Source organism: Rutidosis leptorrhynchoides, chromosome 4 (assembly GCF_046630445.1).
Source record: "Rutidosis leptorrhynchoides isolate AG116_Rl617_1_P2 chromosome 4, CSIRO_AGI_Rlap_v1, whole genome shotgun sequence".
Lineage (NCBI taxonomy): Eukaryota > Viridiplantae > Streptophyta > Magnoliopsida > Asterales > Asteraceae > Rutidosis > Rutidosis leptorrhynchoides.
Window position 1 is genome coordinate 569,532,473 of NC_092336.1, and position 72,089 is coordinate 569,604,561.

The 72,089-nt window shown below is 33.0% G+C and overlaps 4 protein-coding genes across 4 annotated transcripts; all 4 read right to left on the reverse strand.

Annotated features, from left to right (window-relative positions):
• Window positions 1-20,756: 20,756 nt before the first annotated feature.
• LOC139845389 (presequence protease 1, chloroplastic/mitochondrial-like) lies at window positions 20,757-25,904 on the reverse strand. Its single transcript, XM_071835651.1, has 11 exons — window positions 25,591-25,904; window positions 24,770-24,933; window positions 24,546-24,688; window positions 23,760-23,943; window positions 23,575-23,658; window positions 23,407-23,504; window positions 22,311-22,581; window positions 22,065-22,227; window positions 21,793-21,976; window positions 21,367-21,438; window positions 20,757-21,286 (listed from the first exon to the last, which is right to left on the reverse strand). The coding sequence occupies exons 1-11, from the start codon at window positions 25,874-25,876 to the stop codon at window positions 21,142-21,144; spliced, it is 1,794 nt and encodes a 597-aa protein (XP_071691752.1). The 5' UTR covers window positions 25,877-25,904; the 3' UTR covers window positions 20,757-21,141.
• A 143-nt stretch (window positions 25,905-26,047) lies between these two features.
• LOC139845391 (presequence protease 1, chloroplastic/mitochondrial-like) lies at window positions 26,048-31,093 on the reverse strand. The gene is made up of 11 exons (XM_071835652.1): window positions 30,822-31,093; window positions 30,037-30,185; window positions 29,809-29,936; window positions 28,946-29,129; window positions 28,749-28,832; window positions 28,574-28,671; window positions 27,918-28,182; window positions 27,598-27,760; window positions 27,317-27,500; window positions 26,728-26,799; window positions 26,048-26,644 (listed from the first exon to the last, which is right to left on the reverse strand). Exons 1-11 carry the CDS (start codon window positions 31,060-31,062, stop codon window positions 26,503-26,505), a joined length of 1,710 nt encoding a protein of 569 aa, XP_071691753.1. The 5' UTR covers window positions 31,063-31,093; the 3' UTR covers window positions 26,048-26,502.
• Window positions 31,094-32,399: 1,306 nt separating this feature from the next.
• On the reverse strand, window positions 32,400-34,922 carry LOC139845392 (presequence protease 2, chloroplastic/mitochondrial-like). The gene is made up of 8 exons (XM_071835653.1): window positions 34,871-34,922; window positions 34,698-34,781; window positions 34,530-34,627; window positions 33,627-33,945; window positions 33,390-33,552; window positions 33,104-33,284; window positions 32,778-32,849; window positions 32,400-32,701 (listed from the first exon to the last, which is right to left on the reverse strand). Exons 3-8 carry the CDS (start codon window positions 34,583-34,585, stop codon window positions 32,560-32,562), a joined length of 933 nt encoding a protein of 310 aa, XP_071691754.1. The 5' UTR covers window positions 34,586-34,627; window positions 34,698-34,781; window positions 34,871-34,922; the 3' UTR covers window positions 32,400-32,559.
• A 231-nt stretch (window positions 34,923-35,153) lies between these two features.
• On the reverse strand, window positions 35,154-37,357 carry LOC139842772 (presequence protease 1, chloroplastic/mitochondrial-like). Its single transcript, XM_071832879.1, has 4 exons — window positions 37,138-37,357; window positions 35,942-36,102; window positions 35,720-35,847; window positions 35,154-35,298 (listed from the first exon to the last, which is right to left on the reverse strand). The coding sequence occupies exons 1-4, from the start codon at window positions 37,355-37,357 to the stop codon at window positions 35,154-35,156; spliced, it is 654 nt and encodes a 217-aa protein (XP_071688980.1).
• Window positions 37,358-72,089: the final 34,732 nt, after the last annotated feature.

A 72,089-nucleotide genomic window follows, 5' to 3' on the forward strand; every position in this document is an offset into this window, starting at 1 on the left:
CCTTAAGTGCTTTTTCTTAGACTAAGATTTAGGTGCTTTAGAATTTTACGACGCTACAAATTTTAGTTTCTTTTTAAGTTACGACGCGCTACTTTCTTATTTTTATTTTTTCGACGCCTATTATTTTTCGATCTTTTTATTTTTCGACGTTTTTCGACGCACACTTTTTCTCTCTTATTTCTCGCCATTCTAGTTTTTAGGACTTAGAATTTTCTCTATTTCTTATCTAATATTTCTTTAAATTTCAATGAAAAATTGTTTTAAGTGGTTAAATTGATAGACATCAAAATTTTCTGGTTCGTAGTAATAGTTGGATTTGTAAGTGGACCGGGTTATTGGAGCCAAACAGTACTCAATTATATTGAGACCAAACGAATCCTGCCCCTCTGCTGCATCTTTTGCCTATTCGAAACGTGGGCAAAATCAGAAAAGTCTATTAATTGAATAACTTATATAATTTTTCTTTCTTTTTAAAAACTAATAGGATATTCAGTGAATGCACCGAGCAAAACGTTCACCACCTTTTGTACGTTCACCACCTGTAACTCGATCAAGACATCTAGCAAATATTATCGCCGTTGATTTTTCTTCAGAATTATCATCTAGTCGACCAAGTACTCCAATTCAAATTTCCGATAATCCATTTTTTGAACCCGACCTCACAATTGAGAATCCGGAGAATATTCAAGGACAATTCATAGATCCTGAACCATTAATTTTTCCTCCGGAACCACCAATCATTCAAACAGAGATTGTTGAGGAACGAACCATTAAATCAGAATCCTCTAGTGATTCAGATTCAACAAATTCAATCATGAAAAATCTGGAACCTTTAAGTATGGAAGACCGAATGAGAGCTAAACGCACTGGCCAAGGTCACGCAATTACTCAACCAGACATTAATGCGCCAGATTATGAAATCAAAGGACAAATTCTACACATGGTAACTAATCAATGCCAATTTAGTGGTGCGCCGAAGGAAGATCCAAATGAACATCTTCGTACCTTTAATAGGATCTGCACACTATTTAAAATAAGAGAAGTGGAGGATGAACAGATATATCTCATGTTATTTCCCTGGACTTTAAAGGGAGAAGCCAAAGATTGGTTGGAATCGTTACCTGAAGGGGCGATTGATACATGGGACGTTTTAGTTGAAAAATTTCTTAAACAATTCTTTCCGGCATCTAAAGCCGTGAGACTTCAAGGATAAATTGTTACGTTCACACAAAAGCTAAATGAAACTCTATATGAGGCATGGACAAGATTTGGAAAGTTATTGAGAGGATGTCCGCAACATGGTTTAGACACTTGTCAAATAGTACAAATATTCTACCAAGGATGCGACATCACTACAAGGAAAGACATCGATATAGCAGCTGGTGGTTCCATTATGAAGAAAACAAAAACTGATGCTTACAAAATTATTGATAACACTGCTTTCCACTCACATGAGTGGCACGAAGAAAAAGATATCGTTAGATCATCTAAAGCAGCTAGAGCCGATTCTAGCCATGACTTAGATTCCATTTCTGCAAAGATAGATGCTGTTGAGAGACGAATGGAAAAGATAACTAAAGATATCCACTCAATACGAATTTGTTGTGAGCAGTGTGGAGGACCACATTTGACAAAAGATTGTCTCAGTATTGAATTAACAATGGAACAAAGAGAGAATGTTTCATACATAAACCAAAGGCCTGAAAATAATTATCAGAATAATTATCAACCTCCAAGACCAATTTACAATCAAAACCAGAATTATAATCGAATTGTTCCATACAACAACCAACAAGGTCCTAGCAATCAACAAGTATCTAATAATACTTACAATCAGCAAAGACCTAATTTTCAAAACAAACCACCACAAACCGATGATAAAAAGCCGAATTTAGAAGATATGATGACGAAGCTAGTTGAATCTCAAACGCAGTTTTTCACATCTCAGAAATAAACCAATGAACAAAATGCTCAAGCATTTAGAAATTAACAAGCTTCTATTCAAAATCTGGAACAAGAAGTAAGTAACCTAGCAAGGTTAATAGGCGAAAGAAAACCGGGAAGTCTACCTAGTGATACAAATGCTAACCCCCGGAATGAAACAGCTAAAGCCATTACCACAAGAAGTGGTATTACACTTAAACCACCTGAAATACCTGTAATTTCTGATGAAGCTATTCCTACTCCACAAGAACCACAACCTGATCAAGATAAGGAAAAAGAACCGGTAGTTGAAAAGGTTAATGAAGATAACACAGTTAAAGCTAAACCTTATGTTAAACCATACCAACCACCACTTCCTTACCCGAGTAAAATGAAAAGAGAGAGACTTGAAGCCGAGCAATCCAAATTCTTGGATATGTTTAAACAGATAAATGTAAATCTTTCTTTCATTGATGTGATTTCAGGAATGCCTAGATATGCTAAATTTCTGAAAGATCTAATCACGAATAGAAAGAAAATGGAAGAACTCTCGGCTGTTACTATGAATGCTAATTGTTCTGCAGTGCTGTTGAATAAAATACCAGAAAAACTATCTGATCCAGGAAGTTTCACAATTCCATATTTTCTGGGTAGTCTTAGTTCAATAGAAGCATTGGCAGACTTAGGTGCTAGTATAAATCTAATGCCGTATTCACTATAAGCTAAACTAGACCTTGGAGATTTGAAACCAACACGAATAAGCATACAACTAGCCGATAGATCAGTAAAATATCCTAGAGGGATAATGGAGAATATGCTAGTTAAAGTTGGTACTTTAGTATTTCCAGTAGATTTTGTTATCATGGACATGGAAGAAGATTCTCGAGTACCTCTCATATTAGGAAGACCATTCTTAAACACGGCTAAAGCAATAATAGACGTGTTCGGTAAGAAACTGATCCTAAGTATAGAGGACGAGAGTGTTACTTTTTCAGTTGATAGAGCCATGCAACAACCGTAATCTGCAGATGATACATGTTATTATATTCAAACTATAGATTCACATGCAGAATTGTTAGAAGAATTTCCAGAATTACAAGGAACAGGAGAATTTTCTTTAGGAGAAGGAACTGAACCAATTGATGAAACTGAAATGTTAGCTACACTTATGGCTAATGGATATGAACCAACAACAGAAGAAATTTAAATGCTAAAAGAAGAAGACAGATATCGATATAAATCATCGATAGAAGAACCTCCGACATTAGAGTTAAAGCCACTTCCAAACCATTTGAAATACGCTTATTTACATGGTGAATCTGAATTACCTGTAATAATATCGTCTTCTCTTACTGAAAATGAAAAATCTCAACTCATTTCTGTGTTGAAAGCTCATAAACCAGCTATTGCATGGAAGATTCATGATATTAAAGGAATAAGTCCTTCGTATTGCACACATAAAATCCTTATGGAAGAAGGTCATAAAACGTATGTGCAACGCCAACGAAGACTAAATCCTAACATGTAAGATGTTGTTAAGAAAGAAATTATTAAACTGCTAGATGCAGGTTTAATTTATCCAATTTCTGATAGTTCATGGGTAAGCCCAATTCAATGCGTGCCTAAGAAAGGTGGCATGACTGTCATCACAAATGAGAAAAATGAGCTTATTCCTACTAGGACTGTAACAGGATGGCGTGTATGTATTGATTATAGAAAATTAAATGACGCCACCAGAAAAGATCACTTTTCCTTACCTTTCATTGATAAAATGTTAGAAAGATTAGCCGAAAACAGTTACTATTGTTTTCTTGATGGTTTTTCTGGATATTTTCAGATTCCAATAGCACCCGAGGATAAAGAGAAAACCACATTCACGTGCCCTTATGGTACTTTTGCTTACAAACGCATGCCATTTGGACTTTGCAACGCCCCTGCAACCTTTCAAAGGTGCATGATGGCGATTTTTCACGACATGATAGAAGAATGCATGGAAGTTTTCATGGATGACTTTTCAGTCTTCGGTGATACTTTTGAATCATGTCTAGTTAATCTTGAACGAATGCTTATTAGATGCGAACAATCAAATCTAGTACTTAATTGGGAGAAATGCCATTTCATGGTTAAAGAAGGCATCGTTCTTGGTCATAAAATTTCAAAGGAAGGAATTGAAGTGGATAGAGCTAAAGTAGATGTAATTGCTAAACTTCCACATCCCACCAATGTTAGAGGAGTTAGGATTTTTCTAGGGCATGTCGGTTTTTACCGACGTTTCATAAAAGATTTTTCTAAAATTGCCACTCCTATGAATAAACTCCTAGAAAAGGATGCTCCATTCATCTTTTCAGATGAATGTATCAAATCTTTTAATATTCTTAAAGAAAAACTCACTAATGCGCCGATCATGATAACACCAAATTGGAATTTACCGTTTGAACTTATGTGCGATGCAAGTGATTTTGCAATGGGAGCCGTTTTAGGACAAAGGATTGAAAAATGATTTCAACCTATATATTATGCTAGTAAGACGTTACAAGGAGCACAAACAAATTACACAACTACTGAAAAAGAACTCCTTGCTATTGTCTTTGCTTTTGACAAATTTCATTCATATCTCGTTCTAGCTAAAACAGTGGTCTATACTGATCATTCTGCTCTTAGATACCTATTTTCAAAACAAGATGCTAAACCAAGATTAATCCGTTGGATCTTACTCTTACAAGAGTTTGATATTGAAATCCGAGATAAAAGAGGAGCAGAAAATCTCGCTGCTGATCATCTTTCTCGTCTTGAAAATCCTGAATTAGAAGTTCTAAATGAATCGGCCATACAAGACAACTTTCCTGATGAATATCTATTGAAGATAGATTATAATGAAATTCCATGGTTTGCAGACTATGCAAACTATTTAGTATGTGGATTCCTTGAAAAAGGATTGTCGTACCAAAAACGAAAGAAATTCTTTAGTGATATAAAACACTATTTCTGGGAAGATCCACATTTGTTTAAAAGTTGTCCCGATGGAATAATACGCCGATGTGTATTCGGAGATGAAGCTAGTAAAATCTTAAACCATTGTCACACAGGACCAACAGGAGGGCATTATGGGCCTCAACTAACAGCAAGAAAAGTTTATGATGCTGGATTCTATTGGCCTACAATTTACAAAGACGCACACCTTCTTTGCAAATCCTGTGATGCTTGTCAAAGGGCCGGAAAAATAAGTCAACGTGATGAAATGCCACTAAATGTCATTCAAGTATGTGAAGTATTTGACATTTGGGGTATTGACTTTATGGGTCCATTTCCAAAATCTCATAATAATCTATATATTCTCGTAGCCATTGATTATGTATCTAAATGGGCAGAAGCACAAGCTCTCCTAACTAACGATGCACGAGTTGTAGTCAACTTTTTAAAACGACTTTTTGCTAGGTTTGGAACACCGAAAGCTTTAATAAGTGATCGGGGTACTCATTTTTGTAATAATCAACTTGAGAAAGTTCTTAAAAGATATGGAGTAACTCATAAAATCTCCACTGCTAATCATCCACAGACAAGTGGACAAGTTGAAAATACCAACCGAGCATTAAAACGTATTCTAGAGAAAACTGTAGGATCAAATCCGAAGGAATGGTCCATTAAATTGGAGGATGCACTCTGGGCTTTTAGAACAGCCTACAAAACTCCAATTGGAACCACACCTTTTAGACTCGTTTACAGAAAAGCATGTCATCTTCTAGTAGAAATTGAACACAAAGCATTTTGGGCTTTGAAGACATGTAATCTTGATTTACATGAAGCTGGACGTCTACGATTAAGTCAACTAAACGAATTAGAAGAATTAAGACAAGAAGCATACGAAAATTCGTTAATCTATAAGGAAAGAACGAAGAAATGGCATGATAAAAGAATCAGAAGTTCAAAAGAATTTAAAGAAGGAGATAGAGTTCTTCTTTTCAATTCACGATTCAAGCTATTTCCTGGAAAATTGAAATCAAGATGGTCTGGACCATTCATAGTCAAAAGAGTTTTCCCATACGAAACAGTAGAATTGATAAATTCAAATGGGATTGAATTTAAGGTTAATCGTCACAGAGTTAAACATTACATAGATAGTCCAATGGAAGTTGACAACGAAGTTAATCACAATTTCAACACCACAGCTAACTAAGTGTGGGGAGCTAAAGGATAATATGTATTTCTGTTAGAGTTAGATTTTCTATTTTCGTGTAGTTCTCGAAAATGGAACCCGAATGGTCTTTCTCTAGCAGACCCTAAAGAACTAGTCTTCTCCCCCCATTCTGAATTTTTTTTTTTTTAGGTTTTACGAGATGAAGACTTCCTGTGAACTAAACCATGGTCTAATGCTACACGCTTTGATCACTAAGCGTAATAATGACACCCTTCCAAGTGAAATAGTATCATTAATCAGAAGTAAATTAGACGGAGTAAGAAAAGAATCCAGATGCGAAAATAATAAGTTACAATTTGGTAAAGGAAAATCAAAATCCGCAGCGAAAAGAAGAGCACGACACCTTGAAAGATGTCACAAATGCGGAAAATAGTCACACGAAGGTAAATGTTCAAATAATCAAACCTATTCAAATACCGAATTTGTTACTTTATGCAGAGACGGACCGTTCATATGTTTAGAAGAAAAAACGTTAAATGCTCGAGGTTACGTCTATGTAGCTATGGAAAACCAATTAGTCCGACTATCTTATGAGTGGGCTAGAGCATATCACTAAGAATACTATCTCACAGGTAAGTTTGTACAGTTTTCAATTTTTATTTTTATTTTTATTTTTAACCTTTTGATAATAAACGCTAATTTGTTCGCTATAAAGTATTAAATTGGTATTCGATAAAATTAGGTCTTGCGACCGAAATTATTGATATCATACAAAAATTTATTACATCACTGCGAAATTTAACGTTTATTCTTAAGGTATAAATATCTTTAATCAATCAACCCAAAATATTTTAAAAATTCATCATGAGTTAAATTAGGTTATGAAACCGAAATTACTTTATCGAAAAGAGGGGCGTATATTTTTGATAATATTTGATTGATTAAAGTGGGATAAAAGACCAAAAAGATTTTTAATTTTATTTTTACTTTGTTTTTAAAATTAATATTAAAATAATATTGTAAACTTGTTAAAATTAATATATATTTAAAATTGTAAATATTTGAAAAATTAATATTTTTAAAATAAAAATATAATTTAAGTTTGGTGTGAATTTTTAATATGAATTTTTAATTTTTTGCATTTTAAATTTAAGTTTGGTGTGAATTTAAAAACAAAAATTTACTTTATTTTGCTAAGTTAAAAATATGATTTTTAAAATTCGTCGTGAGTTGAAGACTAAGTCATTGAACCGAAATTGCTTTACCCGAGGGAGGGACGAGAACTTTTATTATCATTATTTTTAATCTTATTGAACTAAAGTAAGCCAAAAACATTAAAAAAAACCCAAAAATCTTTGCTTTTAAAACCGCGCTTAAAAATGACAAATTTTAAAATTTTTGTCGAGGGACGGACTAGGACATCGATCTGAAACGCCTCATCCTAAAAAGAAACAAAATTTTAATTTTTAAATTAATTTTATGTTTTATAAAGTTATAAGGTTTTATAAAAAAAAAAAAAACACCGCAACTCGCGGAGGTTTAAATGGCCACACCACCGCACTCGCGGAGGTCAAAAAACCCATAAAAAAATAAAACTGATCGAACAGACCAGTTTGTACACACACATACCCATTTTCTGCGAAAAATCCACGAAAAAAATCGCCCAAATTCGCAATTTTTCACCATTTTTCATCAAATCTTTCACAAAATCACAATGAGGAGACTATTATCAAGGAATTACTCAAGGAAATCGGTAAATTTCTACACCTAAACACCATTTAATCCGAATTTTTAGTGTTCTTGAACAATTTTATGCCTAATTCGATTTTGATGCTTTCTAGTGTAATAATGCTTCAATTGTTTGTGTATTATGCTTGTATAACCTAGATTGATGCTATTTAACATGATTAGAAGCTTTGAACTTCAATTTTTGAATAATCTAGGGTTTGTGTTCTTGAGCAAAATTAGGGCTTTTTGATATAAACAGGTTATGGCCAAATTTTGTTGTTAGTTTATGCTAAATTGAGTAGTGTAACATGTTTAGGTTGCTAAATGATCAAAACTTTGATCCTAAACATGATTTATGAAGATTAAAGTGGACTTTTTGAACCAAAATTGCATAAACTTGATTTAATTGATATGAATGCCATGAGGAACTTATTTAATTGTTATAATGATTGTTTTTGACATGTTTTAAAAGATAAATGCGAAGGAACTTTGTATACATTTTTGTAAAAGTATATTTGTAAAAGTGTAGAATTGTTAATATTTTGAAAATGTGTATAGAATTTAATATGGATTAAACATGTCATTGTAATTGTTTAGATTTATGATTTTGCTAAAACTAATGCATATTTGGATGCACTAAAATTGTGTTTGATATATTTTGCAGACTGAAAGGGGTGAATCTTCATCCCAGGCTCGCAATGCTCCTCCGGAAGATGCAGATCAACAGGAAATTAATAACCAATACCGACAAGATATGCCTCACCCAATTGTTTCATATTCAAACATTCATGAGACAGATTTACATCCGAATTTGAGATTTGATAGATATTGGATAGACTATCCAAAATATCAAAAGAACCTGCACAACCTTATGTCTAATAATGTTGAGGTACCCAGAGTTATAGATTGGGAACCATTAGAGGTAGTGGAATTGGCCGACCCAATCAGGGAATTACTTACTCAAAGGTATGGTAATTCTACTTTTAGTGATTGGGTAAGTTTATTCAACATGCGTAGACCTGTGTATAGAGAATGGTGTATAGAGTTATTATGTACTATTGAAATAAATGATCGGGTAGATACTTTAACCGATCGTAGTTTTCTTAGATTTTTATTAGGAGGGGAGATGCGCCATATGTCTTTACTAGATATGGCTCGGGCTTTACGTATATATACGCCCGAGGAGCTAGCATCTTATGATTGTCAGAGGTTAATAGTTTATGGTAGGAGGGTGGATGAGAATTTTGATACGAATGATGTATGGAGTAGGATGACTAGCCATCGCCGATTCCAGGGGAGATTATACTCTTATCTTGATATTGATATAGCTGAATTAAGAGTAATCCATAGGTTTTTAGCCAATTCGATTACACAACGAGGTAAGAATAAGGAAAAGGTAAATGAACAGGATTTGTTTTACCACATGTGTATTCGAGACCCACAGAGCGCTGTAAGTATACCTTTTTGTGTGGGTTATTATTTATTAACTATGGTTAGGGGTATGAGGCGTGGTAGCATAATAGGAGGTGGTATATTTATTACTTTAATTGCTGAATATCTTGGTGTGGATAGAAGTCGGGGGGAATATTAATGGCAGAACCAGAACCCCGCGATAGAATAGATTTGCGTGTTTATCATGGTGCTAAGGTCTTAAAGAAACGAAACAACGCGGCAGCACGTTATGATGGCAGACATCCACAGGTTGAGAGAGATCAACAGCAAGGTCAACCGGGAGGGGGTAATCCAATGACGGAAATGCAAATTTTTATGGCTCGACACGAGTATGAAATGGCTAGACAAAAAGCATTTCAAGATTGGCAGTATCATCAAAGCCAAATCATAAGTCATTGTACACACGTAGGTAGAGACTACATTCCTACCGTTATGCCCGAATTTGCTCCTTGGACTTTAGAGAGCCGACCACCATATCCTACATATGACCCGGCCCAAGCATTTTACAGCATCTATGGATACGCTTGGGACCCATACTGGAACCATCCTCCTCATCCGTAATTTTCTATTTTTGTTTATTTTATTGTAATGTTACTAATTCTAAATTTTCTTATTTCTTATTTCTTATTTTATTATTATAATAGCTTTTATAATTTTCTAACTTTATTAGATTTTAATAATTTTTGAATTGGTGTGAAAACCCAACTTCAAAAATATGTATATATGTGTTTGTAGTTTATCTCATGTACAAAACAGGGTAAAACAACGCATTTTCAAAGAATGGCATTAAGTTCAGCAAATGCTATTAATTTTGACGACGAAACGAAAAAACAAATGTGATGTACCAACAGACGGAATGAACAAATGATGTGCACCATTTATCATTCAGCAAACAAACGCCAATATGTTTGGAAACTTTGGTAAAATTTAATCATTTTTCTACGCTAATCACCCTCAATAATTTAAATTGTTACTGATTTATGCAAATGAGGGCATTGCAAGATCTTAAGTGTGGGAAGGGGTTAAATTCTTTCGGATTTTAAAATTTTTTTGATTTGTACACTTGGTTACCATTAGAAATACTAGTAACGCAGTAGTTGTATTAGAATCTAGTGCTCTCTGATAATAAAGAACAGCCCTAGTCTTATATACTGACTACCCAATTCTAGTAAAAATTTTCAATTAAATGAATTCAAAATCATGTTTATACATATTTATGAACGATAAAACTAGGTGTTAACACCGAAATTATTGTTACCTCGGAAAGGACATAAATTGAGAAACAACCCAAAATGTTAGAATTCATTTAAAATGGAATAGAGGACAATAAAAAGAAAAATAAAAGCCAAGTGTGGAAAAATTTACCAAGTTATTTAAAACATATATCACACATATTTTTGTAACAAATAACTGAAGATACTTTTGTTTTGGACGATTTTAATCAGTTTTACCCGGTTTACTGTAATATATTTGAAAGAAAGATGGATCTACACAATGAATCAATTCCATCATTAAAAGGAAGTAAAGTCTTCCGAAAAAGAAACGCGCTTCTTGATTTAGGTCATGAAGTTGTCGTCCAGACCAGCTGTAGGTTGACGAAAAATCTAGAAAAGTCATCACTAAAATCAGCAGGAAATCCACGAACCTCAGCATCAAACAGGGTCGCCAAGTGGTCAGACTTATCCTAACCATGAGAGGATTTGTCTCGTAAAATGGGGAGGACGCCGTGCAAATTAGCTTGATAAGACTAATGAATCAGATCCCCAGAAAAGGATAATCTCCTTAAAGATCAAAAATCAGCTTTTAAGCCTGATATTACTCAATCCTAGAGATTGACCTTAAAGATTGAGAATTACAAACTCATGGAATTTGATGATATCTAAACTCGAGCTTGAACGAGAAAATATTTTGATCAAAATTGCAAACCGATTTGTTTTCTGAAAACCCATTTTCAATGCGTTCATTACCATTGAACGTAAAATCCTAGGAATTCACCTGGAATTCATTAGGTCACCTGAACCAAATCAGGTGTCAACCGTAAGAACGGTGGTTGCATAGCATGGTCAAAGACAGGACCTTGTGCCAGACCAGAAAATTATAAGGGTGAGCTTTACTATTGCTCCTACAAAGGATAGTAATTGCGTCCGACACGTTATAGACCATAATTAAAAGCATGTCAGGGGACATTGCCTTAACAGTTGCTTGTTCAACGCTTTCCTTTACAACCGGACGGTAGTTTACCGAAAGGTAATATTCGGAGCAAGTATACTGGACGTGTTGCTTTCCCAATACAAGGTTAGCAAGTGGGTGACACAAAACCACAAGTTTTGAGCTAAAATTTTCAAATCTGAAACCCACCAAACCTACAAAAAGAATTTGCAAATACCGGTGAAGGGTTATTCCGGAAAACTTATCTAGGGTAAAAGCTAGATTGAATTTTCAAAAAGATCAAATGTTTTCATAAAGATCCAATTTCCTTAAAGGATCTAAATTTTTATAGTCATGTGGGACTGTAAACCACAACGTTACTATCATTGTTCATACCGCCGTAATGAAATCACTGATGTACAAAGTGTGAAGAATAAAGAAGTGATTCTAGTATGTTTTTATTCAAGACTATATTGCTTGAGGACAAGCAACGCTCAAGTGTGGGAATATTTGATAATGCTAAAAACGAACATATATTTCATCGCATTATCTCTCAAGAAAGACAAGCTTTTAGTTGCAGTTGTCCTATTTACAAGTAATATTCGTTTAAATAATAAAAGGTGAAGACAAAAGACAGATTCGACGAATTGAACACGCAAACGACCAAAAAGCTCAAAAGTACAAAGTACAATCAAAGTGGTTCAAATTATTGATGAGAAACGTCTAAAAATGACAAGAGTACAAGTTGCAAAACGCAAAGTACAAGATATTAAATTATACGAAAGGACGTTCAAAAATCCGGAACCGAGACATGAACCAGCTTTCAACGTACGATGCAACGGACCGAAAGTTACAAATTAATTATGTATATAAATATAATATAATATATAATTAATTATATAAATTATATATTTATATTATATTTATATAATTAAATCCGTCGGCAGACTAAGATCCAAACTTGTGTGAGCTGGATTCCACAGCTCCGCACTCGCGGAGCTTTGAAGACCAAAAAGGCCGCACTCGCGGAGCGCTCTCTGGCTATAAAAGAACATGCATTTCGACGATTTATAGACACCTTTTATATTTTATATATATTTTTCTTTCCCCATTTTTATGTATCAAGTATCACTCCAAATCGTAATCTCAATTTGTAATTTTAATTTTAAGTTAGTGATAATAATAAGGATCAATTAGTCGAATGTTTTAAGGTTTTGTAAGTCGAAACTCTGTCTGTGTACCACTACGCTAATAACACCCACTGTAAGTTATGTTTATGTTATTTTCATTAATGTCTCTTAGATAAATTATTATTATGCTTATTTAATGCCGAAGTAATCGTGATGTTTGACTAAAAATATTAAAATTGGGTAATTGGGCTTTGTACCATAATTGGGGTTTGGACAAAAGAACGACACTTGTGGAAATTAGACTATGGGCTATTAATGGGCTTTATATTTGTTTAACTAAATGATAGTTTGTTAATTTTAATATAAAGATTTACAATTGGACGTACCTATAAATAACCATATACACTCAATCGGACACGATGGGCGGGATATTTATATGTACGAATAATCATTCATTTAACCGGACACGGGAATGGATTAATAGTCACTAGAATTATTAAAACAGGGGTGAAATTATGTACAAGGACACTTGGCATAATTGATAACAAAGTATTAAAACCTTGTTATAGTTTAAGTCCCCAATTAGTTGGAATATTTGACTTCGGGTATAAGGATAATTTGACGATGACACTCGCACTTTATATTTATGACTGATGGACTGTTATGGACAAAAACCAGACGGACATATTAAATAATCCAGGACAAAGGACAATTAACCCATGGGAATAAACTAAAATCAACACGTCAAACATCATGATTACGGAAGTTTAAATAAGCATAATTCCTTTATTTTCATATTTAATTGCACTTCTAATTATCGCACTTTTATTTATTGTCATCGTATTTAATTGCACTTTTAATTATTGTACTTTTTAATTATCGCAATTTTATTTTATCGCACTTTTATTTATCGCAATTTCATTATCGTTATTTACTTTACGCTTTAAATTAATTGTATTTATTTTTAATATTTTACATTAGGTTTTAACTGCGACTAAAGTTTTAAAAATCGACAAACCGGTCATTAAATGGTAAAAAACCCCCTTTATAATAATAATATTACTTATATATATTCGTATTTTTATAAATTAAAACTAATATATCGTTAAGCTTTGTTTAAAGATTTCCCTGTGAAACGAACCGGACTTACTAAAAACTACACTACTGTACGATTATGTACACTGCCTATAAGTGTTATAGCAAGGTTTAGGTATATCCATTCTATAAATAAATAAATATCTTGTGTAAAATTGTATCGTATTTAATAGTTTTTTCTAGTAAAATATACATTATTTCATATACACCTCTACGCACATCAGACCTTCACAAATCACATTGATGTTGGCAGTACCATCAAAGGTTGAGAACTCCCTGCTTGGAGTGAGAATCGAACCTAGGTTGGCAGTATCCAAGTTGGACCTCACCCCCATACCACTCAAGCCAATTTTCGGTGGTTATTAAATTAAATAATGTATTAATTTTTCTATAATATAAAATGTAAAAATAAATTAACATGTGGACCTTACAATTATTTGACACAAAAGCTTGATATTTTGGGTTAATGAAGGTCAAATGATGACCTTTTTACGTCACAGACAGTGTTCACTTTTTGGCCAAAAAGTGCACTATTTGTCTGTAATGTCATAGACAGGGTTAATGACAGTCTAATAAACGCGCGCTAGAGGTGTCAAATTTTGTAATATACTACACATTCAACAATAAATCTGACGCCATCTAATCGATAATGATATGTTACTCGAAAAACATAAATTAAAGGGGAGGTGATATTTACAAATACATATTGATTGATCCAAAACTATTTGATGCTATCTTCTTAAAATAATCTAAAATAACTTTTAATATAAAATATATGTAAATTATCATTTAAGAGTATAATAGTAAATTTAGATGAATCTTTACAAAAACGCATTTAAAAATATCACTCCCCAAATCAAAATCAAAACTAGAATGATTTAAACGATCCATATAACGCCTGGTTCCACCCAAATTTAAACATGGGTCCTCGACTTTGTAGCGAAAGAAATTAATATTAATAACATATTGATTATATGCGAAAAACACACCTAATCTTATTTTAATATACTTACGAATTCGTTCACAGGGAGCAAAGTTTAGGATTTGAAAAATATTAATTATTCTGAAGATTTTAAGTTGTAAAATGGGGTTTTGATTTAAAATTAATTAAAACAAAGAAAGTAAATATGAGTTCAAATAGATAAAGGGGTATTCACTTAGATTCAATTCCTAGGATCCGGATTGCTTTTATTAAGAACAATGTAATTAAATTCCTAAGTATAACTCTCGTTAACCAAGTTCATTAATCAATTAGTAAAATAAGTTGGTCTCCCTTACTTAGATACTAATTATATCATGAAAGTGTCAGTTTTTCACGTTGGTCTCCCAGACGCTTCTGAAGAACACAATCAATCAATATTAACTACTCAAGATTATGATTCAGTTGTAGGGTAAATCGGTGACCCTATTTAGTCTTCACAATTACCTACTCAATTGATGGGATTAATTCCTAATCTAATTACACCGGTCTCCCGTATATAATTCAACTTATCTATTTATTTCTCAATAACCTAGATAAATTAATTGATCTAGTAACTCTCGTTACATCAACCAAAAAACTAGTAATCAATGGGATCAATTAATGAGAGTAATTTTAGAATCATAATCAAGAGTAATTATTAATATATACAAAAGATCAAGCAATCCATCACCTAGGTTCAATCATCTAAGTGAATACATGGATAAATTAGCTAGACATGGCAATAGAAGAAATCACACACAAAGATACACAATTAAAAACCATAGTATTAATCAAATGAGTAAACATAAGATTACCAATGATCAATGATAGCCAAAATTGAATCCAAATGTTAAAACTCCAAGAACAACCATGAAAAACCCTTAAAAATTTGTAGCCAAACCCCCGAAAATGTAATGTAAATGTTGATAAAAAGTTAGGGTATAAATAAGGTATTTATAGGGCAATTTTCGGGGCTGAAAACCGTCCTAAACCTCGCGCTCGCGACCCTAAACCTCGCGGTCGCGAAGTTTCTATTTCGAATATCTGACTTTCTGACGAAATCTCGCGGCCACAATAAAAATCTCGCGGTTGCAATCTCAACCTCGCGGTCGCAATAAAAATCTCGCGACCGCAATGTTCCAATTTCAGCATTTTCATTTTTTTGTCTTTTTCTTCCGTCTTTTGCTTTTGTCTCGATTCTTTTTGCATTGAAACTTTGACGAAACTTCCAAAACACTTCTTTGAACATTCTCTCCATATTTAAAACATTTATGAACACAAATCTTCAAAAAGGTGTTAACAATAATCGAACCAAGAACCGATAACGCGCATAAAAATGTGTATAAATTGGGCGTTATCAATTGATAACTAATTAAGTTTTATAAATGTGGTCAAAACGAGTGTTTACAATCAAAAGAACCGAGTCACCGGTGTTACTTCTCTCTGAATTGGGAAGTGCACCACCTTTTTCATTTTAAATTCCTTTTTGCACCACCACCAACCACCTTATCTCCACCACTAATCACCCATCTCCACCTTTCTTTCACCTCTAACCATCACCTTTTACTCCTACCTTTCTTCTTTGTTTTGTAGCCGTTGACATCTCTCTTCTCCGGCCACCGGCATCTCGCCGGTGGTCCGGCTTTTCTCCTTTTGTTTGATCTTTTCGGTGACAGCGGTGTGGTCTTGGTGGTCGGATGTTCTTCTCGACGGGTTCGACCGTTTAACACCACCGGTCTCGTGGTGTTGGAGGTCGGTTTGTTTGAGTGCTTCTTTGGTTTCTATCGCTTTTTCTCCGCTAGTGACGGATCTCGACGGTTTATTCGATCGACTCTCCTGCCATTTTGTGGCGGTTTGGGGTGGTTTGTTTGGTTTGGCTCCCTTACATGCTCTCCTGCCCCTTTTTTCTCCTGTTCCGGTGGCGTTTGACGGCTCACTACCCTATTGGTGGTGACCGCCGGAGCTTTTGTTCTATAACTGCGGTTTTCGGGTTGCGGTGGTTGGTTACCACCCAGTTGGTGGTCCTTCATTGGTGGCTTGTTGACGACAGTGGATGTGGGTATTGGTTTGGTGTTCTGCCGTCCGGTTTGGTGGGTGATGGAGGACGGTGGGGGTGTGGGTGGTCGAAGGGTCCGTACCGGGTCGGGTTTTGCGTTGCTATGGTTTTGTTTGCTGGGTCCTTTCCTTTCCGGGGATGTCATTGGGTCTAAACCAGGCGACGATCTCCCCGTTGGAGATATGGTTTAGTTCTCAGGACGGAGTTTGGTTTTTTGCGGTTTGGACTTCTATTCGACAGCTGGCTTTCATTGCGGTTGCTGGTTTTGTTCTGTTTTTGTTGCAGTGGCGGTCGGCGTTCTCCTGACCGTCTCTGCCGTTCTGTTTGTTTTGTAATTTTGTGTAGTATAGCCAGTATAGTTGTCTCCTTTGTTATAGCTTTAGTTGTTGTTATGTTTTTGGTTAAACGCGTTTTTCTCACCCAGTTGGTGAGCCGTTTGATTAGGAATTTTAATTTTTAACTAGTGCTCGGTTTGGACTCTATTGTATCTGTTGTACGAGTTGATCTCCGGATCCGTTTATTAATGTTATCGTTTTTTTTCAAAAAAAAAAATAAATAAAAAAAAATTAAGTTTTATAAACTGATGGTTCACATGTCACTTTCTATATTCTTTATTTATACATAGACATGCATGTGTGCATGTGGAAAAAGCTTTTACCTAACAACCAATATTTAGAGATGTAAAGTCATACTATGTAATTTTTTTTCTTAACAAATTAATTTGCAGTCATTTATAGAGTCAGATGTCTTGTAATACTACGTACATTATTATCAAAAATAATCGTGTGTATTCAACTTTCTAACTTTTCTTGTGTGTATAAAACTTACGGTGTAGTTATTTGTGTGTATTTTTTGACGTGACGATTTGTGTAGTTATCTCATAGTAACTATATATGGAACATCAACCAAAATCTATACAAGGTGTAATAATCGAAAGTTATATCGAGCAAACTTAACTACGTATATGTAGAACTTTATGTTCCGATTTTAACTCAACTCACCATTATTTGAGAGTTTTCAACGTGAATGTCGTAAATGTAAAGTGGGTTAATAGAGTGGACCTATATATACTTAAGTATTAGAGGACCATTATCTTTAGAAAAAGGCGCTGTGTTTTCAAGTACCTTTTGGCTACACTCATGCATGGCCCTCAATTTGTTGTTGATTCACCAAAAAAGTAAGAAAAAAATAATTATACGCATAGGCTATATAGATGGCTACTGAGCTATAAGACATTGATCTTAGCTAGCTTGTTTCATTATCAAATTTCAAGAGGGAGCAAGCAGGGGAGGTCCGGAGGGGAACAAAGTGATAGACCGCTCGGAGTACAGGTTTTCAAGGGCCTAGTTTTTTTTATATATGTAGACGTAATCGGAGATTTAAGAAACATATGAACTAGAGAAAAACAAATGGAGCAGGGAAGAGCAAAATAGGCCCAAAAAACAACCATTAAAGCCTCTGCAGTAAAAGAAAAATCAAAGTCCGCTAGCATTCTACTAAGACTCAAAGGGTCTTTTTTTAAAGTACTTATATTATTCGTTATGCAAATGCGGGTTCACCACAATGCTGACTTTTAAAAACTCGGAACCGTAAATATATCAAGTTTAAACAAAGATTGAAATTTTCAAATGGAAAAAAGCTAATTATTTGTAGTTGAAATTACAATTGCAGTTTAGTTGATTAAAATATAGATTTGGATAGGATTACTGAGCTAAAGATATAAAGATTATACGGAGTATTAAATACGGAGTAAACAATTGGCCAGGAAAAGAATGGACAAGTTTGTTGAGGGGAATCTTACATGTGGGAGTGTATAGTTACCACATATATATTTATGGAAAGAAATTAATGGGACTACAAGAGTGCATAGGATTCTTCACAAGAATGGGATTTATAATCATGATAACTTTACTTAAATATCTACACAAGAATGGCATTCATGATAACTTTAAGCTTAAATATCTTTATTTATCTTCTTTTTTTAAACAACAAACACACTATCCTTTTTGTGTACTTGACCTCACAACTTCAAAATTAATAATTTTATTGATTGATGCTAGATCAGAAGCTCTTTGATATTTTTATTTATCTTAAAAAAAAAAAAAAGTACTGATAGAAATAGCTTCTCTAAAAAGACAAAACGACCCTCTTTAGTTTCATCATTCTAATAAACATACCCGCTAAAATCAAGGTCAACCACTAGGGGCGGACTTATGAAAGGGTAGGGCAGGGCCTCGTCCCCAGTAGATTTGCAATTTTTAGTACAAATTTTTTTGATCTTCCGATTTTGCCACCGGTAGTTTTTTTGTTTCCCCCAAACCCTTCATATTTTGCATCAAAACCTTCATATTTTGCTCCAAACCTTTTTATTTTGTCCAAAAACCTCGAAATTTTGCTCAAAAACCTATATATTTTGCTCTAAAACCTCCATATTTTGTCAAAAAAATTCCTACGTTTTAAAGAAAAATTTCACCCCAGTGAAAAAAATTCCTGACTCCACCACTGCAACCACCTATTTACCATATATACCAAAGCCGAAAAAGTCATGAACGCTAAATGTTATTTAAGCTTTTCCTTTGTTTTTTCTTTTTTACATCTACTTATTTTAGTATTGTTTTCTTTTTCTTATCACTGTCTTATAGTTTTTATACAGTAAACTACATGACTTGATTTATATTTATAGTAGAGTACTGACAATTTTTTTACTAAAATTTATATGACAAATCAAAAACGTATTTAATTATATATTTTAATCTTAAAATGATCAATCTTTTATTTATATTAAGAAGGGAAGAAAATTGTAGATGAAAGTTCGAGTTTAGTTTATAAGTATGATCTAATGAGACTTCACATAACATTAAAAATTTTGTAATAGTAATCTTAAACATATGTGTTTTTATGATTACCTTATGTGACATGTTAAAACATTACAAACATATCGCAAATAGTTCTCACAACAACGCGCAGGTCAATTCCACTAGTTTACTTGATAAACTAGGTCAAAATATTTACATTTCAGTTGTATGGTACAACATAAATATGTAGATGAGAAGTGATGTAGCTAGCTCAAGGTCAGACCGTCTTTGTGGGTATTGATTTCCCAAGTATTGATTTCTCAAGGTTAGGGGTGTGCACGGTTCGAGAAAAAATGAGGAACCCAACCGAAAATGAGGAATCGTGCAGATCCCGAACCAAACCGAGTTATTTTGGCCCGGTCCTAAGTTCACATTTTGCCAAATTTCCGGTCTTCGGTTCGGACCGGACCCGAAAATAACACCAAAAATAACCGAATCGAAAGCTTATTGTCCAGTCCTCGGTCCAACTTTTTATTACAAATTGAGACTCGAGACAGAACCAAACCGAACTAGTTGGTCCTATGTTACGATTGTTAATTAGGGCTAGATTCCATTTCCTATTGTACCGGTGATTTGTATTAAGTTGATCTTTGATCCGTTTTAAATAATATTACGTTTTCTGCCAAAAAATAAAAACTAATCAAGTCACTACATTGCTTATTAGTTAAACCCAACCTGATCTATTTCCAACTGAGAGATGTGGCCATGGAAAAGGATCACGTACATCTAACTAAAAATGCTTCACTTACCTAGGTACGGAAAACCTTATATAGTTACCTGTTTACAAAAATTACTCACTGTGACTCGTTAACTGCCTTACCCATTTTCCAGTTCTACCATGAATGTATGAACCTAACCTCCTGCAAGTAAAAGTCACATAGGACCCAACTGCTTTCTTGCTAAGCAATGTCTACTGTCTAGACTAAAATGATTTGCAATTGTGTTCCTACAAGCTTTGTGTACTTGCACAATCACTAGATGCAGATAGTGATGTAAGAAACTCAAAGTGTAACTGTACTTGTAGGGGCTCAGTTCTGCAATAAGATACATAGGTAAACTGTAAACTGACTTTTGGAAAAAGTATGAGATAAGAGATGGACCAGAAAGTACGAAAGCAATCGAGATGAGCCAATTAGAAACAAGGGGACTGCTTGTGTTGTACAGTTGCCCAATTAAGGTTAAGAGGCCAAACTTCAAGATATTGACAGTACCCTATAACTATCTCATTTCATGTTAAAAGATATTTACTTGTTTGTTCATTATCACACTACTTAATGCTGCCACAACAAAAAGATATGGCCATGTTCCTTGTTTCAAAAGTCAACATAACTTCAAAGACCAAAATAAAGTAACTAGCTAGCAAGACTACGTTTTATTGGGGTTTTTTTTTTTTTTAACATCAATTTGGGATCACGGACTAAACCACCCACGCGCCCAATCCGAAAGCATGGCCAGTAAAACCCCCCTCCCCGCTGCTAATTAGTGGACTAAAATAGAGATGCTAATATCGATTCTCACGCACCAAACTAGCCAAAAACTACATCAAGAAGAGATGGTCTTTTAATCCATGTGCTAATTACATCTATTATTTCACCTAGTAATTATAAAAATTCAAGATGATTAAACCACTGAGGAACAGTTAAATAAGAAGATAAAGTTTAAAGAGCTTTTTTCAATTGAAAGAAGTTGGGCCGTTCCTTGTTAGCAGCATCGACATCATCAGGTGATGCAACTGCTACCACAACACCTTTATCCTTGATAGTAGCATCAAGTGCATTTGCAAAGGCTTGGAAGTCACTCAACCTACAGAAATAAAATAATATCAGATTTAAAAAAAATAATAATCATAAAAGTATCTATCTTGAATAGTATTCAGATTGTACCTTGTAGATAGTATCTCCTCGTGTCTTATTTGTCTTTCCTCCTCTGTAATTCCCAGCAAGTATTGTAATAAGCTGCAAAACCAGTATTTATCAGTAATACATCCTTCAGGCTATCCGAATATAAAAAATATAAGGCCTTAATATAAGATTCTCTGCTTCTAAAAAGCTTTTGAAGCGGTTTCATCCCACTTATGTACCAAAATTCATCTATTTGGGTTATGTTTTATCTCCAACGGGTCATACTGGGTTGAGGTACAAGATGTAACTAAAATATAGAACAAAGCAAATGAGTAAAGCAGGTCAAATGGGTCTAGCAGCTCAAGAAGTTGAAAGTCATCTCAAATAGATTATCGTTGCAAGATATGTATCGTTTTGCAATCACGTTTAGCGCATTTAATATCTATTAAAATTGAATCACTTGCTTACCTACTATATCCTTTGAATTCGGGTGACTGCTGGTATGAATCTACATCACCAATTGTTTCAAAAATTGCCTTTGTAAGAATGTCATCATCCATTTCCATTTGACGAAGGAAATCAACGGTTCCATCATATATATCTAGTGTCTTGAGCAAATTTGGGTCCCGGTAAGATAAGAACGAGAATATTCCTGTTTAAAAAGTTGGTTATTATAAACATATAAAGCAAAGTTGGTAAGGGAAACAATAGAGTAAGCAAAGAAAACTTTGTGATTATACCAGAATACGGGTTGAAATCACAGAACCCATTATAAGCCCCGCCATTAACTCGCACACGGTCCCGCAACCAAGTATTACTTATGTGGTTGCATATAACATACGCACTTCCCTTACGTTGATACCCAGTTTCATACAAATTTGCTGCTTTTCCAACATAATTGACCTAAAATTAATTATTGAGTAAAGCAATCAACTCAATACTGAGAAGTTAAAGTGTACAGAATCTGGCATATAACATAAACCAACCTGAGTTGGTATCACGATAGCTTCATTTATTGATGAAATTCGTTTATTATTCCAAGAAGCTGACGATGCAACTGGAGATGTAGTTGGAAGCGAATCAATGAACTCTGCAACATATTTTTCAGAATCTTTAAGGTTTTCCCCATCAGATGTAAGATTTACAATGCAATTGTTCTTTGATAGTACGGTTTTACGGATCTCTTCAAGGGACGCGGAAATTGAACTCCAGTCATGTTCAACTTTCTCTTCAAGATCTTTTAAAAACTCAAGATAACTGCAAGTATACTGAATGTCAACCTAATGTGGTACAACTGCATAATATACAAAAATTCAAGACAAATCCAGTTTAATGCTTTGTAGTAGACATCCATGCCATATACAAAAGCCCTAGATTTGTGGAAAAAAGCTAGATTAAGTAGGATGGGCAACATGGGTGTTACGAATAACGATTTAAATAGTCAAATCGGGCCAATTTTGTTCAGTTTGGGTTGGGTTTTCCCAAATACAATTCAATCTTAACTTTTTATGCGAGACCATCGCAAGATAGCCCAGTGGTTGGGGCTCTGGTATCCTTGCAAGAGGTTTCAAGTTCGAATCTTCTGATAACTTATAAGTTTTATTAACTTTATATGATAACTAATGTGCTTATTATGATTACAAAAAGATTATAACAGTATGGTAATTTAGATCAATGATTAAACAGTTCAGCAAACTCTACGCATTGAAAGTAGACTCTGTGATTTTCAAACTGTTTGACCAAATCAACCTATTGAAGCCTCTCTCCTTTAGCCTGAGCTTTCTAACTTGGCAGAATTGAGATTAAAGACAGTTACGCAACCCAAAATGATGACCCGAGGTAACAGGGTCAAAATTTCCACCTATAGTGTAGAACAACTCAACGTAACTATTCATCTTGATATACATATTCAGATACATATTTACAAAGAAACTAGTCAAAATATTACCAGTGTATTATCGCACAAAAAGAGTGCATCTTATTATGTGGGCACCCAATTTTTTTTTTAAATTTCATGTTTCTTTATTTTACCAATAAATTAAATATATAAAGTAACACATAAATGAACTCAAAATATTCAACCTGACACCACCCATTTGTTCCCTGATCCACCCTGCACTGTTTAACTTTGCATCCATCCTTGCAGCTGCAATGTCATGACCACTATTTCTCAACCGATTCTATATACAGAAATAACCAAATTAGATCAGATTATATGATATTCGAATTGTCGATTACTACAATCAATACCTCCATTATAGCTTTGCTTTGGGACACAAACTGCTTAAAAAGCTCTTGATCAGCAAATTCGACATCTTGGAGAACCCAGTTGACCTAAAACAGAAGCCAATAAAAACAACATACAATCAAGTCTTAAACTTTGATTTCAGCTACATGAATGTTTTATATTCACCCCATGAATTCAAAACACATACCAGATCGAAAAGATGCTCAGTGTAGTGTTGTGCTGACAAAGCTTTTCCTCGAATAACAATATGACTGACCGGCGTGTCTGACCCATGTTTTGATGATGTAAAAGGAAATATGGATAAGCCCCTTGTCTTAATTCTAATTAGCTCCTCTAGCAGGTCTTCTGTTCCCATTTCCAGCAATGATTGACTGTTGAGTAATATGTAACACGAGTATAAGCGTAATACAGTTGAGTGCTACAGAAAAAATTAATATAATACTACCTCCGTCCCCACTACAAGTGTCCACTTACTTTTTGCACACAGTTTTAGGAAATCCCACTAACTTCATTTTCTACCAATCATAATTCTTCTCTCTCCAGAATAACCTCTTCTCATTGGTTGAAATACAAAGTGGACACTTGTAATGGGACATCCCAAAATAAAAATGTGGACACTTCAAGTGGGAAGGAGGGAGTATATGTATATGTACTTTGTTTTATTATTTCACCATCTAAGTTCCACATTCTTATCTTTGTTTTGTGCATGTGATTATGAATAAATTACATCCTTATGAATTATGACACACAGCTGCAATGATATATAACATAACCAATAATGTGATCAAGTAAGAAAATTATAACACAATGACAGATATAATCCTCGACCCTTAGTAAATTAAAAGATGATATACAACATAATACTATTTCACTGTAAAGGGCATCATCTGTAAAGGACATAACCAATTAATGTAATTAATATAGTGCGATAATGATATTCCTTATACAATTAGTGTAAGTAGTGTTATCTTACCAAAAGAGTGGAACCAAAGGAAGAAGTTCATGCTTCAGAGAACTCATATCAAATACTATATCACAGTAAAGAGTGGGACCATCATAAGTTATTGTTTCAGAGAACTCATGATGCAATACTTTCACTCCATTGATATCTCCAACCTAAAAGTAACAAAATTTAGCTTCCTAAAGATCATCAAGCCAAAAATCAGTAGGAAAAAATAGATTTCAAGGCGATGCTACCTCAATAGGGATTTGAGTAGGTTTCTTTGGAATATCGTGAAGAGATAGAGTTGGAACACTTTTTAGAGTTTTTGGCGGGTCAGGAGTTTCTTGCTTCAAATTTAGCTCAGATACCTTCTCAAATCCAAGTTTCTCGGCAGCTTCATCATGAGCACCAATAGCATCTAAAACCACAAAATTAACACCCAAATTTCAATATCAACAAGTTAAACAGCCGGCTAAAGAACCTAATCCACTAAATCTGTCTATAAACTACATCATACTCCTTCCATTCCAACTATTATAACCTAAAACTTCATTTTCTAATAATCAAACATAATCAATTTCAATACGGAACATTTTTTTATTTAGGCAAAGCGGCAAACAAATCCAACCTTATAATAATCAGATGAACAAATTACAAACAATATGCACAGGCTAGGCTTGCTCAAAGAACAGAATGCAAACAGAAGGCTTGAAGACAAACAATACATACAATTAGACATCAACCTAACATCTAACCATCAACCAAATGCATACAATCCTAATATAAGCCGCCCTAATTAGGATGCATACAACACTAATTATACACCGTGAAATCTCATATTTTCACATTTTAGCTCCCAGGGAGGCAGTTCTTGCTTTGATCACAGCAGAAACTTTTTTAACTTTCGAAGTGAAACGTTCTAACAACAACTAAAATGACGATAATAATAATAATAAGTTATATAATATATATACATGTGTGTTTATAATTCAGTGATGATAAAGTTTAACTAATACGTAGTAATAAACATAATTAATAAATAATACTATATACTAGTATATTACTAGTTGCGTACCAGAAGAGAATTGTGGAGATGTTGCGATGGATCTGGGAGATATATGAGATAAAGGAGAGCGTAATTGGATGGGCGACGGACGGGCGGTAGAGATGTGGCGGCGGAGGTGGTGGCGGATAGGATAACGGCGGTAGAAGTTAGGGATAAGACGGTAGCGATTGGAGGAATGTGAAGTATATGAGGTAATAGAGCGAATAAGAACAGCTCTCGCCATTGTTAATGAAGGTTTTGAGGAGGAATGGTGAGATGATGAGGTTGCAATTGAATTAATCGATCCTAAATGCATGAAATTTTAGTTATACCTTCGCCCGGTTATGCTTCCGACCCTAACGAATACCTATTTTATTTTGAAAAATTGTTTGAAAATGTAACTTTCAATTATTTTAAAAGTACTATTATATGTATTTAACATGGTATAACAGTCACCTCAATTTCATTTTTAGACAAAATCACATCATTGGTCCCTCATGTTTTAAAAATATTGCATCATTTATCTTTTCTAGACAAAATTAGATCATTGTTACCTCACATATATCTTTTTTCTTTCATCTTTCATCTTCTGAAAATTATAAAATTATAAAAGTAAACTTTTTGTTTTGGTTTGTATGAGTGGTTGGCTCTTTGCCTCCGCAACGACTTCCACCTAACATGTCTTCCGTTTTTCGTTTACAAGGTCTTTTAGCTCTATTTTGGAGTCAACAGCATGCGTCGATTTATTGACGTCTTGCCTACCGTTTTTGGAGTCAACTACGGGAGATGAACGCGTAGGTGGTTTAATTCCCTGAGTGATCCCAAACTGATGTCACAATAAAAAAATAAACGCAACTTCAAAGACCAAAATAAGGTAAATAACTAGCAAGAGTACGTTTTATTTGCATTCTCTTGACTAATAATTGACTGAATAATGAGTTTTTAAAGGACTTCTTTCACTTGAAAGAAGCTGGGCCGTTCCTTGTTTGCAGCATCGACATCATCAGGTGATGTCACGGCTACTACAACACCTTTATCCTTGATAGCATCAATTGCATTTGCAAAGTCTTGGAAGTCACTCAACCTAAAGAAATAACATAATATCAGATTAAAAAAACTTAATTATAAAAGTATCTATCTTTAATAGTATGCGGATGCGGATTGTACCTTGTAGATAGTATCTCCCCGTGTCTTATTTGTCTTTCTTCCTCTGTAATTCCACACAAGTATCGTAATAAGCTGCAAAACGAGTATTTATCAGTAACAAATATATACAACAACAACAACAACAACAAAACCCAAAACCACATAAGTGGTGTATGAGGAGGTGAGATGTAGACAATCATACCCCTATCCGAGAATAAAGACAAGTCGTTTCTTCCCTAGAGTGAAAACACTCTCAAAAAAGTAGAGAAAGTCATCCTCATCCCTCGGTAACAAATACATATAAGGCCTTAATATTAGATTCCTCACTTCTAAAAAAGCTTTTGAAGTGGAAATAGAGGTGGTTATATCCGACTTATGTAACAAAATTCATCTATTTAGATTATGTTTTATCTCTAACGGGTCATACTGGGTTGAACTACAAAATTTAACTAAAATACGAAACAGAGAAAATGAGTCAAGCAGGTCAAATGGGTCTAGCAGCTCAAGAAATTGAAAGTCATACTAAATAGATTATCGTTGCAAGACATGTATCGTTTTGCAGTCACGTTTAACAAATTTACTATCTATTAAAATTACATCACTTGCTTACCTACTATATCCTTTGAATTCGGGTGATAACTGGTATGGATCTGGTTTACCAATTGTCCCAATAATTGCCTTTGTAAGAGTGTTATCATCCATTTCCATTTGACGAAGAAAATCACTAGTTCCATCATATATATCTAGTGTCTTGAGTAAATTAGGGTCCCGGTAAGATGAGAATGACAATGTTCCTATTTAAAAAGTTGGTTAATATAAACATATAAAACAAAGTTGGTATAAGGGAAAAAATAGTGTAAGCAAAAAAAAAAAAAAATTGTGTAATTATACCTGGATAAGGGTTGAAAAAACAGAAGCCGTTATAAGCCCCACCACTAACTCGAACACGGTCCCACAACCAAGTATCACTTATGTGCTTAGATATAACATATGCACTTCCCTTAAGTTGATACCCAGTTTCATACAAACTTGCTGCGTTACCAACATAATTTACCTGCAATTATATGTAATATTAATATTAATATTATTATTAATATTAATATTAATATTAATATTAATATTAATATTAATTTAATATTAAATACTATATGTAATCAACTTAATAGTGAGAAGTGATAGTGTATGCAATTGAGTACATAACATAAACCAACCTGAGTTGGTATCACAATAGCTTCATTTATTGATGGAATTCGTGTATTCCAACAAGGTGATGAAACTGGAGATGTATTTGGAAGCTGATCAAGAAACTTTGCAACATATTTTTCAGAATCTTTAAGGGTTTCCCCATCAGATGTAAGATTTATAATGCAATTGTTCTTTGATAGTATGGTTTTACGGATCTCTTCAAGGGAAGAGGATATTGCACTCCAATCATGCTGAACTTTCACTTCAAGATCCTTCAAAAACTCAAGATAACTGCAAGTATAGCTGATGTTAACCTAAGGAAGTTCACAGATGTGAAACAAATGTATAATAGATAGAAAATTTAAGACAAATCCAGTTTAATGTTTTGTAGTTGACATCCATGACATATACAAAAGCCCAAGATTTGAGGAAAAGGATAGATTAAGTACGATGGGCAACATGGGTGTTATGAATAACAGTTCATGTTGATATACATTTCAGAGACAGAATTAAAAAGGAACTAGTCAAAATATTCCTAGTGTATTATCAGAAAAAGAAAAAGAAAAAAAAATGCATCTCATTATGTGGGCACCCAAACATATCTAACTTAATTCATGTTTCGTTATTTTACCAGCAAATTATATATATAAAGTAACACATAGATGAACTGAAAATATCCAACCTGACACCGCCCATTTGTTCCTTGATCCACCCTGCACTGCTTAACTTTGCATTCATCCTTTTATCTGCCATGTCATGACCAAAATCCCTCAACCGATTCTATATACAGAAATTACCATACTATATATTAGACCAGATTATAAGATATTTGAATTGTTGATGACTGTAATCAATACCTCCATTCTAGCTTTACTTTGGGAGACAAACTGCTTAAAAAGCTCTTGATCAGCAAATTGGACATCTTTGAGAACACAGTTGACCTTAAAATAAGTGAATCAAGAGCGTGTATTGTGAACATACAATCAAAAGCCTTAAACTTTGATTTTAGCTACACGAATGTCTTATATTCACCCCATGAATTCAAATCACATACCAGATTGAAAAGTTTCTTAGTGTAGTCTGGTGTTGACGTGGCTTTTCCTCGAACAATAATATGACTGACCGGAGTGTCTGACCCATATTTTGATGATGTATAAGGATATATGGATAAGCCCCTTGTCTTAATTCTATTTAGCTTACTCAGCTGGTCTTCTGTTCCCATTTCCATCAATGATTGACTATAGAGTAATATGTAACACGAGTATAAGCGTATACGGTTGAGTGCTAGAGGGAAAAAATAATACAATATATATACATATGTACTTTGTTTTATTATTTCACCATCTAAGTTCCACATTATTCTCTGTGTTTTATACATGTGAACCTTATAAATTATGACATACAGATGAAATGATATATAACATAAACAATAATGTGATCAAGTAAGAATATAACACAGTGACATATCTATGCAAGTTGAATAGTAAGCTGTCAAAATGCATGTCCATGACTATCACTATCTCCATTGTACAAGACAGATGGTTTTGAATACTAATGTACTAGGCTTTCTGGATCTAATTTTCCAGTAACGTATGGTTGGCTTGAGTTTTGACTAGGGTTCACGGTCAGTATTTCAGATGTGGGTGGCACATTGTGAGAACGTTCTCATTTTAAATTTTGGTGAGAGCAAATTTCAGACAATCATTTCATTTGGAAAAGCAGGTACATATTAAAAGGTGGGAAAAAGGAGCATAAATATTTGATTCTAAAAAAAATGAGTGGTCCAAAATTGTTCTCACCAAATTTTATAATGAAAACGTTCCCATGTGAATGATAAACAAAAATTATGGTGCAGTAATGATATTCCTTAAATTGTGTGTTTTAGCTATACAATTAGTTTAAGTAGTGCTATCTTACCAAAAGAGTGGAACCAAAGGAAGAAGTTCTTGCTTCAGAGAACTCATATCAAATACTATATCACAGTAAAGGTAATCCTCCGTTTCAAGATCATGCTGCAATACTTTCACTCCATTGATATCTCCAACCTAAAAATGTCATAATTTAGCTTCCTAAAGAATAAAGATCATCAAGCCAAAAATCGATACGGAGTGCTCAAAGAGAAAATAGATTTCAAGGTGATGCTACCTCAGTAGGGATTTGAATAGGTTTCTTCGGAATGTTGTTACGAGATAAACTTGGAACACTATTTAAAGTTTTTGGCGGGTCATGAGTTTCTTGCTTCATATTTAGCTCAGATACCTTCTCGGCAGCTTCATCGTAAGCACCAATAGCATCTAAAACCCCAAATTTTACACCCAAATTTAATATCAACAAGTTAAACAGCCAGCTAAAGAACCTAATCCACTAATAAATCTGTCAATAAACTACATCATTATCCTTCCATTCCAACTATTATAATCTAACACTTCATTTCCTAATAATCAAACATAATCAATTACATTCTTTTTTTAGGCAAAGTGGCAAACAAATCAAACCATATAATAATCAGATGAACAAATTACAAACAATATGCACAAGCTATGGCTTGCTCAAAGAACAGAATGCAAACAGAAGGCTTGAAGCCAAACAATACATACAATTAGACATCAACCTAACATCTAACCATCAACCAAATGCAAATAATCCTAATATAAGCCGCTTTATTTTTCATGAGACCTACAATTAGGATGCATACAACACTAATTACACACAATGAGATCTCATATTTTCCCATTTTAGCTCTCAGAGAGTTCTTGGTTTGATCACAGCAGAACTTTTTTTGAATTTCAAAATCAAAACATTCTAATAGCAACTAAAATGCTGATAATAATAATATATATCATATATACATGTACATGTATGTTTATAATTCAAATAATAAATAATAAATAATAGTAATAGTAATAAATAATATATTACTAGTGGCGTACCAGTAGAACACCGTGGAGATGTTGCGATGGATTTGGGAGATATAAGAGAGAAACGAGGGCTGAATTGGATGTGCGACGGAAGGGCGCTGGAGATGTAGTGGCGGAGTTGAGAACGGCGGTGGAAATTAGGGATAAGACGGTAGTTACTGGAGGAAAGACGGTGAGAAGAACGATAGAAGGAACGTACACAGGCATGTGAAGTACGTGAGGTAATAGAGCGAAGAAGAACAGTTGTCTCCATTGTTAATGGAGGTTTTGAGAAGGAATGGTGAGAAGTGAGGTTGCAGAGGGCAAAGTGGCAACAGAGGCTTTGCTACTCAAGAAGTTGAGTGGGCCTGTGACACCAACAATTTATTCACCAGTTCACATTTTAATGGCCCATGTATCCTAAAAATTATAGCCGTTTTCTTAGACTACTCTTACTGGCCCCGTGGTTGGAGCTTCCTTGGAGCTCCGTTGCAAAGACTCCATTGCTAGCAAGTGTGGTTGGAGGCGCCATTGATCCATCGTGTTTCAATCTGCTTGGCAATGACATTTTGAGGGACGGAGTATATAGCTTTTGTTCTTGTACATTGTGCATATAAATTGTATTAATAACTAATTAAAGTGGGCGCTTTTATATCAAAGAGGTATGTCATGTATACTAGGGAGTGTGATGGGTTAAATGATAGGAAGAAGTTGCTGAGGTGGCAGCAATATGGTTGTATATCAAATGTCATGGATAAGAGTGATCTTAAGAATCCATCATTTTTCTTTGGGCCCAACTTGATCGGTTGTTATGGGTCGACAAAATGCAAGGTATCAACCGGTTGAGGTGGAAGAAGAGCAAGTGGACCTGATCGATGTGAATAGAGATAATGAAGGAAGACTCAAAGATGAAAGAGAATAAAACAAGAAGGAGAAGGAGCACAACCAAACCCAAACGTGGACTTATTCAGATGTAGTGATCGTTTGAGACCTCCACCAGAAAAGCTAAGGAAGTCAAGTAAAGTGAGGTCGGATGGTGGGCCATCCGACAGTTCATCTCGTGAGTCGATGCGAATGGCGGTTCAACAAGATTTTAGTACGGTCAGCGAACAAAAAGTATCATACTATCACGCAAAGAAAGTTGAAACACAAATGAGGCGTTTGCGATTGATATGACGAAGGAAGACATGGAGTTGATCAGGCTGCAAAACGAGGCGATTAGGCGTAAGATGCGGAGTCATGTGGCCTCGATGAATGAAGATCCCGAAACGTGTTGCTAAAACTGACGAATCATCGTATTAATGGTTCTATTTATTTAAAAACATCATGTGTGTTTTGATTTTTTTTACTTTTTATTTTATTTTAATTAATCGAATGGTTTTTATTTAGTTATTTATATTGTTTTATTTAACACAAATTAAAATAATCATAATTGAAAATTAATAAAAAAAACATGGACGTTGAAAATGGACATTAACGACACCTCAGTGTCTCAAATAGACACCGAACGACACCTATTATTAAAAACAAAGCGACTGCTTGTGTTGTACAGTCAGCCAATTTAGGTTAAGAGGCCAAACTTCAATTTAGGTTAAGAGGCCAAACTTCATGTTAAAAGATATTTACTTGTTTGTTCATTATCACCTTCTACTTAATGCTGCCACAACAAAAAGATATGGCCATGTTCCTTGGTAAAAAAATCAAGGTAACTTCAAAGACTAAAATAAGTTAACTAGCAAAAGTACGTTTTATTTGTATGAGAAGATGACTTTTAAAGAGCTTTTTTCACTTGAAAGAAGTTGGGTCGTTCCTTGTTAGCAGCATCGACATAATCAGGTGATGTCACTGCTACCACAACACCTTTATCCTTGATAGCATCAATTGCATTTGCAAAGTCATGAAAGTCACTCAACCTAAAGAAATAACATAATATCATATTTAAAAAATTAATCATAAAAGCATGTATCTTCAATATTATTAGGATTGTACCTTGTAGATAGTTTCTCCTCGTGTATTATTTGTCTTTCGTCCTCTGTAATTCCCGACAAGTATCCTAATAAGCTGCAAAACCAGTAATTATCTTTATCAGTAACACATCTCCCTCAGAATTCATCTATTTGGGTTATTTTTTATCTCTAACGGGTCATATTGGGTTGAGGTACAAGATGTAACTAAATTTAGGAGCACGGCAAATGAGTCAAGCAGGTCAAATGGGTCTAGCAGCTCAAGAAGTTGAAAGTAATCCCAAATAGATTATCGTTTTGCAGTCACGTTTAGCAAATTTATTATCTATTAAAATTACATCACTTGCTTACCTTCTATATCCTTTGAAATCCGGTGACTGGTTTGATTCTACATTACCAATTGTCTCAATAATTGCCTTTGTAAGAGTGTCATCGTCCATTTCCAATTGACGTAGGAAATCACTGGTTCCATCGTATATATCTAGTGTCTTGAGCAAATTAAGGTCCCCGAAAGATAAGAATGAGCATATTCCTGTTTAAATTATTATTTATTATTTTAATTATTTATTATAAAACATATAAAGCAAAGTTGGTAAGGGAAACAATAGTGTAAGCATAGCATATTGTGTAAATCTACCTGAATGAGCGTCGAAACTACATAAGCCTCCATATTCCGCACCGCTAACTCGCACACGGTCCCACAGCCAAGTATTACTTATGTGCTTAGATATGACATACGCACTCCCCTTAAATTGATACCCAGTTTCATACACATTTGCTGTTTTTCCAACATAATTTACCTGCAAAAATAATTAATCAATTTAATACTGATTAGTGATAGTGTCTGCAATTGAGCATATAAACATAAACTAACCTGTTTAGGTATCACGATAGCTTCATTAATTGATGGAATTCGTCTATTCCAAGAAGGTGATGATGCAACTGGAGATGTACTTGGAAGCATATCAAGAAACTTTTCAACATATTTTTCAGAATTTTTAAGGTTTTTTCCGTCAGATGTAAGATTCACAAGGCAATTGTTCTTTGATAGCACGGTTTTACGGATCTCTTCGAGGGACGCGGAAATTGCACTCCAGTCATGTTCAACTTTCTCTTCAAGATCCTTCAAAAACTCATAATAACTACAAGTATACTTAATGTCAACCGAATGGCAATTCACAAACGTGAAACAACTGCATAATAGACAGGAAATATAATCCATGCCATATAAAAAAGCCCCAGATTTTGTCCAGTTTGGGTTGGGTTTTACCCCAAAATACTTTTTGTCCAATCTTAACTTTCTTTGATGATTAATGTGCTAATTATGATTAGAAGAAGAATATAACAGTGTAGTAATCTAAATCAATGATTAAACAATTTGGCAGACTCTATGCATTGAAAGTAGACTGTGATTTTCAAACTATTTGACCAAATCAGCCTATTTGAAGCCACTCTCCTATAGCCTGAAGTTTCCAACTTAGCAGAATTGTGATAATAGACAAGTACGGAACCCAAAATGATGACCCATTTAAAGGTAACAGGGTCAAAATTTCCACCTATAGCGTAGAACGACTTAACATAACTATTCATCTTTATATACATTCCAGAGATAGATTTACAAAGAAACTAGTCAAAATATTGCCAGTGTTTTATCGGACAAACAGAATGCATCTCATTATGTGGGCACCCAAACACATTTAACTTAATTCATGTTTCTTTATTTCACCAGCAAATTAAATATATAAAGTAACACATAGATGAATTGAAAATATCCAACCTGACACCACGCATTTGTTCCCTGATCCACCCTGCACTGTTTAACTTTGCATTCATCCTTGCAGTTACAATGTCAATACCACTACACGTCAACGGATTCTAAATACAGAAATTGCCATATTAGACCAGAATATATGATATTCGAATTGTCGACTACTAAAATCAATACCTCAAATCTAGCTTTGTTTTGAGAGACTAACTGCTTAAAAAGCTTTTGATCAGCAAATTGGACATCTTGGAGAACACGGTTGACCTAAAATAGAAGTGAATCAAGAGCGTGTATTGTGAATGACAATCAAGCCTTAAACTTTGATCTCAACTACATGAATTCAAAGCACATACCAGATCGAAAAGATGCTCAGTGTAGCGTGCTGACGTGGCTTTTCCTCGAACAATAATAAATTGTCCACAGACAAAAAAACACACAGTTTAAGAAATGTCATCATCACACTGTACTTTTTTCTTACTTTACTGTTCTACCCTCAACTAATTAATTAGAAATCTCTCTCACTTTTGTAATTTAATTAATTCATTAGGGACAATATTGTAAACATCAACAAATTTATTTTTCATATTTGAAAGTGAACAATTAATTTGGGACGTCCCAAAAAGGAATACTGGACAATTAATTGGGGACGGAGGGAGTATGACTGACCGGAGTGTCTGACCCACGTTTTGATGATGTAAAAGGAAATATGGATGTGCCGTATGTATGCCTTCTAATTAACTGACTAAGCAGGTCTTCTGTTCCCAATTTCAACAATGATTGACTGTTGAGTAATGTAACACGAGTGTAAGCATAATACGGTTAAGTGCTAAAGAAAAATAAATAATATATTTTTACGAACAAACACATTTTTTTTTTTTATCAAAATTTATGATAAGAATAACATTATTCATGATGAATGTTTTCGAATAACAAATTCTAACTGGTGAATGATAAATATTTTTTTTCCCAAAAACATTATATGCAAAGAATGTAATTGATTTTGTCGAAAATGTTAACATTTTTACTGTAAAATGATACTCATATTCTTTTTTATTAATGTTGATATTTTTTTACATTAACTTAATATTTCCCATGAATTTTCACAAATTCTTGCTTAGAGAATAACATAATTTGTATATAATCTTTTATTCGTGTGTGTGTGTGCGCGCGCCCCCGTGATATTCCTTATATTGTTATCTTACCAAAAGAGTGGAACCAGAGGAATTAGTTCTTGCTTCAGAGAACTCATATCAAATACTGTATCACAGTAAAGAAAATCCTCCGTTTCAAGATCATGCTGCAATACTTTCACTCCATTGATTTCTCCAACCTAAAAGTGTCATAATTTAGCTTCCTAAATATCAACAACCCAAAAATCGATACGGAGTGCTCAAGGGAAAAAATAGATTTCAAGGTGATGCTACCTCAATAGGGATTTGAATAGGTTTAGGAATGTCGTGAAGAGATAGGCTATGAACACTTTTCAAAGCTTGTGATTGGTCAGGAGTTTCTTGCTTCATCTTTAGCTCATATACCTTCTCAAATCCAAGCTTTTTGGCAGCTTCATCATTAACACCAATAGCATCTAAAACCAAAAAATTGGCACCCAAATTTCAATATCAACAAGTTAAACAGCCAGCTAAAGAACCTAATCCACTAAATCTGTCAATAAACTAACACTTCATTTCCTAATAATCAAACATGATCAATTTCAATACGAAACATTCATTTTTTAGGCAAAGTGGCAAACAAAGCCAACCGTATAATAATCAGATGAACAAATTACAAACAATATGCACAAGCTAGGCTTGCTCAAATAACAGAATGCAAACAGAAGGCTTGAAGCCGAACAATACAATTAGACATCAACCTAACATCTAACCATCAACCAAATGCATACAATCCTAATATAAGCTGCTTTATTTTTCATGAGACCTGCAATTAGGATGCATACACCGCTAATTACTATTACTATTACTTTACTATACTATCTATTAGACAAAAAAATGATGAATAGTACCAGGGGCGTTTTCGTCTTTTCACCTTTTCTTTTTTTTCCCTTTCTTTTAACTAACACCACAAACACCCCCCACACTTTGTTCAAAAATTAAAAACGTCCCCCAAAACATTTAACTAACACCACAAAAGCCCCACACTTTGTTCAAAAATTAAAATCAGCCCTCAAAACAAGGGGTTAAAGTGTCAAATCAAATTTTTCATAAAATATCTTAAATAAACTCCACTCAAATATTCATATTCAACGGGTCCTATCTTCTCGCTCGCAACGAGTTAAATTTTTCCGACACCATCGTTAAACTCGAAATAATTTTACAAACACAATGTCACTAACTATATGCAAAACGGACACTTTTTTAAAAACGTTAAATATTTAGGCTACTTTTCATATACTTTGATTTTTCACTCGCATGCTCCGTAACTAAACACAGTAAAATACATTAAAAACCGAACCCAGCGCGAAGCGAGGGTTTGAAAACTAGTTATAACAACTAAAATGATAATGATAATAATATGTGTGTCTATAATTCTGTGATGGTTTAACAAATATAAAACACATAAATAATAAATAATGGTAATAAATAATGTATTACTAGTGTCGTACCAGTAGAATACTGTGGAGATGTTGCGATTGATTTGGGAGATATATGAGAGAAACGAGAGCTGAATTGGATGTGCGACGGAAGGGCGCTGGAGATGTTGTGGCGGAGTTGAGAACGGCGGTGGAAATTAGGGATAAGACGGTGAGAAGAACGGTAGAAGGAACGTACACATGCATGTGACGCACGTGAGGTAATAGAGCGAAGAAGAACAGCTCCCGCCATTGTTAATGGAGGTTACTTTTGAGAAGGAACGGTGAGAAGTGAGGGTTCAGAGGGCTGCAGAGGCTTTGCTACTCATTAGGTTGAGTGGGCCTTCAGCAGTTCTCATTTTAATAGCCCATATATCTAAAAAATTATAGCCGTTTTGTAAAGAATCCATTATTTTTCTTTGGCCCCATATTTTTATGTAATTGAAAATAACGAGTTTCTGAATACAAGTCCAACATGGAATACATTATTAACCCATTAATATATTATACAAGATACAGATATTGCTTATTATTTATTTACTAGTGAAATGCTTCGTGAAACTACGAATTTGCTTAAATCATTAAATGAAATAGTTTAATTCTATGTTTTGTGTATTAACTGAATGTAAATACTAAAGTCATTTAGTTTAATGAACCGTATAACCAAGGATTCCGACTAAGAAACTTGTTGTTATTTTTACAAATATATTGATATACTTAATTTGGTCTCTTTCAAATTTCATCACAATTACTATTACTATTTTCCTTGTTATAAAAGTCTACATTACAATGAAAGATACGATGATATCTTAGAATTTTTAATATCGATGGATGATGAAGAAGATTTGTCCGTAAAGGTTTAGAGTCAGAAGTAAGGTATTCGTTAATGACTTCAGTAGATACTGAATCATTTGGATTCTTCGAAGGCAGGTTTAGTCTTTATAATTTGTCCACAGCCTCCTTCATGGTTTGCTCAATTCATTTTTCAGTACCAAATTTTCTCTTTTTCTGAGCTTTGCCAACACGCTATTCTTTATCGTCAAACTTTTGACTGTTAAGGTCATTTACAGTTTTTGCTGCTTCATCAGCTTTTTCAACATTCAGAGTATTGATTCGTAGACTGGTTGCTTTTCAGATTTTCGGAATGAAAGCTCATAATTCTAAGAGATGAATGTTATATGTATACATATGATGTTCTAGTACAGTTTTGAATTCAAAGTATGGCATTTGAAAGATGTAAGAATCTAAGAGTGATGTTTTCTGTTAAATCTTGGCTTGGATTCTGATTTTTCAAAATCAGAATATGAAATCAAATTTGGATGCGAATGGTTGTTTTGATTTCTAGAAAAGAATGTATATCGTTGTGAAAGTAGTGAGTATAGTTGATGATTTGCTGAATCAGAATCGAAGAATATAACATATTAATTGTGAATTTATATATCTCTCGTGTATTACCTACCCGTTAAAAGTTTCACAAGTAATATTTTGTACCAGAGAATTTTATTACAGTCTTTATGAAAATATATGTATGTATATTTTCTTCAGATGTAATACAGATTTAATGAGTTAATATCATATTAAGCTCATTTGATTTTCGGCTGGATTAGAAATGAATAATCTCTAAAACATTAAAGATTTAATAATCTTCGCGGAGTATTTCACTAATGTACTCAATACTTCATTATTCAGTTTTATTGATATTTCCTCAGTAAATGATGTTGGTGCTCATGGAACTCTTGTTAATTTCGCAAGATACGAATGATGTTTTCTAGAAAGTTTCGAGTACATCGAAAATGAAAGTGTAAAATCAAACGTGTAATTGAATAATACACTTAGTTTATTATGAAAAGGAATTCATTGAATTTGAAACAGAGATTGAAATGCCCCGTTCATATACATTATAAATGATTCACAATAGTTGATTACATCGCGAGGTATTTGACCTCTATATGATACATTTTACAAACATTGCATTCGTTTTTAAAAGATAAACTTTCATTACATCGAAAGTTGACGGCATGCATACCATTTCATAATATATCCAACTATAATTGACTTAATAATAATCTTGATGAACTCAACGACTCGAATGCAACGTCTTTTGAAATATGTCATGAATGACTCCAATTAATATCTCTAAAATGAGCAAATGCACAGCGAAAGATTTCTTTCATACATGAGAATAAACATGCTTTAAATTGTCAACCAAAAGGTTGGTGAGTTCATTAGTTTGTCATAAATAATCATTTCCGATAGTATAATAGACCACAAGATACTCATATTTAGAAAACAATCTGTGCAGGTCTACTCACTGCTGTAAAAATCATTCATACGAAGAACACTGGAACCTTTCAAATAACTCACCAACGGTAGCTAATGCGTAGTGCAATGACATAATCATCTCACCGTGGTAGTTAATACAATATAATTTTACAACGGTAGCTAGTGCGTAGTGCAATGCAAAATCATCTCACCGAGGGTAGCTAAAACGGTAGCTAGTGCGTAGTGCAATGCAAAATCATCTCACCGTTACTAACTACAAAATTGAATACAATACAATACAGTACAACGGTAGCTAACGCGTAGTGCAATGCGAAATCATCTCACCGAGGGTAGCTAAAACGGTAGCTAGTGTGTAGTGCAATGCAAAATCATCTCACCGTTACTAACTACAAAATCGAACCATTTCAGTAGCTAACGCGTAGTGCAATGACGAAATCATTTCACCGATGGTCGATAATACAATCTTTATATAAGTCGAACCTCTAAATCCAAATAATTCTATCATAGAATGTAGTTTTGAATATTTGTGTCTATTTCGTCAAACGTTTATAGAAGCAGTTCATGTATTCTCAGTTCAAAAATATGTATCTCAAAAGCATTTAGTAAAACAGTTATAAAACAGCGCATGTATCATCAGTCCCAAAAATGTAAAGAGTAAAAGGGGATCAAATGAACTCACCATACTGTATTTTGTAGTAAAAATACATATGATGATATTGAACAATGCAGGGTTGGCCTTGGATTCACGAACCCTCTATAAGGAATTTTACAAGAAGAATGCCCCAATACTGGAATCGAACCCGAGACCTATCGTTCCCATCAAACACCCTTAACCGTTGAACCGTCTACCATTTTTCTGTTATATTACTCCACCTAAATCTATATATCTAATATCTATCTAAGATCTTCTTCTTCCTCAGAATTTTCAAATCGACCAAAGGTAACACCATTAACAACAACTAATTAAAAAAATGATTTAAGTTCCTTAATTAGAACAGAAACGTTTATGAGTAATTAAAACAAGACAAAACAAAAGAAAACTAAAAGAAATTAACGGTAACGGTTGAAGCAATCGATGAACTCAATATCAATTAACAAATTCTGGTTCGTTTTAGATAATGTTTACAACATGAAAAAGGTTTTAAATCGATATTAGAAACTATCTGAATCATCAATTAAACTTAAAACATTAAAATGAGTTTGAATTTCACGATGAACAGATAGGTTTGACTTTTTAGAATTTACCTTTGACTCTCAAATTCGTGCTTGATGTTAGGAATTGGAAGTTGAGATTTGGCAGAAAGATTAAGTAAAGCATTCCTAACATAATAGCATTTATGGATTTTGAAATTCGATTCATAATCGTGTTTTAGCTAAAAAGTGGAGTAACAGAGATGAACGTTTTCAGTTTTCTTAAACTTCTGTTTTTAATTCCTATGATAAGCAGATACAATCAGTATATAACAAGAATAAGGATGTTAATTCAACATTTGGAGCAGTAATTTAGTTGTTGGTTTGTGTTGGTAGTCGACAGCTAAGCACAGGCAAACAGAAATCAATTGAATTAAGGAACAGATAAATAATGCGTATTCGTATATGTGTTTATATACTCGTAATATGATTAGTCTTAATATCTGTATTTATCTGTATATGAATTATCTGTATTTATATATTTTTTATTTATATATATATTATTATTAATCTAATTTATTAATAAATATAACAATAATAATAATATTCCTAATATTAATAATAATAATAATTTATATTAATAATATTATTATTAATGATAATGATAATAATAGCTATAATATTTATAACAATCATATTATTAATAATAATAATATTCATTGTAATAATACTAATATTACTAATGATAATAATAATTTTAGTAATAATAATACTATAACAATTTGTGTATATCAAACTTCATATCTATATTAATATTAATAATACTGATTTTTAATATTAATATTAATATGGATAATAATAATGAAAATAATGATAATATTCTTAGTATAACAATTAGATTTTAATTTTGTAATTACATTTAATATATTAATATTATAATTTATCAATTATATTATTATATAATATATAATTGAATAATTATACTATATATATATTATAATGGACATATAATAATATTTATACATAGAAATCACATATATTTATATATACAGATTTGTTTTGATAGCAACGTTACAATCTTGTATTTTATATTACATTTTTAGTTCTAATGTTTAAATTGTATTTTAAAATTTCAAATTATAATATAAGCTTACTTTTATATATATACATTTTTATTTACAACAATTGTTCGTGAATCATCGAGCATAGTCAAAGGGTAATTATTTACATGAATATAGTTTCAAAACTTTCGAGACTCAACATTACAGACGTTGCTTATCGTGTCAAAATCATATAAAGATCAAGTTTAAATTTGGTCGAAAATTTCCGGGTCGTCACAGTACCTACCCATTAAAGAAATTTCGTCCCGAAATTTGATTGGGATGGTCATGGCTGACAATAAGTATGTTTTCATGACGCATACGAGCTAGAAATTAGAGTTTTTATCATTAGTGAGTAATATGGATAAAATGATTCATTTATGTGAAGAGTACGAGTGAAGCTATCACAAAAGAGTGAAATGATTAAATGCCGGTTCGTCTTAACCAGTGACGTAGTCACGGTTGATTTCCTGAATTCAAGGGAAAAGATAGAACTATCAAGATAATATGTTCTTGATATGTTTAGAGGTTAGATAGAATGTAAGAGTCGTGTAACATGGCACATGATTACGTTATGATCTGTGAATCATCACGTTCCATTAGAAACTCAGCATGACTTACTGTAATATAATCACGTTGATCAAGTTGTAGCGACCCGACAAAATCGTCATTGATGGCGCCGTCTACTTAGGTCCCGTTACGTGGTCATAAGTCTTTAAAATGACGTTTGACCAAAATATGTCGCATTCATTTCAAATGTAAAAGTGTTTCAAGTTTACAAGGTAGTTCCACGACTAGTTACATTACAAAGTTTAACGTACAATTGAAACCTATGTGACACAATTTTGAAAGTAATCCAAAAGATGCTCCATGTATGCATATATACTCGACATCCAAGCAAGTATCAAAAAGAGTGCGGAAGCATGTATCACATAGCGTTTAAGGACCTGAGAAAATAAATAGAAAACTGTCAACGAAAAACGTTGGTGAAATCATAGGTGTATTAGTAACATTGTTTTTGAACCACAACATTTAATATAGTTGATTATCCAAATCGTTTGTATTCCAAAAGTATATTCGCGAGTACCCAATTATCAAGACTTAACTATTTTGTACCCTGTTACGTAGTGTTAGAACATACACTATACTCGAAAATATATTTCATCCGCTAACGGTAGCGAACCGTCCGAATGAGGCTCGTCAAGCCCATGTGATCACATAATATAAGTTCTCGTTTACACCCTGCAAGTGTAACTAATGATAATTGAATTGAGGCTTTTTGTTCAAACTCGCACGTGGAATGTTTGTTTTCGTACTTGTGTTCAAAGCATAAAAGTATGATACGTATATGTTTCTTATCCCATAGTTTAAAAGTAAAAGTTGTTGAAAAGGTGGGACTATGATCTCACCTTGGTTGCACGAAAAGTAAATGTACTTCACAAAGTAACGTGTGCAAAAACGAATGCTAGTCTTGACCTAAACAAATAGGTTCGTATCAATCGGTGAAATACGGTCGATCAAAGTGTTCAATTAGTCCTATGGCTCGTTATGACTCGATTAATATAGCAGGTGAGTCACATTGTCAAGTTTCATGCGAGGTATAAGTATAAAAGCATGTTAGAACGATTGCACAAACATTTGGTTAAGTTTGATTAAAAGTCAACCTTGGGTCAGGTCAAAGTCAACAAAAAGTCAACACGTTCGGGTCGGGTCCCAAATTATTTTTCTGAGGTTTTTAATTATATATAAGCATGTTAGAATAAGTTACATGTGAATCGGAGGTGCGTAGCATAACAAACATTTTTCGTAAAAGTGTAAGCTTGATCAGAACCCAAACACGGCAAATGCTGCGCTGCGACCAAAAAGTGCCACACCGTGGCAATCAACGTGAACTGATGCCTGGTCTGTTTCAATTGTCCAAGTCCCAAACCAAATTTCATTTAAACACAAAACACAAACCGTAAACTCTTACAACACGTATCTTATATCGTTGGAAAGGTAATTTGACAAGGAACACAACTAAATACATTTCATCAATCAAAAACATCATTTGTAATAATCGAATTTCCAAATTAAATGATCAATTAATGCTCATCATTAATGCTTCAATTTCATAAATGCACAATTATGATTCGGGAATTAAATGCACACATACGATACGTCGTTTCGTAGATAATTACGCATACAATGCAACTAAACATTTACAAATAACATTTCATAGCATTTGGTGCATCAAAAATCCATTTTACTCCTATCAAACCCTAACTCAAAGTCACAACTTTTGCAATTAAGTTTATGGAGTCTTTCCAAGTCAACCTACACATCAAATTGGAGCTAGTGATACTAGTAACACAATTAAAACATTCACTTATAACATTTAACATCATTCAAGCAACTAAATCACCAAATCAAATACACCAAAATTCAAGTTCATGCTAGTTGTTTAAAATAACAAGATCGAGCATACATATCACATAATCATGCTAGACTTGAGCCATAGACACTAATTAACACTTCTATAAGTTAAAAACATCAAGAACATAAAATCTAGTGTTTTTAGAAAGTTACCCAAATGAGATGTAATCGGTATGGATTTGAAGAGGAAGATGCAAGGATTCCGAATATGTAATTTGTTTGGATTGATGCTTGCTCGATTTGAAATAGATGATGATTCTTTGTTTTGGGTTTTGAGAGAAAAATGTGAAAGTATTAAAGAAAATGGAAATGAAATGGATAATGAAAAGTGGTGGGTGTTGACTAGTCCATCTAGTCACATCTTTGATCAATTGGCAAAACTAGTCCCTCGAGTTCGGTTGCGGGTGCGTGAATTACCTAAACGAGATAATTTATAAACGCGTATTAATGAAAGGTGTTATAATTATATAACGGACTTTAGAATAATTAAACGGAAAGTACACGGAAAAAGGCGGGATGTTACACAAGTGTTATTATATTATACTAACTCATGCTTCAGTTCTCAACACTCTTCATAAACATTCATAATTTAAACTCGAAGGTTTACAGAATATAGAAACTAAACAGTTTCCTTTATGATGTAATACAGATAACGCGAAGAGATAAATAATTTCATATAAGAATAGTTATGAAAATATCTTCAGAAATATCGAGGATATTTATAATGAAGATACGATGATATTTTAGAATTTCTCATATCGATGCATGATGATGAATATTTGTCCGTAAAAGTGTAGAGTTAGGAGCAAGTTATTCTTTAATGACTTCAGCAGATACTGAATCATTTGGATTATTTAAAGGCAGGTTTAGTCTTTGTGATTTGTTCAGAGTCTCCTTCATGGTTTGCTAAATTCATTTTTCAGTATCAAAATTCTTGAGCTTTTTCAACACTCCATTCTTTATCATCAAACTTTTGACTGTTAAGGCAATCTTCCGTTTTCGCTGCTTCATCAGCTTTTTCAAAACTCAGAAAACTGATTCATAGGCTAAAGCGCTTTTCAGAAATTCAGAATTGAAGTTCGTAAATACAGGAGATAGAAGTTATATATATATATATATATATATATATATATATATATATATATATATATATATATATATATATAATTGTTGTCGTAGAATCGCTGAGAAATTCGAGATTATCGATTGATGTCTCTCAGTATTTGGTATGGTAATTATCGTTACAAGATGCCGATGAGTTCACGATAAGACTTCAATAGATAAATATAGTGATTTGTCGGAGAGATTTAAGCCAAAGAGCAACGAGGTTGCTGGTACGTCTGCTGGTAATATGGTGGAATATAAAAGGTTCCCCGGTAACGATGGCGAAAGGCAAACTTATATATCAAAGTTATAATAAGGCTAATCCGAATGAAAAGTCGAAATTGATTTGCCGAAGCTGTGATAAAATTGGCTACTTTGGAAAGGGATTGCAAAGTTATCTTCGGTAATAACAACATCAAAGGAGCTAGCACAGATACTTGTTAAACGTTTATTCAGTTTCCGAGAGTTTTTCAGGTGTATAACTATATGCATGAATCTTTCTTTACGTAGATGAAGTGCGGTTGGTCCATCCTCTCGATTGAGGTGTTTTCAAGAATCTTGAAAGGTTTGAACGCAGATTGTAATTGTCAAGATACAAATGAGGTTTAAGATGAAATCAAGTGGCAAACTTGAAAAATTGTTTAGTTTCATATGTTTTAATCAATATTTTAATTCATTTTAATTGTCCAATGTTGTTAGTCTACGGTTAACAGTCCACAGTTAGAAATTCAATAATTCATATATAGTTTAATATATAATATTCGAATTAATTAATACATGTCGTGACCCATTATATACATGTCTCAGACTCGATCACAACTCAAAGTATATATATATTATTTAGAATCAACCTCAACCCTGTATAGCTAACTCAAGCATTACTGCATATAGAGTGTCTAAGGTAATTCCAAATAATATATATAGATGCGTCGATATGATATGTCAAAATCTTGTATACGTGTCCCGATATTTAAAGTACGTAAAATAAATAACAGAAATTAAATGACGATAAATAAAATTGCAAGAATTAAAATTGCGATAATTAAATTGCGATAATTAAATTGCGATAAATAAATGTAATAAGGAATTAACAGTTAGCTAGGAACAGTTAGCTAGGATTTTGTTAGCGTGGTTTCTTAACGGAATTTCTTAAAGTTAATTTGTTTGTTTCTAACAAATTTTTATTTTGTCCAATGTTTTTTTTTTTTTTTTCATTATGCCGCTTGTTGGATTTTGATATGTAAAGATCCAAATATGAAATTGAATGAAAATAGTTATTCTGTGGTGAACGGATTCGTATATCAGTGGATGTAAGTAGGATAGTAAATAACTGTCGAATCAGATTCGGAGAATGTACAGTGTAACTTGTTAATGTGAAATCTAAATATTCCTCGGGTATTACCTACCCGTTAAAATATTTTCACCATTAACGGTTTGTACAAAAGAATTTTCAATTACAATCTTTATGAAAATATATATACATATATATTTTTCTTTATATGTAATCATGGATTTAATGAGTTAATATGATATTAATCTCATTTGATTTTCGTTTGGAACTATAATAAATAATCTCTAAAACTTTAGAGATTACATAATCGCCGTGAAGAACGAATATAATTGATGTACAATGATACGTAGAACGATGATTATACTCGAGGTATAGAATGAGATGTTGAGGCATGGATTGTTGATGGTACTGGTGCTGTTTATTGGTGGTGCTGTTGGTGCCGATGATGTTGTTGAAGCTGGTAAATTTTGCACCATATTCTCCAAATTGATTACTCGAGCGCGAAGTTCATTGACTTCTTCTATTATTCCGGGATGATTGTCAGTCGGAACGAACGAATGAATAAGGTTTAGAATTTTAGATAGAATATAATCGTGGCGAGATATTCGGGAAATACGAGTGAAAATGGTGTTTCGAATTGGTTCGCCGGTGAGTGCTTCAGGTTCATCGTCAAGAAGGAAATTTGGTTGATGGAAAATATCGCCTTCTTCTCGTTTCCATTTGTTAAGTCATCTACGAACTCATCAGATGAATTGAGGATGGCTGATTGGTTGATTCATTCTGGTGACGCTGCTTTCGGAGTTAGGTGAACATCCAAGTCGGAATAGTTGTCGGGTTTCGAAGACTTGAACTAGTGTCGAGTTCCATTTCGTATGATTGAGTAAAGGATTCTTTGATATGAAATAATTTCCGGCTATCGGATGGTATTCTAATTACATAGAAAATCCGTATATATAGAACAAAAGATTTCGTAGATTACGGGGGATTGTACGAAATATGTCAGGCAAGGTTTACAGTAACAGATACGCTAAGATATGAATTTTGTCTATACACTATTCATGCAGTGAATGCAGTAAGATGTGTCTAGACTAAGAATGCTAAGCAAGTGATTTTCGACACGAAATGATAAGCAAAACTTTTGACATGCAGACACGGTCGAACTCCAGACCCACTAATGCATCTAAACAACTACTAGTCAGACACACTAATGCAAGACCTGGTTCGCTAAGACCACCACTCTGATACCAACTGAAATGCCCCGTTCATATACATTATAAACGATTCACAATAGTTGATTACATCGCCAGGTATTTGACCTCTATATGATACATTTTACAAACATTGCATTCGTTTTTAAAAGACAAACTTTCATTACATCGAAAGTTGACGGCATGCATACCATTTCATAATATATCCAACTATAATTGACTTAATAATAATCTTGATGAACTCAACGACTCGAATGCAACGTCTTTTGAAATATGTCATGAATGACTTCAAGTAATATCTCTAAAATGAGCAAATGCACAGCGGAAGATTTCTTTCATACCTGAGAATAAACATTCTTTAAATTGTGTCAACCAAAAGGTTAGTGAGGTGTGATGACCCGAAAAATTTCGACTTATTTAAACCAATTCTCTATATGATTTAATATTTTCGACATGATAAGCAATGAATTTTGACAAGTTTTAAAACTTTTGAAAATGATTTTTTATATAACGGTTGACCACCCTGTTTGTCCAACGATTCACGAACGTCATAACATGTATTATATACATATTTTAATAAATATAAGAGTTTTCGATATATACGGAATCATGCGAATAATATTTATATACGAAATGATTAAAAATTTACTATTAAACGATGCTATTTCAAATTAAAATTTTTACGTATTAAGTCATTTTATTTTTATGATATAATTTTTGTATTTTTTTTAAGAAACGAAGTTAAATTAATAATGTACAATTTGTAAAGCACAACGTACAATGTGTAGCTTAAATAGTTGAATTTAAATTAATTCATTTACTATTCACATAAAAACGATATGATAGAAATTATTAATTATAAGTTACATAGAATACCCCTGAAGTATTTAATAAATACGACTTTTTAAAATTTTAAATTCGATTTACGTATTATATTAATATGTCGACACGCTAATGAAGAAACAAGTATGGGCTGGAAAAGCATCCCATGCGATCGCATGGGATTAACCCTCTACAGCCATGCGATCGCATGGCCAGAGAAATCAGGTGACATGCTATAAAAGCTCAACTTCTGGTTCCAGTGTAATCATCTATCTATCTCTCGATACACACATATATGTTATATATTATTATTATTATTATTATTATTATTATTATTATTATTATTATTATTAAGATTAATATTATTATTAATCTTATTATTATTAGTAGTATTAATATTATACATAAAATACTACGACAAGGTCTTGAGCGTGTCACTTTCAAAATGGGTTTTCAAGTGGGATAGAGCTAAGGAAATTATAGGTAATGTTCGGGGGTATATTTATGAATCAAACCTAGTATTTATCATCTCCGTTACGTCTACGTACTTTCCTACAATATTGAATCTCAATATTGATACGTAAGCACTCATATTTTATCTTTTATATATTAATTGTGTATCCATGTCTAGTGCTCGAGTATATATATTTATACATACGTGTATGCAAAATTTCGTCGTTAAACAGTTTATAATGAATCACGAATTAAATACATATATTACTGGTAAAAGGTATATGATATACATGTTTTTGGAAAGCTGGCGAAAAATCAATAACTTTTCATTTAGGAATCGCGTAATTTCGATGAACGGATTAAAAGATATGATCAACTGAATTACAATTGACGTTAATTGGAATTGCTTATGAATCTGCAATTAATATTTAAACAACTTGTTTGTAAGATTGATAAATTGAATTTTTGAATATTACCAACCGAGTAAATGAATCATAATATAAGGCACGTCTCGTTTTGTTGAACTATTGTCAAAATTAACTTTTTGAAACGACTTTGTATAACTTTTGTATATCAATCTCGAGCATTAGGATTGTGATACACTATGACCTGACCTAGCTTGATAGACATTTATTGACCAACATATGTTCTCTAGGTTGAGATCTACGGTTATTTGGTAATCCGAGTTTCGGTCACATTTTGGTGAACGACTTTATATGCTGCTAAGGTGAGTTTCATTGATCCCTTTCATTGAAGTTTTAGCTTATTCTGATCAGACGATCATGTTGGATTCGGACTCAATTAATTGTGAGGGTCGTAATGTACCAACAGATGAAGGTTTTAGTGTTCCTTCAGGTTTTGATAACCCGGTGTCGTTTTATATAAATCATTTAGAAACGATTCAAATCACGTAGTATGAAACCGGAGTGGATTGTGGTGTGACGACCCGAAAATTTCTGACTAAATTTAAACTTAATCTTTATATATTTCCGACACGATAAGCAAAGTCTGTAATGTTGCAAACTCAAAAACTTTGAAAACTATGTTCATGTATTCAATTGACCTTTGACTATTCCCGACGATTCACGAATCAATATTGTAAATAAAAAATATTTATATATAAATAAATGTGAATATATAGATAATAATTTAAAGTAATAAAATATAATTTAAATAATAAAATCAAATATGTAAAATAAGAATTTAGTGTAATTTAAAATGAACATATATAGATCTGATCAGAATAAGCTAAAACTTCCTGTTGGTGCTGGTAGGTCGAAAACCTTTGATTTAAATATTCATTTATGGTGTGCCTTTTCAAAAGAATGCAATGTTTACAAAACATATCATATAGAGGTCAAATACCTCGCAATGAAATCGATGAATGACGTGTTCGTTCATATGGATTTGGAGCAATCGTCACAGTTGGTATCAGAGTGTTGGTCCTAGTGAACCACGTCTTGCATGAGTGTGTCTAACTGATAGTTGTTAGGATACATTAGTAAGTCTGGACTTCGACTGTGTCTGCATGTCAAAAGTTTTGCTTATCATTTCTTGTCAGAAATTACCTGTCTATCATCTTAAGTCTAAACGCGTCTTATTGCATTGATTGCATAGATAGTGTATAGATAAAATTCATATCTTAGCGTATCTGTTACTGTAAACTTTTCCTGATATCTTCCGAAAATTCCTCCGTGATTTATGGAATTTTGGTATTATATATACATATGTAAATTATGTATTGAAGAGAACCAATCTAAATTCTATAATCTATTTCATATCAAAAATCATCTCTCTAATTATACAAGATGGATCTCGTATCTAGTTCACATTCCTTAAACTCCGACAGCTATTCCGATATGGATATTCACCTGAATTCCGAAGACAGTGTAACCAGAATGGATCAACCAATCAGCCATCACCTATTCTGGATGAATTGGGGATGGGTTCGTAGCCTACTTAATTATTGGAAACAAGAAGAAGGCGATCCCTTCCATCCACCACATTGCCCTCTTGGCGAAGAACCTGAAGCACTTACCGGCGAACCTGTTCGAGACACCATTTTCTCTCTCATTTCCAGAGTATCTCATCACGATAATATACTATCTCAAATTCTGGATCTTATTCATCCGCTCGTCCGAACCGCCAATCATCCCGGTGTAGTAGGAGAAGTCAACGAGCTTCGCACTCGGGTAGTGGCTTTGGAGAATATGGTGCAAAGGTTACAAGCACCAGCAGCATCACCGGCATCAACAATACCACCGACAACAACACCAACAGTACCATTACCACCACCAACAACATCTGCACCGCAAGCCTCAACATCACAACATGTACCTCGAACATCAATGTCATACGCACCATAGATACCAAGGAGTACCAACAACAATAACCGATGAAGTATTGATTCATAATTTCATTGGAGAAATATTCTGCGGTGATTATGTAATCTCTAAAGTCTTAGAGATAATCTATTCCAGCCATAACCGTAAATCAGATGAGTGGACCGAAATGATAGAAGGAAGAGTAGAAACCCTGACCGGAATGGTGCACGATTTACAAGCTACGCTTGTTTTACCAGCAGCATCAACAGTATCGTCAGTATCACCAACACCGGCAAAACCTGTAGCACTACAAGTTCCGCCAATTTCATAATCACCAACATCATCACAAATCAATAATGCGTATATTGTATTAACGAGTTATGAAGAATTAACTCATTTTCCCTGAAGAAATTATATGTATATTTTATTTATATATATATATATATATATATATATATATATATATATATACATACATACATATATATATATATATGTGAAATTTGAAAACAAAATAAATCTTTTCGTACTAAGCTATTACTTGTGAATCATAACTGGTAGGTACTACTCGGTTAGTTCATGTTACTAATATGCTATACATCCTTCGTTAATGACTTAACAATCGTTAACTACAATCTCTGTTTCAACTCAATGAATTATATTTCCTAATAAATCAAGTGTATTATTCAAATACATGATTGATTTTACACTTTCATTTTCGATGTACCTGAAAATTTCCAGAAAACATCATCTGTGCCTTGTAAGGTTCACAAAAAATTCCACGAGCAACAACATCCTTCACCAAGGAATATCAATAAGAATAAATAATGAAGTATTGATTTCATTAGTGAAATATTCCAAGCAGATTATATGATCTCTAATGTTTTAGAGATTTTTCATTTCCAATTCAAGCCAAAAATCAAATGAGCTTAATATGATATTAACTCGTTAAATCTGTATTACATCTGAAGAAAATATACATACATATATTTTCATAAAGATTGTAATGAAAATTCTTTTGTACAAAATATTACTTGTGAAATCTTTAACGGGTAGGTAATACTCGGGAAGTATATAAGTTCACAATTAATATGTTACACTGTACATTCTTCAACTTTGATTCAAAAATTATTAACTATACTCACAGCGATATACAATCGTTTTCATACAAATTCAATTATATATCCTAACAGAACGGAACCCAAGTCAAGATTTAACAAGTGACATCATTCTTAGATCTCTACATCTTTCAAAGCTATACTTTGACTTCAAAACTGTGAAAGATCCTTTAGCATTGTTACTACCGAAAATAATCTTGCAATCCTTTTCAAAGTATCCAGTTTTATCACACTTCCAACCAGTCAACTTCGACTTTTCAGATTAGCCTTATTGTAACTTTGACATATACGTTCTTATTACCAGGGAACCTTTCATGTTCCACCACATTAGCAGTAAATTTACCAACAACTTTATTAATCCTTGACCTTTCGAAAAATCCTTATACTCATTAAAACCCTATCATGTACTCATCCACATCTTGTAACAATAATTACCATACCAACCACCGGGAATTAGCAATCAGTATTTTGAATCTCACAGCATTTTCTACGACAACAGTTATATATACATATAATGTCTATCTTTTAGACTTACATACTTCGAATGTGAAGTTTCTGAAAAATATCCCAAACTATGAACTAGTTCTCTGAAATTAGAACAATGCTGATGAAGCAGCGAAAACTGTAAACGACCTTAACAGTCAAAAGTTTGATGATAAAGAATAGTATGGTGGTAAAGCTGAGAAAAAAAGAGAAGGTTTGGAACTGAAAAACAGATTGAGCAAAGTATGAAGGAGGTTGTGGATAAATCACAAAGACTGAACCTGCCTTCAAAGAATCCAAATGATTCAGTGTCTGCTGAAACCATTAGTAAGAACCTTACTTCTTATTCTAAACCTTCACATATAGATTTTCCGCATCATCCTCTGATATTAGAAATTCTAAGATATCATCATATCTTCCATTATAAACATCCTCCATATTTCTGAAGATATTTTTTTATAACCATTCTTATCTGAAATCATTCATCTCTTCGCGCTATCTGTGTTACATCATAAAAGAAACTATTTTAGTTTCTAAAATCTTAAAAATTCGAAAAATAGATGTTTTAAAGTAATGTTGGGAATTGAAGCATGAGTTAGTATAATATAATGACACTTGATCAACGTGATTATATTACAGTAAGTCATGCTGAGTTTCTAATGGAACGTGATAAAGGTTCACAGATCACACCCTTATCATGAACCAAGTTACATAACTCTTTCATTCTATTTAATCTCTAAATATATCAAGAAAATACTTTTCTTGATGATTCAGTCTTTTCCTGATATTCTGGTAATTTGACAAATCAAGATCGTGCCATTACAATTTCTTTCTTAGAACATTAACTATGTTCATTCCGAAATGTATAACTAAGAATTCTGGACCATTATTCGCTTGACTTAAAGTCGGGAAGAGAGAACGAAAGCATGAAGCTTCGAAATATAACGGAGAATATAAAGCCCGATAAAAACACATAAATTACAAACCATGAATATCAATAAGTATTGCAACGTAAAGACATGAGAGAACTAAAAACACTATAAAGCCAAGAGTATAGTAAAAGTGAATAGATTCCTCCGGCGGCAGATGAAAAAGAAGAATGATAGATATGAAAGTTAGGAGTATATCAAGAATCAGAACTGGATGAAGCATTTACACAATCTATTAAGAAGTATTAAATAAGGAAGAAGATTATAGGAGTGGTGAAAATAAATGAAACGGAAGAGGTCAATTTATAGTGAAATATCATATATAGCAATCGAGGCAGATTACGCATTTAATCAAAGAAAATCTTAATTTTCCCAAATTCTGAAGAATCAAATCTTATTTAGATTACGAAGATTTTCTATTCCGGAAATCAATCGTTACTACGTCAAGAGATAAGATGCATCTCTATTCTTCATTTCACTCTTTTACGATAACTTTCCTCATACGCTTCGAGTAATTGGATTGTTTTATCCATATTATTCAATGGTGATAGAAATTCTATTTATCAACTCATATTCGTCATAAAAACATTTTTATTGTTAACCATGACGACCTCACTCAAATTTTGAGACAAAATTTCTCTAACGAGGAGGTACTGTGATGACCCGGAAAATTTTGACTTATTTAAACCAATTCTCTATATGATTTAATATTTTCGACATGATAAGCAATGAATTTTGACAAGTTTTAAAACTTTTGAAAATGATTTTTTATATAACGGTTGACCACCCTGTTTGTCCAACGATTCACGAACGTCATAACATGTATTATATACATATTTTAATAAATATAAGAGTTTTCGATATATACGGAATCATGCGAATGATATTTATATACGAAATGATTAAAAATTTACTATTAAACGATGCTATTTCAAGTTAAAATTTTTACGTATTAAGTCATTTTATTTTTATGATATAATTTTTGTATTTTTTTTTTAAGAAACGAAGTTAAATTAATAATGTACAATTTGTAAAACACAATGTACAACGTGTAGTTTAAATAGTTGAATTTAAATTAATTTATTTACTATTCACATGAAAATGACATGATAGAAATTATTAATTATAAGTTACATAGAATACCCCTGAAGTATTTAATAAATACGACTTTTTAAAATTTTAAATTCGATTTACGTATTATATTAATATGTCGACACGCTAATGAAGAAACAAGTATGGGCTGGAAAAGCATCCCATGCGATCGCATAGGATTAACCCTCTACAGCCATGCGATCGCATGGCCAGAGAAATCAGGTGACATGCTATAAAAGCTCAACTTCTGGTTCCAGTGTAAGCATCTATCTATCTCTCGATACACACATATATGTTATATATTATTATTATTATTATTATTATTATTATTATTATTATTATTATTATTATTATTATTATTATTATTATTATTATTATTATTATTATTAAGATTAATATTATTATTAATCTTATTATTATTAGTAGTATTAATATTATACATAAAATACTACGACGAGGTCTTGAGCGTGTCACTTTCAAAATGGGTTTTCAAGTGGGATAGAGCTAAGAAAATTATGGGTAATGTTCGGGGGTATATTTATGAATCAAACCTAGTATTTATCATCTCCGTTACGTCTACGTACTTTCCTACAATATTGAATCTCAATATTGATACGTAAGCACTCATATTTTATCTTTTATACATTAATTGTGTATCCATGTCTAGTGCTCGAGTATATATATTTATACATACGTGTATGCTAAATTTCGTCGTTAAACAGTTTATAATGAATCACAAATTAAATACATATATTACTGGTAAAAGGTATATGATATACATGTTTTTGGAAAGCTGGCGAAAAATCAATAACTTTTCATTTAGGAATCGCGTAATTTCGATGAACGGATTAAAAGATATGATCAACTGAATTACCATTGACGTTAATTGGAATTGCTTATGAATCTGCAATTAATATTTAAACAACTTGTTTGTAAGATTGATAAATTGGATTTTTGAATATTACCAACCGAGTAAATGAATCATAATATAAGGCACGTCTCGTTTTGTTGAACTATTGTCAAAATTGACTTTTTAAAATGACTTTGGATAACTTTTGTATGTCGATCTCGAGCATTAGGATTGTGATACACTATGACCTGACCTAGCTTGATAGACATTTATTGACCAACATATGTTCTCTAGGTTGAGATCTACGGTTATTTGGTAGTCCGAGTTTCGGTCACATTTTGGTGAACGACTTTATATGCTGCTAAGCTGGGTTTCATTGATCCCTTTTTAATTGCTTTTGCAATATATATTTTTGGGCTGGGAATACATGCACTTTATTTTAAACGCAATGGATACAAGTACATACTAAATTCTACACCGAGTTTGAACTGAAAATCACGTAGCTTTGGTAACTAGTAACTGCCGGTTATAAGAACTGGTGGGCACGAATAGTTGTATATGGATCCATAGGGCTTGACATCCCCGTCTGTTCCAGGTATAGAGACCCTATCCTGAACTATAAAATAGACGTATGCTATGCGAGTTTAGTACACGTTGGATTGCGTGTATTGTACATGTTGGTTGCATGTATGTTAAAACAGGGGTACTTATTATAACGTTAAAGTTTATTTACCAGGTTGCTCAATTTCGTAGAATATTTTGATAAACGTTTCTGGATGAAACAACTGAAATCTTGTGATCCACTTTTATATACAGATTATGCGAAACACTAAAACTATGAACTCACCAACCTTTGTGTTGACACTTGTTAGCATGTTTATTCTCAGGTTCCATAGAAGTCTTCCGCTGTTTGCTTATATGTTAGACAAGCTATGTGCATGGAGTCTTACATGGCATATTTTTCAAGGAAACGTTGCATTCACCAAATCATCACCATGTATCTTATTTTGACTGCATTGTCAACGGAAGTACTATTGTAAACTATTATTTACGGTGATTGTCTATATGTAGAAATCATCAGATGTCGAAAACCTTTGATTTAAATATTCATTTATGGTGTGCCTTTTTAAAAGAATGCAATGTTTACAAAACGTATCATATAGAGGTCAAATACCTCGCAATGAAATCGATGAATGACGTGTTCGTCTATATGGATTTGGAGCGATCGTCACATGAGGTCATTAGTTTGTCATAAATAATCATTTCCGATAGTATAATAGACCACAAGATACTCATATTTAGAAAACAATCTGTGCAGGTCTGCTCACTGCTGTAAAAATCATTCATATGAAGAATACCGGAACCTTTCAAACAACTCACCAACGGTAGCTAATGCGTAGTGCAATGACAAAATCATCTCACCGTGGTAGTTAATACAATATAATTTTACAATAGTAGCTAGTGCATAGTGCAATGCAAAATCATCTCACCGAGGGTAGCTAAAACGGTAGCTAGTGCGTAGTGCAATGCAAAATCATCTCACCGTTACTAACTACAAAATCGAATACAATACAATACAATACAACGGTAGCTAACGCGTAGTGCAATGTGAAATAATCTATAAGGAATTTTACAAAAAGAATGCCCCAATACTGGAATCGAACCCGAGACCTATCATTCCCATCAAACACCCTTAACCATTGAACCATCTCCCATTTTTTTGTTATATTACTCCACCTAAATCTATATATCTAATATCTATCTGAGATCCTTTTCTTCCTCAGAATTTTCAAATCGACCAAAGGTAACACCATTAACAACAACTAATTAACTAAACGATTTAAGTTCCTTAATTAGAACAGAAACATTTATGAGTAATTAAAACAAGACAAAACAAAAGAAAACTAAAAGAAATTAACGGTAACAGTTGCTGTAAGCAATCGATGAACTCAATATAAATTAACAAATTCTGGTTCGTTTTAGATAATGTTTACAGCATGAAAAAGGTTTTAAATCGATATTAGAAACTATCTGAATCATCAATTAAATTAAAACATTAAAATGAGTTTGAATTTCACGATGAACAGATAGTATTGACTTTTTAGAATTCACCTTTGACTCTCAAATTCGTGCTTGATGTTAGGAATTGGAAGTTGAGATTTGGCAGAAAGATTAAGTAAAGCATTCCTAACATAATAGCATTTATGGATTTTGAAATTTGATTCACAATCGTGTTTTGACTAAAAAGTGGAGTAACAGAGATGAACGTTTTCAGTTTTCTTAAATTTCTGTTTTTAATTCCTATGATAAGCAGATACAATCAGTATATAACAAGAATAAGGATGTTAATTCAACATTTAGAGCAGTAATTTAGTTGTTGGTTTGTGTTGGTAGTCGACAGCTAATCACAGGCAAACAGAAATCAATTGAATTAAGGAACAAATAAATAATGCGTATTCATATATGTGTTTATATACTCGTAATATAATTAGTCTTAATATCTGTATTTATCTGTATATGAATTATCTGTATTTATATATTTTTTATTTATATATTATTATTATTAATCTAATTTATTAATAAATATAACAATAATAATAATATTCCTAATATTATTAATAATAATAATTTATATTAATAATATTATTATTAATGATAATGATAATAATATTCATTGTAATAATACTAATATTACTAATGATAACAATCATATTATTAATAATAATAATATTCATTGTAATAATACTAATATTACTAATGATAATAATAATTTTAGTAATAATAATACTATAACAATTTGTATATATCAAACTTCATATCTATATTAATATTAATATGGATAATAATAATGAAAATAATGATAATATTCTTAGTATAACAATTATATTTTAATTTTTGTAATTACATTTAATATATTAATATTATAATTTATCGATTATATTATTATATAATATATAATTGAATAATTATACTATATATATATATTATAATGGATATATAATAATATTTATACATAGAAATCACATATATTTATATATACATATTTGTTTTGATAGCAACGTTACAATCTTGTATTTTATATTACAATTTTAGTTCTAATGTTTAAATTGTATTTTAAAATTTCAAATTATAATATAAGCTTACTTTTATATATATACATTTTTATTTACAACAATTGTTCGTGAATCATCGAGCATAGTCAAAGGGTAATTGTTTACATGAATATAGTTTCAAAACTTTCGAGACTCAACATTACAGACCTTGCTTATCGTGTCAAAATCATATAAAGATCAAGTTTAAATTTGGTCAAAAATTTCCGGGTCGTCACTGAGATTGTAGTTAACGATGGTTATGTCGTTAATAAATGATGTACATCACTGCATACTAGTAATATAAACTAACTGAGTAGTACCTACCAGTTAAGATTCACACGTAATAGCTTAGTACGAAAAGATTTATTTTGATTTCAAAATTCATATATATAAAATATACATATAATTTCTTCAGGGGAAATTAGTTAATAACTCGTTGATACAATATACGCGTTGTTGATTAGTGATGATGTTTGCGGTTATTATGGATCTGGCGGAGCTTATGATGTTGTAGATGCTACTGATGCTGACGATGTTGACGGTACTGACGGTGCTAGTGATGCTGATGGTACTGTTGATGCTGCAGGTGAAACAGATCTAGCTTGTAAATCGTGCACCATTTCGATCAGGGTTTTATTTCATCATTTCTATTCGTTCACTCATCTGGTTTACAATTGGAACTAGAATAAGTAATCTCTAAAACTTTTAGAAACTACATATTCTCTGCAGAATATTTCTTCGATGAAGTTATGAATCATTACTTCATCGGTTATTGTTGCTGGTACTCCTTGGTACCTGTGGTGCGTATGACATTGATGTTCGAGGTACAGATTTTGATGTTGAGGTGTGGAATGCGGATGTCGTTGTTGGTGGTAGTAATGATACTGTTGGTGTTGATGATGGTGGTACTGTTGATGCCGGTGATGCTGCTGGTGCTTGTAACCTTTGCACCATATTCTCTAAAGTCACTACCCGAGCGCGAAGCTCGTTGACTTATTCTATTACACTGGGGTGATTGTCGGTTCGAACGAGCGGATGAATAAGATCCAGAATTTGAGATAGTATATAACCATGACGAGATACTATGGAGATGAGAGAGAAAATGGTATTACGAACAGGTTTGCCGGTAAGTGCTTCAGGTTCTTCTCCAAGAGGGAAATGTGATGGACGGAAAGGATCACCTTCTTCTTGTCTCCAATGATTAAGTAGACTACGAACTCATCCCCAATTCATCCAAAATAGATGATGGCTAATTGGTTGATCCATTCCAGTCACACTGCTTTCGGAGCTCGAGTGAAACTCCATATCGGAGTAGTTGTCGGAATCTAAGGAATTTGAACTAGATATGTGATCCATCTTGTATAATCAGGGAATTGATTTTTTGATATGAGATAGATTATAGGATTTAGTTTGGTATTCTCCGATACATAATTTACATATGTATATATAATACCAAAATCCCATAAGTTACAGAGAAATTTTCGGAAAGTGTAAGACAGAGTTTGCTGTAATAGATATGCTTAAGATATGAAATTTTTCTATACACTATTTATGCAATAAATGCAGGAAAACATGTCTATACTTAAGAATGATAAGCATGTAATTTCTGACAAGAAATGATAAGCAAAACTTGGTAAAAACAGATACGGTCATAGTCCAGACTCACTAATGCATCCTAACAATTACCAGTTAAACACACTAATGCAAATTCTGGTTCCCTATGACCTCAAGCTCTGATACCAACTGTGACGATCCATCCAAATCTCTTTGGACGAATACATCATTCATTGATTTCACAGTGAGGTACTGACCTCTACATGATACATTTTGTAAACATTGCATTCTTTTGAAAATGGCATACCATAATTGAATATCATATTCCAAGGATTTTGACGTTTTATGATTTCTACATATAGACAATCACCGTAATTAATAGTTTACAATACTACATCCGTTGATAATGCAGTCAAAATAAGATACATGGTGATGATTTTGTGAATGCAACGTTTTCTGGAATAAAGCATGTATGACTCCATGCACATAGCTTGTATAACAGATAAGTAAATGGCGGAAGACTTCTAGGAACATGAGAATAAACATGCTTTCAAGTGTCAACACAAAGGTTGGTGAGTTCATAGTTTTAATGTTGCGCATAATCTGTATATAAAGGTGAATCACAAGATTTCAGTTGTTTCATCCAAAAACGTTTATCAAAATATTCTACAAGATTGAGCACCCTGGTAACTAAACTTTAACGTCTATAATAAGTACCCCTGTTTTAACATACATGCAACCAACATGTACAATACACGCAATCCAACGTGTATTAACCTCAAATAGCATATGTCTGTTTTATAGTTCAGGCTAGGGTTTCTATACCTGGAACATACGGGGATGTCAAGCCCTATGGATCTATATACAACTACTCGCGCCCACCAGTTCTTATAACTGGCAGTTACTAGTTACCAAAGCTAAGGAATTTTCGGTTTAAACTAAGTGTAGAATTTAGTATGTACTTGTATCCATTGCGTTTAAAATAAAGTGCATGTATTCTCAGCCCAAAAATATAGATTGCAAAAGCAATTAAAAATGGAGCAAATAAAACTCACCTTAGCAGCACATAAGGTCATTCACCGAAATATGACCGAAACTCAGAATGCAAAATAACCGTAGATCTCAACCTAGAGAACATATGTTGGTCAATACATGTCTAACAAGCTAGGTCAGGTCATAGTGTATCACAATCCTAATGTTCGAGACCGACATGCAAAAGTTAACAAAAGTCAACTCAAAAGTCAACCTGACCCAATATGATCTTTAAATCTATACATGTTTATTATCATAGTATAAGTCTTGATAATTGAACGAATTTATAGTTTATCAAACTCAAAATATTATTTATTTCAGGAGCTATATTATATTTGAATTATCATGGCAATCGAAAATATTTTATTATTTCACATAGTTTTCCAATACTTGTAAAATCAGACTATAGTGTTTATAAAGCTTTAAAACCTGATAAGACGGTCAACTTTGACAATTATTCAACAAAACGAGACGTGTCTTATATAGAAAATCATTTACTCGATTAGTAATATCTAAAAATCTAATTTATCAATCTCATAGACAACTTGTTTACATTTCGTTTCGATCACATAAATCAGCTTTGGTCACATTCCAAGTAATATATAAAAATGTTTCGATCGATTTACTCGTTCCGAGTTTGACTTAAGAAATATCTAACCGTAGATCTGTAACACCGTCAAATTTTTTTTTTTAAACACAGCGGAAGACTTTATTAACAAACACACTATAAGTCGTGTCATTACATTAATCTGAGTAATTAAGTTTAAGTTTACACAACGGTGTTACGTTATTACAAAACATGATTTAAACAAAAGTCCACATCAGAGTAGGGTTGTAAAACATGTCTTCTGCATCAGCACCCATCCCGACTAGCAGTACTGATAATGCTAAAAACGAACATATATTTCATAGCATTATCCCTCAAAGAAAGACAAGCTTTTAGTTGCAATTGTTCTATTTACAAGGAATATTTGTTTAAAAATTAAAAGGTGAAGACAAAAGACAGATTCGATGAATTGAAGATGCAAACGATCAAAAAGCTCAAAAGTACAAAGTACAATCAAAGTGATTCAAATTATTGATGAGAAACGTCTCAAAATTACAAGAGTACAAGCCGCAAAATGCAAAGTACAAGATATTAAATTATACGAAAGGACGTTCGAAAATCTGGAACCGAGACATGAACCAGCTTTCAACGTACGACGCAACGGATCGGAAATTATAAATTAAATATGTATATAAATATAATATAATATATAATTAATTATATAAATTATATATTTATATTATATTTATAATAAAATCCGTCGGCAGACTAAGATCCAAACTTGGATGAGCTGGAATCACGACCTCCGCACTCGCGGAGCTTTGAAGACCAAAATGAACCGCACTCACGGAGCACTCTCTGCCTATAAAAGAACATGCATTTCGATGATTTATACATACCTTTTATATTATATATATATATTTTTCTTTCCCCATTTTTATGTATCAAGTATCACTCCAAATCGTAATCTCAATTTGTAATTTTAATTTTAAGTTAGTGATAATAATAAGGATCGATTAGTCGAATGTTTTAAGGTTTTGTAAGTCGAAACTCTGTCCGTGTACCACTACGCTAATTACACCCACTGTAAGTTATGTTTATGTTATTTTCATTAATGTCTCGTAGCTAAGTTATTATTATGCTTATTTAATACCGAAGTAATCATGATGTTGGGCTAAATACTAAAATTGGATAATTGGGCTTTGTACCATAATTGGAGTTTGGACAAAAGAACGACACTTGTTGAAATTAGACTATGGGCTATTAATGGGCTTTATATTTGTTTAACTAAATGATAGTTTGTTAATTTTAATATAAAGATTTACAATTGGACATACCTATAAATAACCATATACACTCGATCGGACACGATGGGCGGGATATTTATATGTACGAATAATCGTTCATTTAATCGGACACGGGAATGGATTAATAGTCTATGGAATTATTAAAACAGGGGTGAAATTATGTACAAGGACACTTGGCATAATTGATAACAAAGTATTAAAACCTTGGGTTACACGCAGTCGATATCCTGGTGTAATTATTAAACAAAGTATTAAGACCTTGTTACAGTTTAAGTCCCCAATTAGTTGGAATATTTGACTTCGGATATAAGGATAATTTGACGAGGACACTCGCACTTTATATTTATGACTGATGGACTGTTATGGACAAAAACCAGACGAACATATTAAATAATTCAGGACAAAGAACAATTAACCCATGGGAATAAACTAAAATCAACACGTCAAACATCATGATTACGGAAGTTTAAATAAGCATTATTCCTTTATTTTCATATTTAATTGCACTTCTAATTATCACATTTTTATTTATTGTCATTGTATTTAATTGTACTTTTAATTATCGCACTTTTTAATTATCGCAATTTTATTTCATCGCACTTTTATTTATTGCAATTTCATTATCGTTATTTATTTTACGCTTTAAATTAAGTCTTTTATTTATTTAATATTTTACATTAGGTTTTAACTGTGAATAAAGTTTTAAAAATCGACAAACCGGTCATTAAACGGTAAAAACCCCCTTTTATAATAATAATATACTTATATATATTTGTATTTTTATAAGATAAAACTAATATAGCGTTAAGCTTTGTTTAAAAGATTTCCCTGTGGAACGAACCGAACTTACTAAAAACTACACTACTGTACGATTAGGTACACTGTCTATAAGTGTTGTAGCAAGGTTTAGGTATATCCATTCTATAAATAAATAAATATCTTGTGTAAAATTGTATCATATTTAATAGTATTTCCTAGTAAAATATAAGCTATTTCATATACGCCTCGCATAACATCAAGTATTTTTGGCGCCGCTGCCGGGAAACATAAACGCCGAAAGCACAACGCTAAAAATAAGAAAAAAAAAAGTTTTTATAAAAGTTTTTGTTAAGATTCTTTTTATAAAAATATAAATTTTAAAAATAATAAAAATATAAAAATACAAAAAGAAAAAAAAAATATATTTATATTTTTAAGAGTTTACAATATTTATAAAGTAAATAAGTATTTTTATTTTAGTTTTAAAATTAAATTTTTATTTAAGTTATATTTATATTTTTTTATATTTTATAAAATAGAAAAACAGAAAAAGTAAAAAAAAAATAAAAATAAAATCTGATCCTGCATAAAAATCGAACCTTTCTCAGCTGAAACTGAACCCTCCGCGACTCGTGGAGCTTTTGAACTGGGACTAACCGCATTCGCGGAGGTCCTCTGACAGGTCAACATAGTACGCATTAATTACAGTTTAGGGTTTTATTAATAATAATAATTATTATTAACCCTAATTAGGTTTTAAATATTTAATTAATTTGTTTTAGTTTTAATTAATTTGTTTATTTAGTTTAATTAGTTTTATTAATTTATAAAATTAATACTTTCATAAAATAAATAATATAAAAATAATATTTTTATTAAAATTATAATTTTATAAACTTTAAGTTTATTTTTATATTTTGTATCTTTTTATTCGTTTTAGCGTAATTTTTGTATTTTTCGCTCGTATTTAGTTTTAAGTCATAGTTTTTGCCATAGCTATTTTTACTTCTAGATTTTTAGGCTTTGCCGTAATATCCCTTAAGTGCTTTTTCTTTACACTAAGATCTAGGTGCTTTAGAATTTTGCGACGCCGTTTTTAGTTTTTAGTTCCTTTTTAAGTTATTGCCATTTGGGATATAGTATTTCTTTTAAGATTTAATATTTTTAGACGCAACTTTTAATTTTTAGTTTTTAGTGCCTTTTTAAGTTTCGACGCGCTACTTTCTTATTTTTATTTTTCAACGCCTATTATTTTTCAATCTTTTATTTTTCGACGTTTTTCGACGCGCTCTTTTTCTTTCTTATTTCTCGCCATTCTAGTTTTTAGGACTTAAAATTTTCTCTATTTCTTATCTAATATTTCTTTAAATTTCAAACAAAAAATTGTTTTAAGTGGTTAAATTGATAGACATCAAAATTTTTTAGTTTGTAGTAATAGTTGGATTTGTACGTGGACCGGGTTATTGGAGCCAAACAGTACTCAATTATATTGAGACCAAACGAATCCCGCCCCTCTGCTGCATCTTTTGGCTATTCAAAATGTGGACAAAATCAGAAAAGTCTATTAATTTGATAACTTATATAATTTTTCTTCCTTTTTAAAAACTAATAGGATATTCAGTGAATGCACCGAGCAAAACGTTCACCACCTTTTGTACGTTCACCACCTGTAACTCGATCAAGACATCTAGCAAATATTGTCGCCGTTGATTTTTCTTTATAGTCGTCATCCAGTCGACCAAGTACTCCAATTCAAATTTTCGATAATCCATTTTTTGAACCCGACCTCACAATTGAGAATCCGGAGAATATTCAGGGACAATTCATAGATCCTGAACCATTAATCTTTCGTTCGGAACCACCAATCATTCAAACAGAGATTGTTGAGGAACCAACTATTAAATCAGAATCCTCTAGTGATTCAGATTCAACAAATTCAATCATGGAGAATCTGGAACCTTTAAGTATGGAAGACCGAATGAGAGCTAAACGCACTGGCCAAGGTCACGCAATTACTCAACCAGACATTAATGCGCCAGATTATGAAATCAAAGGACAAATTCTACACATGGTGACTAATCAATGCCAATTTAGGGGTGCGCCGAAGGAAGATCCAAATGAACATCTTCATACCTTTAATAGGATCTGCACACTATTTAAAATAAGAGAAGTGGAAGATGAACAGATATATCTCATGTTATTTCCCTGGAGTTTAAAGGGAGAAGCCAAAGATTGGTTAGAATCGTTACCTGAAGGGGCGATTGATACATGGGACGTTTTAGTTGAAAAATTTCTTAAACAATTCTTTCCGGCATCTAAAGCCGTAAGACTTCAAGGAGAAATTGTTACGTTCACACAGAAACCAAATGAAACTCTATATGAGGCATGGACCAGATTTGGAAAGTTATTGAGAGGATGTCCGCAACATGGTTTAGACACCTGTCAAATAGTACAAATATTCTACCAAGGATGCGACATCACTACAAGGAAAGACATCGATATAGCAGCTGGTGGTTCCATTATGAAGAAAACAGAAACTGATGCTTATAAAATTATTGATAACACTGCTTCCCACTCACATGAGTGGCACCAAGAAAAAGATATCGTTAGATCATCTAAAGCAGCTAGAGCCAATTCTAGCCATGACTTAGATTCCATTTCCGCAAAGATAGATGCTGTCGAGAGACGAATGGAAAAGATGACTAAGGATACTCACTCAATACGAATTAGTTGCGAGCAGTGTGGAGGACCACATTTGACAAAAGATTGTCTCAGTATTGAACTAACAATGGAACAAAGAGAGAATGTTTCATGCATAAACCAAAGGCCTGTAAATAATTATCAGAATAATTATCAACCGCCAAGACCAAACTACAATCAAAACCAGAATTATAATCGAAATGTTCCATACAATAACCAACAAGGTCCTAGCAATCAACAACTATCCAATAATACTTACAATCAGCAAAGACCTAATTTTCAAAACAAACCACCACAAACCGATGATAAAAAGCCAAATTTAGAAGATATGATGACGAAGCTAGTTGAATCTCAAACGCAGTTTTTCACATCTCAGAAACAAACCAATGAACAAAATGGTCAAGCATTTAGAAATCAACAAGCTTCTATTCAAAATTTAGAACAAGAAGTAAGTAACCTAGCAAGGTTAATAGGTGAAAGAAAGCCGGGAAGTCTACCTAGTGATACAAATGCTAACCCCCGGAATGAAACAGCTAAAGCCATTACCACAAGAAGTGGTATTACACTTAAACCACCTGAAATACCTGTAATTTCTGAGGAAGCTATTCCTACTCCACAAGAACCACAATCTGATCAAGATAATGAAAAAGAACCGGTAGTTTAAAAGGTTAATGAAGATAACACAGTTAAGGCTAAACCTTATGTTAAACCATACCAACCACCACTTCCTTACCCGAGTAAAATGAGAAAAGAGAGACTTGAAGCCGAGCAATCCAAATTCTTGGATATGTTTAAACAGATAAATGTAAATCTTCCTTTTATTGATGTGATTTCAGGAATGCCTAGATATGCTAAATTTCTGAAAGATCTAATCACAAATAGAAAGAAAATGGAAGAACTCTCGGCTGTTACTATGAATGCTAATTGTTCAGCAGTGCTGTTGAATAAGATACCAGAAAAACTATCTGATCCAGGAAGTTTCACAATTCCATGTTTTCTGGGTAGTCTTAGTTCAATAGAAGCATTGGCAGACTTAGGTGCTAGTATAAATCTAATGCCGTATTCACTATACGCTAAACTAGACCTTGGAGAATTGAAACCAACACGAATAAGTATACAACTAGCCGATAGATCAGTAAAATATCCTAGAGGGATAATGGAGAACATGCTAGTTAAAGTTGGTACTTTAGTATTTCCAGTAGATTTTGTTATTCTGGACATGGAAGAAGATTCTCGAGTTCCTCTCATATTAGGAAGACCATTCTTAAACACGGCTAAAGCAATAATAGACGTGTTTGGTAAGAAACTGACCCTAAGTATAGAGGATGAGAGTGTTACCTTTTCAGTTGATAGAGCAATGCAACAACCGCAATCTGCAGATGATACATGTTATTATATTCAAACTATAGATTCACATGCATAATTGTTAGAAGAATTTCCAGAATTACAAGGAACATGAGAATGTTCTTTAGGAGAAGGTACTGAACCAATTGATGAAACTGAAATGTTAGCTACACTTATGGCTAATGGATATGAACCAACAACAGAAGAAATTCAAATGCTAAAAGAAGAAGACAGATATCGATATAAATTATCGATAGAAGAACCACCGACATTAGAGTTAAAGCCACTTCCAAACCATTTGGAATATGCTTATTTACATGGTGAATCTGAATTACCTGTAATAATATCGTCTTCTCTTACTGAAAATGAAAAATCTCAACTTATTTCTGTGTTAAAAGCTCATAAACCAGCTATTGCATGGAAGATTCATGACATTAAAGGAATAAGTCCTTCGTATTGCACACATAAAATCCTTATGGAAGAAAGTCATAAAACATATGTGCAACGTCAAAGAAGACTAAATCCTAATATGCAAGAAGTTGTTAAGAAAGAAATTATTAAACTGCTTGATGCAGGTTTAATTTATCCAATCTCTGATAGTCCATGGGTAAGCCCCCCTGTTCAATGCGTGCCTAAAAAGGGTGGCATGACTCTCATTACAAATGAGAAAAATGAGCTTATTCCTACTAGGACTGTAACAGGATGGCGTGTTTGTATTGATTATAGAAAATTAAATGACGCCACCAGAAAAGATCACTTTCCCTTACCTTTTATTGATCAAATGTTGGAAAGATTAGCCGGAAATAGTTACTATTGTTTTCTTGATGGTTTTTCCGGATATTTTCAAATTCCAATAGCACCCGAGGACCAAGAAAAAACCACGTTCACGTGCCCTTATGGTACTTTTGCTTACAAACGCATGCCATTTGGACTTTGCAACGCCCCTGCAACCTTTCAAAGGTGCATGATGGCGATTTTTCATGACATGATAGAAGAATGCATGGAAGTTTTCATGGATGACTTTTCAGTCTTCGGTGATACTTTTGAAACATGTCTAGTTAATCTTGAACAAATGCTTATTAGATGTGAACAATCAAATCTAGTTCTTAATTGGGAGAAATGTCATTTCATGGTTAAAGAAGGCATCGTTCTGGTCATAAAATCTCAAAGGAAGGAATTGAAGTGGATAGAGCTAAAGTAGATGTAATTGCTAAACTTCCACATCCCACCAATGTTAGAGGAGTTAGGAGTTTTCTAGGCCATGCCGGTTTTTACCGACGTTTCATAAAAGATTTTTCTAAAATTGCCACTCCTATGAATAAACTCCTAGAAAAGGATGCTCCATTCATCTTTTCAGATGAATGCATCAAATATTTTAATATTCTTAAAGAGAAACTCACTAATGCGCCGATCATGATAACTCCAAATTGGAATTTACCGTTTGAACTAATGTGCGATGCAAGTGATTTTGCAATGGGAGCCGTTTTAGGACAAAGGATTGAAAAACGATTTCTACCTATATATTATGCTAGTAAGACGTTACAAGGAGCACAAAAAAATTACACAACTACTGAAAAAGAACTCCTTGCTATTGTCTTTGCTTTTGACAAATTTCGTTCATATCTCGTTCTAGCTAAAACGGTGGTCTATACCAACCATTCTGCTCTTAGATACCTATTTTCGAAACAAGATGCTAAACCAAGATTAATCCGTTGGATCTTACTCTTACAAGAGTTCGATATTGAAATCCGAGATAAAAAGGGAGCAGAAAATCTCACAGCTGATCATCTTTCTCGTCTTGAAAATCCTGAATTAGAAGTTCTAAATGAATCGGCCATACAAAACAACTTTCCTGATGAATATCTATTGAAGATAGATTATAATGAAATTTCATGGTTTGCAGACTATGCAAACTACTTAGTATGTGGATTCCTTGAAAAAGGATTATCGTACCAAAAACGAAAGAAATTCTTTAGTGATATAAAACACTATTTCTGGGAAGATCCACATTTGTTTAAAAGTTGTCCCGATGGAATAATACGCCGATGTGTATTCGGAGATGAAGCTAGTAAAATTTTAAACCTTTGTCACACAGGACCAACAGGAGGGCATTATGGGCCTCAGCTCACAGCAAGAAAATTTTATGATGCTGGATTCTATTGGCCTACAATTTATAAAGACGCACACCTTCTTTGCAAATCCTGTGATGCATGTCAAAGGGCCTGAAAAATAAGTCAACGTGATGAAATGCCACAAAATGTCATTCAAGTATGTGAAGTATTTGACATTTGGGGTATTGACTTCATGGGTCCATTTCCAAAATCTCATAATAATCTCTACATTCTCGTAGCCATTGATTATGTATCTAAATGGGCGAAAGCACAAGCTCTCCCAACTAACGATGCACGAGTTGTAGTCAACTTTTTAAAACGTCTTTTTACAAGGTTTGGAACACCGAAAGCTTTAATAAGTGATCGGGGAACTCATTTCTGTAATAATCAACTTGAGAAAGTTCTTAAAAGATATGGAGTAACTCATAAAATCTCCACTGCTTATCATCCACAAACAAGTGGACAAGTTGAAAATACCAACCGAGCTTTAAAACGTATTCTAGAGAAAACCGTAGGATCAAATCCGAAGGAATGGTCCATAAAATTGGAGGATGCACTCTGGGCTTTTAGAACAGCCTACAAAACTCCAATTGGAACCACACCTTTTAAACTCGTTTACGGAAAAGCATGTCATCTTCTAGTAGAAATTGAACACAAAGCATTTGGGGCTTTGAAGACATGTAATCTTGATTTACATGAAGCTGGACGTCTACGGTTAAGTCAATTAAATGAATTAGAAGAATTGAGACATGAAGCATACGAAAATTCATTAATCTATAAAGAAAGAACGAAGAAATGGCATGATAAAAGAATCAGAAGTTCAAAAGAATTTAAAGAAGGAGACAGAGTTCTTCTTTTCAATTCACGATTCAAGCTATTTCCTGGAAAATTGAAATCAAGATGGTCTGGACCATTTATAGTCAAAAGAGTTTTCCTATACGGAACAGTAGAATTGATAAATTCAAATGCGATTGAAATTAAGGTTAATGGTCACAGAGTTAAACATTACATAGATAGTCTGATGGAAGTTGACAACGAAGTTAATCACAATTTCGATACCACAGCTAACTAAGTGTGGGGAGAATCAAGTTTTTTAAAAGATAATATGTATTTCTGTTAAAGTTAGATTTTCTGTTTTCGTGTAGTTCTCGAAAATGGAACCCGAATGGTCTTTCCCTAGCAGACCCTAAAGAACTAGTCTTCTCCCCCATTCTGAATTTTTATTTTTTTTTAGGTTTTACTAGATGAAGACTTCTTGTGAATTAAACCATGGTCTAATGCTACACGCTTTGATCACTAAACGTAATAATGACACCCTTCCAAGTGAAATAGTATCATTAATCAGAGGTAAATTGGACGGAGTAAGAAAAGAATCCAGATGCGAAAATAATAAGTTACAATTTGGTAAAGGAAAATCAAAATCCGCAGCGAAAAGAAGAGCACGACACCTTGAAAGATGTCACAAATGCGGAAAATGGTCACACGAAGGTAAATGTTCAAATAATCAAACCTATTCAAACACCAAATTTGTTACTTTATGCAGAGATGGACCGTTAATATGTTTAGAAGAAAAAACACTAAATGCTCGAGGTTACGCCTATATAGCTATGGAAAATCAATTAGTCCGACTATCTTATGAGTGGGCTAGAGCATATCACTAAGAATACTATCTCACATGTAAGTTTGTACAGTTTTTATTTTTATTTTTATTTTTAAACTTTTGATAATAAACGCTAATTTGTTCGCTATAAAGTATTAAATTGGTATTCGATAAAATTAGGTCTTGCGACCGAAATTATTGATATCATACAAAAATTTATTACATCACTGCGAAATTTACCGTATATTCTTAAGGTATAAATATCTTTAATCAATCAACCCAAAATATTTCAAAAATTCGTCATGAGTTAAATTAGGTATTTGAACCGAAATTACT

Bases quoted from the DNA above. Each gene is read 5' to 3' on its own strand.
- LOC139845389 (XM_071835651.1), bottom strand. From the start codon at position 25,876: ATGCATTTAGGATCGATTAATTCAATTGCAACCTCATCATCTCACCAT. The intron at 24,689-24,769 runs GTAGCATCGCCT...TGTTACTTTTAG, and splicing joins CTACTCAAATCCCTATTGAG to GTTGGAGATATCAATGGAGT. The intron at 21,439-21,792 runs GTAAGCAAGTGA...CTGGTTTTGCAG, and splicing joins GAATTCAAAGGATATAGTAG to CTTATTACAATACTTGCTGG.
- LOC139845391 (XM_071835652.1), bottom strand. From the start codon at position 31,062: ATGGAGACAACTGTTCTTCTTCGCTCTATTACCTCACGTACTTCACAT. The intron at 27,761-27,917 runs GTTGGTTTATGT...ATATAATTGCAG, and splicing joins CTATTGTGATACCAACTCAG to GTAAATTATGTTGGTAACGC. The intron at 26,800-27,316 runs GTAAGCAAGTGA...CTCGTTTTGCAG, and splicing joins GAATTCAAAGGATATAGTAG to CTTATTACGATACTTGTGTG.
- LOC139845392 (XM_071835653.1), bottom strand. From the start codon at position 34,585: ATGAATGCAAAGTTAAACAGTGCAGGGTGGATCAGGGAACAAATGCGT. The intron at 33,285-33,389 runs GTAGATTTACAC...TAATTTAAACAG, and splicing joins TAGTTTCGACGCTCATTCAG to GAATATGCTCATTCTTATCT. The intron at 32,702-32,777 runs GTACAATCCTAA...TTATTTCTTTAG, and splicing joins GAGGAGAAACTATCTACAAG to GTTGAGTGACTTTCATGACT.
- LOC139842772 (XM_071832879.1), bottom strand. From the start codon at position 37,357: ATGGCGGGAGCTGTTCTTCTTCGCTCTATTACCTCACGTGCGTCACAT. The intron at 35,848-35,941 runs GTAGCATCACCT...TGACACTTTTAG, and splicing joins CTATTCAAATCCCTATTGAG to GTTGGAGAAATCAATGGAGT. The intron at 35,299-35,719 runs GTAAGATAACAA...ATTACTCAACAG, and splicing joins CCTCTGGTTCCACTCTTTTG to TCAATCATTGTTGAAATTGG.